The sequence below is a fragment of the Heteronotia binoei genome, chromosome 15 (assembly GCF_032191835.1).
Source record: "Heteronotia binoei isolate CCM8104 ecotype False Entrance Well chromosome 15, APGP_CSIRO_Hbin_v1, whole genome shotgun sequence".
NCBI classification, from domain to species: Eukaryota; Metazoa; Chordata; class Lepidosauria; order Squamata; family Gekkonidae; genus Heteronotia; species Heteronotia binoei.
Window position 1 is genome coordinate 42555774 of NC_083237.1, and position 71261 is coordinate 42627034.

The window sequence follows — 71261 nt, forward strand, 5'->3', positions numbered from 1 at the left end:
CCTAACTTGCCTCACAGGGTTGTTGTTCAGATCAAAGAGGGGAGAGGAAAATGATGTAAGCTGTTTTGGTCTCTCCCACATTGTGAAGAAAGACTGTATTTTTCTTATGTAGAGGCAGCAGGGAAGGGGAAGATGATGGAAACCTGAAGTCAGAGGGGCAAATAAAGGGATGACTCCAGCTGGGGGTTAGCTACCCTATGCCTGGTTGCTTGCTGCTATTCAGCAGCCACCCTTTGACAGCCACTGTGGTATAAAAGTTAGGGCTTCAGAGTGGGATCTGCCAGGCCCAGGTTCTTGCTGTGGAAGCTGACTGTATGATTTTGGACCAGTCACAGACTTCCAGCCCAACCTGCCTCAGTTCTTGCTCAGTTCTTGCTCAGATCACACAGGGAAAGAGAATGATGTAAACTGCTTTGGTCCTCCCCTCCACTGTGAAGAAAGACTGTCATTTTTCTTATGGAGAGGCTGCAGAGAGGGAGAAAGCAATGAAAGCCTAAAGTCAGAGGGGCAGATAAAGGGAAGGAGATAGGATTGTTAACTCCAAGTTAGGAAATTCCTGGAGATTTAAGTGGTAGGGCCTGGAAAGGGTGGGGTTTGAGGAGCGATAGGACCTCAGACAGGTACAATGCAATTTCCTCCTGGGGAACCACTGGAAATTACTCAAATTTACAATTGCTCTCTAGATGGCAAAGATCAGCTCCCCTTGAGGTGGGGGGGGCGGTCAATGCCTTCACTTGGGTTGATGAGAAGACATATATATATGTCAACTAACATGCAAATGATGATCTTGAAAGAGCTGACCACTGTGCAAGGACACAGTAGAAGAAATATCTGTGTTCACAACAAGCATTGTGGATGAAATATGTTGTGTACTGGTGTGGTCAACAATGTGTTCTTCAACAAACCCACCAAGTGGCACCCCTATGTACCATTTCCCTCATCCCTTTCATATTACCTCAGAGGATGGTGCTAGCCATGAAAAATGAGGGTAAATTTTACACAACAGAGTTAGTTGTGTACAGAAAAAAGATGCAACAGTGACACAGAACTGTATGAACTATGCTTTAATAACTGCTTTGTGATTTACTTTTATTTCCTAGTTGTGCAATACTGTTTTATGAGATTTGTTTCAAAGGAAACGTTGCTGGCAAATCATTTGCTTCTTCTTAGTATTGCCCCCCCCAGTCGGAATAATGAGACAGACACAGGAATGGATTAAAGGGCCACTTTATTAACTTAATGGCAAGGGCAGAAACATGGGGACAGATCAAGCCAGGGGTCAAGCCAGAGCACCTCCTTGACCTGAAAATGGGCGAGCCCCCAAAGCCCCGAGTATGAGCCAACCAAACGGCTCAGACCCGGCCAGCCCAGCAACATGATTGCCGCTCACAAAAGCTCCACCATCCCCAAAGCCGTACAGCCTGGAATGTGGACACTCTCCATGTGACGGGATCCCCCAGGCTCCCTGGAGCCAACCTTGGGGCATTCAGCTTAAGGGTTCCCCAGGGAGGCCATCCACCAAAAATGGTGCGGTGCTACAGGAGCTCACCAATCCCCAAAAACATATTCCCAACAACAAACAGCCACTGACAGTGCCAAGCCTCTGCTTAGGTCACTGTACCCAAACAAACCCCTAAAACCTGAACCAGCCCTTGCCGCAAGTCAGCCAAAAAGGCCTGATTGCCCCTTACCAAAAGATGAATACCATCTTCCCTGTACAAGTCCAGAAGGCTAGACTGGATGGAAGGATGAAGCACATAAGTGCCTAGCCCCCTACCAAGGGCTTTCCGCAAGGCCCTATTGGCCTTAATCCGAGCTCGCTCCAAACCCGCTGGGTCCCAAGCTGCCCACCAAACCCGGCGCGGCAACATGGCCAACCACAGTATAAAAACACCAGGCCACCTTTTGCCAATCAAGGCAATATCAGCTTGGGCCTGAATTGAAAGAGCCTTCCCCTTCATCAAGCCCAAGTCATTTTCTCCCAGATGTATCACCAAAATCTGCGGAGGAGGGCCCCTCATGCCCCTGAACAGAGGAGGCAGGAGCCTGGACCACCTCATACCACGACGGCCTTGCCACTCAATTACGGCTCTGTTGCTCAGGCCCAGCTTTGAACCAACTGGCGTCCGTCAGGCCTGATGTGCTGCCCAAAACACAATACTGCGGCCGCATATAAGGATCCTTTTCCTTTCAACACCACCACAGCACCTAGAAGAAAAAAGCCATTAGATCTATTGCACGACAAAACTGGACAATAACACAACAGCTAAACAGGAAAAGGGGGGAGTGCGGTGGTGCAGTTAACGTGGAGAGGTCCCGGCCTCAAGGCTGTAGTGGCCGAATATAAGAATGATAGGCCCCAGACTTCCAATGTTCCACCCTACGAATGTCCTCACCCCCGTAACCCAGTGCTGCAGCCGTGGAAGCAGCTCCAATCCTAAAGGAATGGGTACCGAATTTTACCCCCCCCCCCCCTGAGTCCTAGCTGGGCCAAAGCACGGCACGTGAAGGTCCAAAATTGATACTTAGTCAAAGGTGACGTATCCACATGGCGGAAAAGAGGAGCATCCGATCCTTCACGCAATTTAACGTAATGCTTAAGTGCAGTGACAGGGCATAACTCCCTCTCCAAGCAAGGCCCAATAGTGACCGTGCAACCATGCTGCTTCTGATCCGTCTTTGAACGATGGACACGTAACGCCACCTGGTCACTGGAAATTCTAAAATCCCTGAACTGCAGGGCCCTTGCAGAAGCATCGCTACGGGAGAGTGCTACCAACTCAGACACTCTGAAAGCCCTGAAAAAAGCCATTAATGCTGCAGCATGGAAGAGTGCCTCCTCGTAAACGGAGCCACAAACAAGGGCCCATGTGGCATGAAGCCCGATGAGAATCGATGGCAAAATAGGCTGCCTACTGTCAGCCCGATGACCAGTCTCTCGAGACCACCCCTCTAGCATTTTTTGCATGCAAAAATTCTTAGTCGCATCCTGATGCCTGCGTGCCTTACTAACGAAAGCCAACGCTGCCATCTGACCCCGGATAGATTTTACTGCAAGGCCCCGCTCCCTTTGCCGAACACAGAATTGCAACAGCTGGTCAACAGGAACGGGCCATACATCTGGTAACCCGATCCCTTCCCTGAAGGCTAAAAACTGGCTACCTGCCCAGTCATACAACCTTTTAGTGCTGGGCGCTATGGCGAGGTGGATTGCCCGGTTAACTTAATCCCTCCAATCTGCCACAATTCCGCTGGGATGCGCATGGGAAACAGGTTGGCCTCCGGAGCTAACTGATGAAAGCGCTCCATCTATTGGCGAGACAGGGCATCCGCCACACCATTAGAGATGCCAGGAACATGCTTTGCCAAAAACAAGATATTTAACTTCAGTCAGCGCAAAGTAAATACCCTAACCAACCTCATCACCGGAGGGGACTTAGATGTCAAACTATTAACAACATGAACAACAGCTATGTTGTCGCACCAGAAGTGCACCATGTGATTAGCGAGAACATCACCCCAAGGGAAAACTGCCACAATGATCAGAAAAAATTCCAAAAACGTTAAGTTCCGACATAACTCAGAACCCAACCATTCCTGTGGCCATCGTTCAGCATACCAGTGCCCCCTGAAATAAACCCCAAAACCAGTGGTGCCAGCAGCATCCGATACTATCTGGAGCTCTGCTTCCAGAAGCATATCACCACGGCAAAAGGAAATGCCATTGAACTCCTTCAAAAATGTCTCCCAAACCACAAGGTCACTACACATCTCCCTAGTGATCCGGGTAAAATGATGCTGCAAACGCAGGGCAGCCATTCCATCACAAAATTGCCTTTAAAAAGTCCTGCCAGGAGCCACGGCTTTGCATGCAAAGTTCAAATGACCCACCAACTGCTGCAATTCAAGGAGGGTGACCTTACACTTACTTCGTACAGACCTAACCCGGGCCAACAGGCTCTCACGCTTGTCCTCAGGCAGCCTGGAAAACTGGCGCACAGTATCAAGCTCGATACCCAAAAAGGTCAAAACCATAGTTGGGCCCTCTGTTTTTTCACGAGCCAGTGGCACCCCCAACTCTTTGGTTAACCTCTCGAAAGCCATTAACAGAGCCCACGGGGCCCACAAAGAGAAAATCATCCAGATAATGTGCCGTTTCCCGCACCCCCGCTCTAACACGTAACGCCCATTCCGAAAAGGTGCTAAACTGCTCAAAAGTGGCGCATGAAACTGAACACCCCATCGGCAACACTCTGTCAACATAATAACTCCCTTCAAATGCAAAACCCAACAATTCAAAATCCCTCGGGTGAACAGGAAGAAGGCGGAATGCTGACTTAATATCACACTTTGCCAATTCCATGCCCACTCCACACCGTCGAACAATCTGCACTGCCCAGTCAAAAGAGGTGTACTTTGCCGAGCAAAGCTCAACTGGGATTGCATCATTCACTGACCGCCCCCTGGGATAAGAAAGGTGATGAATTAACTGAAATTCACTGGCCGCTTTCTTAGGCACCACCTCCAAAGGAGACACCCACAAATTTGGCAGCGGAGGCGACGTAAACAGGTCTAACACTCTGCCCTCATCACACTCCTTCTTAATCTTTGCCCTCACAATGTGCTCTAAACCCTTAACTGAATGCAAATTAGAACAAGAAAACGGGGTCCGTGGACCCTGATACGGGATTCTGAAACCGTTGGAAAACCCCTCCAAAAGGTAACGTGCTTCATCCAAACGAGGATAATTTTGTAACAACTCCCTAAGAACCCTCAGCTGAATGGGGCAGGGTCCCTTTTGCAGTATGCTGCCCCAGCCCTCCACTCGGCCGCTTATTTGGTCCCCTTGGTTTAGACCTGTTACAGGCTGTGAATGCATGCGGCCCTCCACAAAGTGGGCACTCGTGTTTGTACTTACAAGCCTTCCTGGCACACACACCTTGGGAGGTAAACTCCCAGCAAAGCAGCTGTGGCTGAACCGACTGCCCCGCAGTCGCACGGGAGCCAGTAGGAGTCGCTGTCTTCTGAACAAGGTGGCCGCTATCGGATCTCTCCCCCGTGTTTAGCTTTGCAGGTGCCATAAGCTGTAGCCACAGCTGCTGGTTAATCTGGTCCCATGGGAGGCCAGGATTAACTGCCACCCGCATGCGGAATTGCTCATCATATTGAAGCCACGCCCCACCAGCAAAGTCATTATACACCCTGTATATAATGTCACAGTACTGGAAAAGGGGGGCGGCCCGCCATGGCTGGGCCCTGGCTATGACTCCCGCATAAATAAGAAAACCCGGTAGCCAATTCAACCATGTCCTAGTCACCTTCCTCCGCTTCAGCTTCTCCTTATCTTTCTCATCAAGCTCATCCTTTGACTTCCTTTCTAATTCCCTATACAAAAGGCTAAAAATGTCCACATATTCGCCTTTTAAAATCTTGTCCCTGGTGTCAACGGTAAGATGATCACCCAAGGGCATGTCAGGGTCTCCAAACGGCAATGCGTGAAAATCCACCATGCTGTAAGGGACTGGTGGGTGAGATGGAAACCCCCAAATCCCGCTCTGATGTGGGGACCAAAATGACGGCATAGAGGGGACCTGCTGCCAACCCCATGGTAAAGCGCCCCCCACCGTAGTATGTCCACTTGACCCAAGACCACTAGCTTGACCTCCTCCCACAGAAGCCGAATACCATGGCACCCAAGCGCTCTCCAAAGCAGGGTTCATGGCAGAACTGCATGCTTGCGGAAATACGGTACCTGAAACTGCTTGCCGCAACGCAGGCGGCCCCGCCCCAAAATAGGTAGCCCCTAACTCCTCGGGCCCTGCAACTGACCTAGCACACGATGCCATCCCCTGATGCCGATACCATCCCCTGATGCCGTGCAGGTAACTTACCTTCAACCTCGGGTGGCACTACCACCACTGCATCAGGCTCGTCCCTCTGCTCATCCTCTGTTGGCACTACCTTCTTTGCACCACCACTGCTTCCCTCGGCACCCTGAAAAACAGAAAGCCGAGCAAGCACCTTTTTTTGGAAGGATATGGTGGCCGCTCTCCCAGAACCCAAGAGCCCAGTGGCTCTCCGAGAAGGGCCACCCACCCCTCTTGCCTCTTCCATGGCAGCCAGCTGCTCCATTATGGCCTGCCTGGTATGTGCCTCCTCACCCTCATCTTGCAGGGGCTGGTCAGGGGGCTGGCTCTTAGTAGGCCTCTTTGCAGGCTGTTTGCCTTTAGAATTTCCTTGTCCCTTCTTAGGCCCCATAATAAATGCTGCAGTGCCCTACTCCCAACCCAGACTAAAATTGCCGCAAATATCTTGGAGGGGGCTCTTCTACACCCCTTAAACTACAAAGAAACCCCACTCTCCCCACCAATAGGGGAAACAGACTTCTATAGGGCACAACCCAATGCCCCTGAAGCCTCCTCAGGGCCCCGCGCCCCCACTGCCTGGGCCCTCGCTTCGGCCCACTCAGGTGCTGGACTCCCCCAAGGCTCCCGCTCCTCTCACCACGAAAATTGCCCGCACAGCTCCAAACAAGTTGCCGCCTGCTCATCCTGGGCGCAGCTGCCCACTTCCAACAGCCAGCACCTGATGCTGAGGCCCTCCAGAAGCTCCAGAAGCAGCAGACGCTGCTCTGCCATCCGAGAGCTAATTCCAACTGCGCATTTGGGGGTGGGGGCAGCTTTTTAAGGCCGTGCCTCGCCCCCACCCAAGGTTGGATGAGTCCACTGCCTTCGATCTGTCCGGGGAGGCAATGGACGGCCCCCTGCCTTAGTGGTCAATCGACCGCTTGGCAGGGAAGGGGCCGAATTGTTTATTTTGAAAATCTTATGATTTATGGCATTTTGAATTATATTAGTATGTCTCATCTTCCCACCAGACATGTTGTTCCCAAAGTTTCAGAGGACTGGATAAACCTATATGGATCACTGATGTGGGTAAATTTGGACATCTTAATGCTTCTATATTATAGTTTTATATACTTTGTTTGATGTTGCTATTTTTGTTTTGCTGTGTAATGTGAGTTTGGATACTATATTTTTAGCAGAAAACAGAGATGTGTAATTCAGATACAGAAGTATTTGGTGTTACTGACTATTCTTGGAATAGTTACAAACACATTCAGGAATGCACAGAAACATGTCGGTGGTGCCTGATTTTCCCCTCCCATCTTTGCGTTCCCTTAAAGATCCCATAGCCTCTCACTTTTTCCTGCGTCCTCTTGATCACACCCACCAGCCAACTACCTTTGCCTCACTCTTCAGCTTTCCCTCCTTCCCTGTTCCTGGCAGCCTCTAACAAGGAAAGCTGCAACCCAGTTGTTCAGTGCCAGTCACCAGGTTGGCCCCCTTTGCACAGTAAGGAACCTGTAATGACTTCTGAGGAGAAGCTCATTTCCACCTGTATTACTTTCCCACTGCTATTTCCTCTTCCTGTCCTTCTGGCATCCCCCATACCCTTACCCTTCTCTACTTCCTCCTTCCCTTCCCACTCACTCATCAATCTGCCTTTAATTTGCCCCCTTTTTCAACTTTATCTTTATTTATCGACTTCATCGAGTTTATCTTTGTCCCATATGGCAACCCAGAGCAGCTTACATCATTCTCCTCTCCTCCATTTAATCTGCACAACAAACCTGCAAGCAGGAGCAGACTGAGAATGGGAAAAAATGTAGAAAAGAGGACCATTCCCCATCCCAGCTGTCCCCCAAAGGAACAAAAGAGAGAAAAGAAGAGGCAGCTGCTTCTTCCCTAGCCCCTTTATGTGGAGTCAGATGCCATCTTCCTCATCCATCTTGCATGATGTTCAGCTGAGCTGGGTTCAGCCCAGATCAGGAAGAAGCCATTGGCCCACTCTTGGTGCTCTTAATGGCCATTTCACCCTGGTCTATGAGGTATTATCATGCTGAAAATGTGTAACCAGCCTAAGGTTTCCACAGCAGAATGCGAATTCCAGATCTTAGTCTGAAACTCTTGCCACTTACACTGCTCTGGTTTTAGTGGTGTGGCTGCTTTTGAACCATAGCAGGCAGCCAGACTTGGGTGAATCATGCAATTCCTATGGTAGTAAGTAAGTTGACTGGTGGTTGCTGCTGGGCCCAGTCTCAATAAGTCCTCCCTCAGATTCCAAAACAGACCTGGAAAGGGCACTGTCCCTCCTGTCTTTTGCTGACAGAAACCAAGCCTGGCAACAGGCTATGGTTGCCTAGCAAAGGCCACTTAGGTTATCTGTTTCTTAAAGCTACAGTTGCCTCTTTTATCATTTTGGTATTCTTAATTCCCCAATCTACTTCCCTTCCTCCTCCTCCTCAATTTCAGAATTTTCTGCAAACCTGGGGCATTTCCTGGACTTATAGAAAGATCTGTCTTGTCCATTCTCTGAATTCAAGTATCCTCTGATTTGGCCAGGTTGAGAATTAGAATATTCAAGTAGGGCCCTGAAAGGAACGTGTGGGGCTGGGGGTGTTGATGAGGTGGGCCAGAGCAAACCTGCCTGAGGCATACGAAGTCATATTGGGCTGGTGGCAAGAGTGGTGAAGTGCAAGTAGCCTGGTGGTGATGAGGGAAAGGGAGCAAAGGGGTTCCCACCACCCACCTGCAATTTACCACCTCCTATCAAGGCAGGAAGCTGCAGTTGGCCTGTGAATTTCAAGGATTCAGGAAGCTAAAGAATTCACCTTCTACCCAGCTCCTCAGAGTTTTTGCAGCTCTTGTCACTCCCAGCCCTTTGAATCTGCCTTGCAACTGGCTTTTATTGCTGGCTGCCCCAATAGGCCCACTTCCTCTGGCAGAGGTGGCACTCCTAGCCCAGTCCTTGCTTTTTTTCATGTCCAGGCCATTGGGAGTGACCTTCCATCACCCTAGGTCCCACACCAGACATGGCTTCAAAGAGAGGATCTCTTGTCTGTACATGCTATTGTCTTTTTGGAGGAATTAAATCCTCTCCATTTTATGAAGGTTTTCAGATTTTTCTGCAAAGCTGGGGGGTCCCCCAATTTTTTTGAGGGGGATCCCTCATGCCCTAATGCTTGGCACTGCTGACTAATAATAGCATTTGTGTGTGCACTTACCATGTCTTTTCAGCTCTTTTAGATTTGGCACATACAGAGGGGAAGGGTTAGAGATCCCTGCCCCCTCCCCCCAAAAAAACTCTTTTAAAAAGTAGTTGGCCTTTTGTGTTTGTGTTTTAAGTAGAAGATAGCTGTTCCTATTTATTTTAATGGAGTTTCAGTTATTTGAAAATATATTTTCTAAATTCTAAGTCTGATTCAAATTTCAAATCTGGATTCAAAATTCTAGTAGAAACGTGGACTATAAATAAATATTCTAAATCAACCATTTCAGTCAGATTCCATTTTATTTTTCAGACAGAACATCACTTAATTGAATATAAGACACTTAAGGGCACTATTCTTTATTACATATGTAGAATACATAACAGAATTTAAAAGAACACAGTGTCCAAAAAGATTTCCAGATGGATAGCCATGTTTGGGTGCAGCATCAGGAAAAATAATAGTCCAACAACACTCTGAAGACTAATAACATTCATTCCAGTATAAGCTTTTATGGGTGTGTTTATGATGCATTTGTTAGACTACAGTTTCGTTCAGTTTTCAGCAATGTGATGATCCTGCCATTAACTTAGAACAACAAGAACTAACCACCACCACCACCCAGTTCTTCAGTTATTGTCATCAGCAAAGTAACCCTCTGTTATCAATGTACATTTATGTGTGTGTGGTTTTGCTGGGTACCCTTGGGCCAGCCACACACTCTCAGCCTAACCTACCTCACAGAGTTGGAGGAATAAAAGGGAAAGGAAAATGATGTTAGCCACTATGGGTCCCTAATGCGAAGAGGGACAGGATAAATGAAGCAAAGAAAACAAAAGAGAAAGCTCAATGTAGGTGGAAAGAGAAAAATGTTAAAGGACATAGATATAAGACAATTGAGATGATATTTTAGAATGTTATTACCAGTTTCAATGGTAAACTCAGCAACTAAGTACAACATGCAAGTAATCATTAATAGTGCACTACCTAACACAGAGGGACATTAAAACACAAATGAACTTTTCTATTGGCAATTTACAGAGTTTTATGAATACAAACAATTAGCCTTCACCCCCGAACAGTCATTCCAAGATGTTAAATCCTCTCATAGAACTTCATGAGACCTATTAAAGAAAAACTTAGACTAAGAAATTCTGTTGTGGAATTTCCTGGCCAATCTATAAAAAGCTTCCTTCACCTCTTGGTTTCTCAAGCTGTATATGAGGGGGTTGAGCATGGGAGTCAGAACTGTGTAGAACAGAGAGAAGGTTTTGTTTAGCTCCCTCAGTCTATTTGTTTCAGGGACTACATAAACCACAAATAAGGAGCCATAGAAAAGTATCACCACAGTGAGATGCGATGAGCAAGTGGAGAAGGCCTTCTGTTGTGCAGCTTTGGATTTCATTCTCAAGATAGTGAGAATGATGCAGAAGTAGGAGATCAGCATTAGTGTAAAGGAGGGCACTGTGGCCAAGAAAGCTAGAACAAAGGCTACAATCCTAATAACATAAAGATCACTACAGGAGAGGTTCAAGACTGGATATAGGTCACAAAAGAAGTGGTCAATTTCATAAGGTCCACAGAATGTCAGTTGAACTATAAAGCAAGTTGTTATGGTGCTGGTCAGCAAACCACTCATCCAAGTTGTGGAAGTTAACTGCAGGCAGATTCTGCCATTCATGAGAAACATATAATGAAGAGGTTTGCAGATAGCCAAATACCGATCATATGACATAATTGCCAGAAGATAACATTCTGTGGATCCCAGGAGAACAAAGAAAAACCACTGGGTCACACAGCCCCTAAAGGATATGGATGAATCTCCAGTGAGGTAACTGGCCAGCATCCTGGGAAGGATGTTCGAAATGTAGCAGGCCTCCAGCATGGACAAATTCATCAGGAAGAAATACATGGGAGTGTGAAGATGTCGGTCTGCTGCAACTAATAAAATTATTAGGAGGTTCCCAACAATAGACAAAACATAGATGGTTAGAAACAGCACAAAGAGGAGAATCTGTAGTTCAGGAAAATTCCCAAATCCAACGAGGATGAATATTGTAGTGCTTGATTCATTTTCCCCCGTTTCCCTTTTATGATGATTACTATGATCATTCTGAAATATAGTTTAAACAGCTTTAGTCTATTAGGGATCACCTGTTCCCCTCCTTCCCTTACAATTGAGCCCACTGTCAACATGCAGATAGGACACATTGCATAATCAATTTTATTGACTGATTTAGAAAATGTATATGCTGTTTGAGGCAGCTCATAACTCAAACCATACAACCCCCCTCAAAAAAAAAAAACCCAACACATCATTAAAAACAAGCCAAGGAATAAAACCAGAATTATTTTTATGCTTATACACTCATACATGTTTTGGACTACTGTACTACTTCAGAATGCATGTGAGAAATGATTAAAAGTTCACTCACATAGTAAAGCAGCTATTATGAAGGGAGAGAAATGGAGAGGACACTTTTTGATCCTGACTATACTCATACAGCATTTGCTTTTTATGTAGAAAGTCCCAGGTTTAATCCCCAGCATCTTCAGCTAGAAGGATCAGATAGATAAAGAAATAAAGATGGGAGTAGACTACACAATTCCAGTTGCTCTCATCTCAAAGGCAGTTGTTGTATGACCATTATAAGCCCAGGACTCTAGTAAGGTCCTCCTCAGGCCAGTTCTCCAATCATACCTAAAATAAATTATAAACTTCCCGGCATAAGAACACAGGAGACACCACTTCCATCTTCAGGAGGGAGGAACACTGAGGAAGGTACAATGCTGAGTTCTACCTGCAGTTTCATTTAGGACTGCATTTGATTAAAGAAGTCCTAAATTGTTATTTTAAATGTTGGTTTAATGTATTTGAATGTACTCTATGTTTATATTCTTAAGCTGCCCTGAGCTCTGTATGGAAGAAGGTAGCTAGTGAATATTTTAAATAAATAAAATTGCTTCTCATGATTTTTGCTTCTATTTTGCAATTGCAGAGAGCTCCATTAGTGACTGAAGCAAGATGCTAGGAGAGTGAATAGAGTTGCCAACTCCAGGTTTGAGAATTCCTGGAGATTTTCAGGAATTCCCAGGATGGATCACTGGGAGGGTAGAGTTTGTGGGGGGGGGGTAAGAACCTTAGGAGGCTCTAATGCAATGGAATCCATCCTCTGAAACTGCCATTTTATCCAGGGGAAACAATCTCTATAATCTGGAGATCAGTTATAACTTTGGGGGATCTCCAGGCCCCAACGGGAAGTTGACAACTCAAGGAGTGGCTATTTAACTCTTCCTCAGATAAACACACATCCCCTTCCCTGATCTAAAAATCATCCCTCAATACAAAGAAAGAAAATACAGGCATCATAAAGCAGTCATTTAAGAAAATCAAAAGACCCTGCTTCGTGTCCAGCTTGTGTTTACAAGAATTAAAATTCTATTATCTGAAATGAGAAGATATATTAACAATGTGTCCTTAGTTTAAACATTTCCAGTATTCCGTTCTCAATAAAATGACTAACAATAGGCATACATAGCTATTAAGGCATTGCAGTCCCATGCTTAGGAAGCCACCAGTATGACTAGTATTACTATGGCTACTATCATATATGGATTTACCATTATTAGTGTGCTTAAATTCTATAAAAACCTTAAACTTGACACAATGTCCTCCTGGCCACACCCTCCCCAGGCTGACAAGCTAGAGCAGCCAAGCAAGACGTGCAGAGAAGCCAGTCTTACAGGAGAATTCACAGCCAATTTTAAAGGAGGCTAGATTGGGGTGAGGAGTCATATTTTAAAAGCAATAGATGAAATAAGCTTACTGAAAATAGAAAGGGAAATAAGTTTAGTGAAAGTTACATAAGGTTGCTGAAAGTGAAAAGAGAAAGGGAGGCCACAGAAAAGCAAGAGGCAGGAGGCTTGTGGAAGGGGAAGAGATGCAGTGCTGTGTAGTTAGAGTTTCTGGGAGACCCTGACCCTGTACCATAGTACCTTGCTGGGTGAGCTTGGGCCAGTCAGCCTAATTTACCTTACAGGGTTGTTATGAGGAGAAGGCAGTGAGGTTGTAAGCTGCTTTGGGTCTCCACTGAGGAGAAAGATGGCATATAAATGTAGTGAATAAAATAATAATAATAATAATAATAATAATAATAATAATAATAATAAGTAATAGGAGTGTTAAGAAAGCAATTCCACATGCATACTGAGGAGTAAACTCTGCAGTGGGACTTATTTCCAACTAAATAACACATAGGATGTTTGTGCAGCAGAATGAGCCCTCATAGATGTTAGAGAGGGAAAGGAACTAACAAGATTATAAGGAGTGTCCAAACAAGGGTTTGGGGGCAGTAAAGAGCAGTAGAGGAGATGTTTAAACTGGAGACTGGAAAAATTATTCAAGGTCTATGTCCTGGCTACAAGCTCTGCCTGAATGTGTTGAAATTTTCTGGAGTAGTGATAGAACAATCACATTTGTAAAATTGTCACATTATACTAAGGTACACAAAAAACATTTGGTCATAGTCTCTCTGGACTGGACATTTGCTCCTAATGAGATAAACTATATAGTGTTCTTTCTTTGAGTACCTACTCAGATATACCGCTAACGGGCATGGAGGTTACATTTAAACTTTCAGGGTATGTTCACACTTTACTAAATAATGCATTTTGCAACTGCATTTTTTATATTCCTACCCAGTAAAATCCAATTGCAAAATGCTTAATTTCTGTGCAGTGTGAATGCACCTTCACTGTGGAATCCTAAGGAGTGCTGCATGTTTCTAAGTCCTTTGACTTCAATGGCTTTACATAGGTGTACTTCTGCTTAGGACTGCACTGTAAATTGAACAAATGATTTATGCAATCCTTTTTGAAAGCCATCAAAGCTAGTGACTACCTTCGTTTCTTTAAGTGAAATTGTGCACTGTATTAAGTGGAAATAGTTCATTTGGCCAGTCCTGAAATTTTTAGCAGGTATGGATAGATAATCCAGTGCTCAGGTGATCTTTTAGCTTAACTTTTAAACCATCATTTCCTGTTTCAGATACAGTGAATAAAGATGAGTAAGTAAATAAATATTTACCTCTAAGATGGATACAGGAAGAATCTCTGCCGTATTTAATTCATGTCCCATTTCTAAAACGCAGGTTTCTCCAGGATGCCTTCTCTCTGCCGCAGTCTTTGTTTTGTGATGGTTGACCTGGGATCTTCCTTGGTCTTTCATTCATTCAGCAGCAAAATGTATGCATATTTGGAAAGGAAAGGTCCCCTGTGCATGCACCAGTCGCTTCCGACTCTGGGGTGGTGTTGCTTTCATATTTTCACAGCAGTCTTTTTACGGGGTCGTTTGCCATTGCCTTCCCCAGTCATCTATACTTTCCCCTCAGCAGGCTGGGTACTCATTTTACTGACCTCGGAAGGATAGAAAACTGAGTCAACCTCGAGCTGGCTACCTGAAAACCCAGCTTCCACCGGGGATCAAACTCAGGTCATGAGCAGAGCTTAGGGCTATAGTACTGCAGTTTTAACACTCTGAGGCACGGGGCTCTAGTATGCATATTTAGGCTCACACAAACAATTCAACATCATTTTAACAAAGGAGAATTCTTTGTTAAATTAGAGAGGAAAAGTTAACGGTTTCCTTGTGGTCAGGTTTCTCTATTCATGTTGGCTGTTAATAAATATCCAGCTTTCTCTAGGGGGGGTGGTGGTAAGTAGAGGAACTAGGAGGAAACAGGGAACGTTTGGCCTCAGGGACTTTCTCTAAAACTTTTAGGGGAAAACATTGAGTATCATGATAACAAATATTCAGCTGGAAGCTCTACCTGATTTCTAAGAACTTCCTATCAGTGTCTGGTCCCATCCAGCATAGCCCGTCAGTGTCAAGGACCTCTGCTATTTTTGTACATCTGTTTCTCACTCTCACATAGAACCTAAGACAAAGATCAGGAGATGTGAGTGGCTCAGATGTGAACCTCTGTTTGCATTCTGGGTGAAATTCCCATATCCTTGGCAGCTACCTTGGAGTGTGTGAGGCTAAACAAATGCCATTGTCTTCACACTGGGCAGAAGAGTTTGATTTCCAGGCAGGAGAGTCTCAACTGAGTGGTGAAGAAAAGAAAGCAATGGTTTAAAAAGACTTGGTTCCATTAAACCCCTGTTTTCTTCTGTATCCACAAACCACCATAAGCTGTTTTAGACCAGTCATGAATTTCAGTTCATGAACCAAGAACAGGGCAAAATTTACCATGAATTTTACTTGTGATTTAGTTTGTGCCCATACGAGTAGTTCTGAGCACTAGCAACTTTTCCCCAAGAGTCTTGGGAAAACTGGTGGAAATAGGCACTACCTTCTTTTTTTTCTTTTCTTTTTACACAAAAGCACAGCTAAGGTATATTATGTTAAACACACATTGAGAATGAAGTCTTCATATAAATCTATTCTGTAGTAAGTAACGTGGTACATTGATGATGGTTTTGGAGGGAAATGACAAGAATTTTAATTTTCTTCTGACTTCTTCAATAGAGGGACTTCTAAGCTGGTATATGCAATACAGGTTGCTTTTATAGTGGTGTGACGTTTTGATAGGCCTTCACAACAGAACATTCAGAACAGCATTTAAATTTTTATTTATGTCGATAGAAAAGTGCAAAGTTTTCCCATGTGGTATGATAATATTTATTATTGTCTGATAAATAAACAAGGCACACATTTTCACACAAACAAAAATCAGTTGTCTACCCTGAGGAGGTTCAGTAATTTCTGGGTGACCAGGTATTTCCTCAACACTTTATTCAATCCATCTAGACATCCTGAAATTAAGAAACTCTGTTGCTAAATTTCCTGGTGCATCTGTAAAATGCTTCCTTCACCTCTCGGTTTCTCAAGCTATATATGAGTGGGTTGAGCATGGGGGTCAGAACTGTATATAACAAAGAGAACATTTTGTGTAGCTCCTTCAGGGTCATAGTTTCAGGAACAATATAGACAAGGAATATCGAACCATAGAAGAGGGTCACAACAATGAGGTGGGAAGAGCAGGTGGAGAAGGCCTTCTGTTGTGCACTTTTGGACTGAATTCTCAAGATGGTGAAAATAATGCAGATATAGGAAGTCAATGTTAGCACAAAAGGAGGGACTGTTCCCATAAGGCCGAGAATGAAAGTTGCAAGTTTTACAAAATAAGGATTGCTACAGGAGAGGTTTGAGATGGGATATATGTCACAAAAGAAATGATCAATTTCATTGGGTCCACAAAATGTTAATTGTAACATAAAAGAGGTTATAATGGTGTTGGTCAGTAAGCCACTCATCCAAGATGTAGAAGCCAATTGCAAGCAGAGCTTCCCAGTCATAAGAGACGTGTAGTGTAGAGGTTTGCAGATTGCCAAATAACGATCGTATGACATCATGGCCAGAAGGTAACATTCAGTGGCTGCAAAGAAACCAAAAAAGTAATATTGGGTAATACAGCCCCCAACTGATATGGATCTGTCACCTGTTAGGAAACTGGTCAGCATCCTGGGTAAAATGGTTGAAATGTAGCAAGTCTCCAAGCTAGACAAATTCATTAGGAAAAAATACATGGGAGTGTGGAGGTGCTGGTCTGCTTTAACTAGTACAATGATTAGGAGGTTCCCCATAAGAGCCAAAATATAGATTGCTAAAAATAACATGAAGAGGATAATTCGCAGTTCTAGGCGATTTCCAAATCCTAGGAGGATGAATGTTATAGTGCTTGACTGATTTCTCCGCATTTCTGTTTGCTGGTAAATATCATTCTGAAATAGAATTTGAACACTATTAGTCAATTAGAGAACACCACTTTTTCCTTCCTTGCCTCCTTCTAGGGTTCCCCATTTCCAGGTAGTGGTTGGAGAACTCTTGAGATTATAACTGATCTTCAGGTGACAGAGACCAGTTCACCTGGATAAAATGGCTGCTGTCAAAGGTAGACTCTATAGCCTTATACCCTGTTGAAGTCTCTCCCCTTCCCAACCTCTGCCTTCCTCATGCCCCACCCACCAAATCTCCAGGTATTTCCCAACCTGGAAATAGCAATCGTACTTCCTAATACATAGCTCACAGGTTTTTTAGCCTCCAGTTCACACATTTTTGTCTTAGTTCAAGAAGGATGGCCCCAGGGCAAGCTAATTTATGCTGTAGCCAAATCGCTCACTCACAACTTTAACACCAGTAGCTCACAAAGTAGAATTTTTGCTCACAAGATTCCACCGCTTAGAGGGAGCACTGCTCTAAGGTCTATTTAGGAAACAGCAGGTGTCCTGTATCACTGAAAAAAACAAATGGAGAGTTCACATGTTTGAATCTTCCCTCACAGTTAAAGACATAGAGAAAAAAAATAGCACATGTTGGGCAGAGATAGATAGGAAGTGACTGTGCCGAGAACATATTTTTTCACAGGGTTGAAGATCTACACCACATACAAAGATCTATTGCATCCTATCTGTGTTCAAAATGGAAAGCTGGATATTTTAAAACATAAACAACTTCTGAGAGAGCTTAAGTCAAGGATCTGGATGGTTCACTCAGGGCCAAATGGCATATTTTGTCCCAGTTTGGGTGTGTAAATTCTGGCTGCCAAATCTCTGCTGGGGAAAACAGCAACAATGAAGATGCAGATAAAGGGATGAGAAGAAGGAAGATTGTGTTTTCTCACTGCTGCTCAAACTCCTCTCCAGCTTCCCTAGCCCTTGTTTACTGTCTACCCAGTCTTCTCATTCCGCAATTCGACCCTTCACATGGCCCATTTTTTCCCAAGCCTTGTGTGAAGATTTCCATAGTACTTCTCCTCCTCTGCTTCTTTCCTCAGAGTACCACAGGTTCTCTCATACCACTTTCCAGAATCTTGTTCTGCAGCCTGCTATGTTACTAGTTGTTCCATCCAGACATGGTGTTCTAATCCACATAGAAGCCCCTACAAATGATATTTGGACTAGTGTTGCCAGATTGAACTCAGGAAATATCTGGGGACACTGGGGGTAGGGCCAGGAGACCTTGGAGGTGGAACCAGGAACAAGGTTGTGACTAGTATGATTGAACTCCAATGACGGTTCTGGCCATCACATTTAAAGGGACCGTGCTCCTTTTAAATGCCTTCCTTTTACTGGAAAGAATGAGGGATGGGGGCACCTTCTTTGGGGGAATCATAGAATTGGACCCACTGGTCCAATCTTTTTGAAACTTGGGATTTTTTTAGGAGAAGCATCAGATGCTATGCTGAAAATTTGATGCCTCTGCCTCAAAAAACAGACAAACCGCCCCCCCCCAAGCCCTAGATACCCAGAGATCGATTCTCCTTTATGCCCGAGGGGACTGGTCTCCATAGGGCATAATGGAGTGCCCAGTGGATTGTAAAATCCCCCCATTGCTTTCTGATAACCCTGAAGCAAAGGGAGGGCCTCCAAACCAAAGGATCCCCTGCCCCCAACTGGGCACTGGCAACCCTAAGTCGGCCCACACTATGCATCTAACGTAAACCAGACTAGTACAATATGACACAAGCAGAAAATGAAATCATAAATATGTTTAGAGTCAAGAAGTCTGCACTGTATTTAATGCGATGTGTTACAGTTGCCAACTGGCAGCTAGGGGCTGGAATTCTCCTGGAGTTACAACTGATCTTCAGAATACAGGGATCAATTTATCATGGGCAGCTTCAGAGGATAGACTTTGTGGTACCACATCCCTGCCAAGCTCCCTCCCCTCCTCAAATTCTGTGCTTCCCAGCTCTGCCTCCCAAGAAATCTCCAGAAATTTTCCAGTCCAAAGATGGCAACACTAATATGTGTGCATAATATTTTTATCGGAATAACTTTTTAAAAAAATGAAATCTGATTTTCTTTTAACCTAATGCAAATGAGACTCTGAGATGATTTTATTTATTAATTCACTTCATGTATAACCTGTTTCTCCCCAAAGGGGCTCAAAATAGTTTACAGGATTCTCTCCTCCATTTGATCCTCACTACAATGCTGTGAGGCCAGTTAAGCTGACTGTAAGACCGGTCCGAAGCCACTCAACAAGCTTCCATGGCATAATGAGGATTCGAACTTGTGTCCTCTGGATCCCAGTCTGGAACCACCTTGGGAGGAATGGTGGCTCAGTGGTAGAGCATCTGCTTGGTAAGCAGAAGGTCCCAGGTTCAACCCCTGGCATCTCCAACTAAAAAAGGGTTCAGGCAAATAGGCATGAAAATCTCAGTTTGAGACCCTGGAGAGCCACTGCCAGTCTGAGTAGACAATACTGACTTTGATGGACCCGAGGGTCTGATTCAATATAAGGCAGCTTCATATGTTCATATGATCACCTTATAAAATAACTGGGTATAGGAGGTCCACCCTGAATTCTACTCTTCTACCAGCTTTTTCTAAGAGGCAAATGTCACATCACATGCAAATCTGATGTTAAAAAGTTTGAAAAGCAGCTTCAAGGAAAGGACAGTTTGTGAAGAGAAGCACAGGCAACTGAAACAAAAGATTGGCAACTGAACCCACATTTGTTATGAAATGAGGAAGCAGTTAAGTAGGCAAGGTTAACATACCAGAAGTATTTCAGGTATGGTACCATTTATGGTACACAATTTAGAAGTTCAGGAAGGCAAAGAAGGTGCCTCCCTTCCACAAACTCCATCCTTTCCAAGTTCCACCCCCCAAATCTCCAGGAATTGCCAAGCCTGGAGCTGGCAATCCTACAGAACAGCTAGGACTCAAAGACAAACTAGACAGCAAAAGCTTTTGTTAATTTTGTTAAACAAAAATATTTTTAATTAACCAATAAGACTAATAAATCATTATCACAGTCATTTACATGAGAACAGAAAACTAGGATTGCCAGAGTAAAAATGCAATATGGATATTCAGTGAATAGAATAGGTCCTGTTAACCTTGGAGCTAGATGGAAGTCAGGCACTTCATATGATTTGTTATCATTTGTTGTTTGGGTGATAAGAAGGAACCTCAGAGAAATATAGGGTTGCCAAGTCCAAGTCAAGAAATATCTGGGGACTTTGGGGGTGGAGCCAGGAGACATTGGGGTGGAGCCAACAGCAAGGGCGTGATAAGCATATTTGAACTCCAAAGGAAGTTCTTGCCATCATATTTAAAGGAACTGCATACCTTTTAAATGCCTTCCCTCCTTTGGAAATAATGAAAGATAGGGGCACCTTCTTTTGGGGTCGTAGAATTGGACCCCCTGGTCCAATCATTTTGAAACTTGGAGGGTATTTTGGGAAGAGGCACTGTATGCTATGATACAAATCTGGTGCCTCTATCTCAAAAAACAGCCCCCCAGAGCCCTGATACCTACAGATCAATTATCCATTATTCTATGGGAATCGATCTTCATAGGGAATAATGGAGTGGCCAGCAGACATTCCCCCCCTTCTGCTTTCTGATGACCCTGAAGTGGGGGAAGGGCCTCCAAATCAGGGGATCTCCTGTCCCTAACTGGGGATTGGCAACCCTAAGCTCAGAAGGCAAGTTCACCCAGTGACACTGCTTACAACAGCAGCCTTAATTCAGCATGCCTACTTCAAAGAGCACTCCCAAATCAGCGTGCACAAGGTTGGGGCAGCTCTCTTCAGCAGGAAACAGAGGCACTACGATCTTTCTTGCACCTAGTAGGGAGTAAGCTCAGCTGAAACACTGGGATTTGCTTCCAAATAAATGTGCAAAAAGAAGAAGATTATGAAGAAGTGGGATGACGGAAGCCTGTGGAATACAAAGCAGCTGCAAATTGATCCCAGCAGGTTCAAACGCCGGGATTGGGAAGTGAAAGCCAGAAAGCCGGGGGGGGAGGGGGTGGCAATCCTACAAGGGCTAGGCAGTATGCAGTTAACTTACCACTCCCCCCCTGCCCCGCTCCAGGAGGCCCTTTTATCTTTGTGTGCGTGACTGCAACCAAAGTTCCCTTCAGAAGATCAGACGAAGGGGGCTTTGAATCTTGAAAGCTGTTTATAACCCTAAAAATCTTGGTGGTCTCTTAAGGTGTTCCTGGACTCGGCTTGGCTCTTCTCGTGCAGAGGAACTGAGCTCTCCACCTTAAGCAACTGCTCACAATGAAATCGCTCCCAGACGCCATACCCCCCACCCCGCTTCAAATTTTTGGAAAGCGGGAGAGAAGGGGGCTAAACCTGGGGCCCCCCGGCAGGGCGGGAGGTTTGGGAAGCCTAGAGAAATATTAGATTGGGAGCCAGTGGTGACACCCAGCAGCCTTGAACATGAGTTATAGAATATTCTGCTAGAATCTGAAATGCCATGCACTGGGCAGGAAATGTTTCTTATGACTGCCCTTGTTGCTATTGCTACTAACACATATTTATGAAACATAAAGAGCATGCAAGCTGTTGTAAAACCATGTAGATGACACAGCCCCTTCCTTCAGGCTGATAAATAAGAACAGATAAGCTAATGGACAGGGAAACTTCACCTGGATAGGGAAAGTGAGGTGAAGGGTAGTATGTCAGGAGCAAGTCAATTGTCATATTAGAAGCAGAGAAACCTAGGTGCACATCCCAGTTCATCCATAAAGACCATGGGGTGATTTTGGCCCAGGCACTCTCTCTCTCTCACACACACACACACAAACACTCAGCCTACCCTACCTTCCAGGGTTGTTGTGAGCGTAAAATGTAACAAGGGAGAACAATGTATGCCTCCCTCAGTTTCATGGAGTAATAGGACAGAAAAGTACTAAATAAATAGAGAATATTAGATCAGGGTGGGTAAATTCTTCTGGAATTAAACCAATCTCCAGACTTCATCTCCCCAGGAGAAGATGGCCACTTAAGAGGATACACCATAGGCTTTAGGCGAAATCACTACCCAAGCTCCCCTCCTCCATAGGCACTGCCCTAAAAATCCAGGAATTTCACAGGCCAGTGTTGGCAACCACAGGAGAAAAGACAATGCAAAGAAGGCAGCAGTAGGAGATCTTATTAAAATCAAAGGAAACAAAAATGAGGACACTGTGCATAAAGTACATAGCCCGGAAGAGAAGCAGAAAGATTCATCTGGAATCGTGTAAAGTTCCTCCTTGTTCTCTGGCTTCTGAGAACAGGCCCTGCCCTCATTGTTGTGAACTTCATCATGACAAGGTCCAGAAAATGCACATTTGGGGAGTATTAGACAAAATCACAGAACTATTTGGAGTTTAGAATCCACAATGCTTCAGTGAAAACTGGAATTTGCGTGGTATAAGTTTTCAGTTCTAAAAATCTTAATTCCCCTCCCCCAGTAATTAATAAGAAACATTCCACAAGCATGGGATCAAGCTTGCAGATTCCACTGTGACAACTCCAGACACAGATCTTTTCCAGAAACGATTAGCTCACTACCAATTTTGTTAATCATGTGGGTTTGTGGTTGAGAATAGGTTGTTCAGATTCGTTGCAGTTTTGGACCAGTGGAAACTGTTTCAGAAGGGTACCTTTTTCAGTCCATTGCTGCAAAAAATCAACTCTTGTGGCACCAGAAAAACTCATTCATTTTTATTCTAGCATATGTTTTATAGACTATAGTATAACATACTTGGAGAGTGGATCCTCTTTAGGCTATTTTATATTTGAGATTAGGAAGCAAAAAAATAAATTGTAAACCACAGGGTCCCAAGGTTAGGAAATGCAGACTGGGGTGTAACTACAGAAATTTCAAATGTAATCAAGGAAAGGAAAGTTCAAGGCTGTGAACGAACCGGAATATATGAAATAAAGGTGACTCTTTCACACATATTCTGTGGCTCTTGCTCTCACCACCATGTCAACTGACTTGGAGAAGACATTTCTCTCTTTAAATTACTTCTCCAAGCCAAGCCAGCTTTCTTTCCATCTCTCCCACCCTCCTCCCATCTATTACTTTCTTTCCATCTCTCCCTCCCTCCTCCAATCTGTTTGCCTGCCTGCCTTTCAGCTCTCAAACATCTGATGTTCATGTCTAGTGGCTCTCAAACATCTGACATTTATTCTATGTGGCTTTTACATTAATCAATTGGCCACCCTTGTACTATCAGTTGGCATGAATATGCCATCCAATTTTCAAACAATTTTAGAAAACTGCTCAGTTTTAAAACTGTCATGAGCTCAGGCTGACTGTAATAGGACATCCTCCTTTATACAGTATGCCCTTGCTCTCCCTTGCTTGAAGTCTTCCTTATTATCAGCTGACTCCAATACTACTCAAGCTCTGTAGGGCAGAGGAGTAGACAGAGAAAGAAAAGCTGTTATGAAATAAATAATCAAATGTCCTGTCTAAAATTCTGTGAATGGAGCTGGATATTTACCTCTAAAATGCTCACAGATGGAATCTCTGATGTGTTCCATTCGTCATACTTCATTCCTAAAATACATGTTTCTCCCATTTGCCTTCTTTAAGCTTTCATTTGTGCTTCAGATGGCAGTTCTTCAGGTTTCCTTTACCTTTCATTCATTCAGAAGCAATATGACAGCTGGTGCTTTTTTGTTATTGTTGTTTTTTCTGTATGCTTATGGTCCACATGAAAAAAACAAACTGGAACAAATGAAAATGGATAATCTCAGAACGGGGTGGGTGGGGAGTTCTATTTCACTGGTCCTTGACTTTTCTTCATTAGTAAGCCCAGTGATAATAAACTTCAACTTTTCTCTGTTGAGAATAGAAGGGAGGAAAAAAGAAGGGAGGAAACTTCAAACCTCAGGGACTTAGCTGGCAGTTATCAATTTTTTAAAACACTAACTCCAGTAGTAACTTCTTCTTTAATAGACAACAATTACATTTGAGATTAAGTGGCACTATCCCATCATTTTTAAGAAAAGCTCAGCAAACAGTACACTGGAAATAAACTGATGTGATGTTGAATGAACACTAGGGGTGCATTCACTCTACAGTAACTAATGCGTTTTACATCCAGATTTTTACTGTGTAAGAATAGCAAAAATCTGGATATAAAACACTTTAGTTAGTGTAGCATGAATGCACCCTAGAGGGAGCAAAACACATGGGTCGTTTTCGCACTTAGCGTTTGCTCCCCTTATTCCTCGGCGCAATTATGTCCGGATCATTTTCCTCGTTTTCGCACATTGCCTCTTTAGTGGAGTCGCTTTCCATGAAGCCCCGGCATCGACTTGAGTTCGATGCCCTGTCAATCATTTTTTTTTAAAGCGCAAGTCTAATTGCGTAACAACGTAACAACGTAAACCGCATCACGTGTGCCGCTTCTGCTTATGGAGTGGCTGCAGCTGTAGTATCCTCCACAGCCCTTTATGTTTTAACAGAAGCATTCACAGTGGAGAATCCCAGCACTAGATTCCCCCCCCAACACAAATTCCAGAGTTGCGTGTGTGTGTGTGTGTATGTGGCAGCTTCTTCCTTTCCCAGCCTCGCTCCCTCCCGGGTGGTGAAGCTGGGATTTCCTCCGCGCTCTTCCCCCTCCCCGGCTGGCGCTTGCAGCCGCAACGGGGACCTGACTGACTCCTGCTGCCAGAGCTCCCCCCCCGCCCCATTCTCTCCTTCCCCTTCTGTGGCGTGTGTGAAGAGCCACCTCGCGTCTATTTTCCGGAGTTGCGAAATATCGCAATAACGAAGAGAGAGAAATCGAGGGGGTTTTGTGTGTGTGTGTGTGGCAGCTTCTTCCCTTCCCAGCCTCGATCCCTCTCGGGTGGCGAAGCTGGCATTTCCTCCGTGCTCTTCCCCCTCCCCGGCTGGCGCTTGCAGCTGCAACGGGGACCTGACTGATTCCTGCTGCCAGAGCTCCCCCCCCGCCCCATTCTCTCCTTCCCCTTCTGTGGTGCGTGTGAAGAGCGAGCTCGCGTCTGTTTTCTAACCGAGCAGAATGTAGCCAGGGAGGAGAATGCAGGACTCCAACTTCCCATTTTATACATGGCGATTTTGTGCAGGTCCAGAAATGCTGGTGGAACAGCTGAGGGAGGCATTGCCTTTTTAAAACACACACACATGAACGCTTTGGCCCACGCCGGCACTAGATTCCCCCCCCCCAACAATGTATAATGTATAATGCAATTTCGAAGTTGCGAAATAACGCAACAGCGGAAAAGCAACCTCACATACCCACCGCTTCAGGAGGGGTTTTTTTTTCTATTTGTTAATTTCGAAATATCGCTATTACGCAAGAAAGATGAAGTTTTTTTAAAAAAATGGCCGTGCGGGCAATTTTGGGAAGCGCCGCGAACGGCTGATGATTGGCCAAGGGGGTGGATGGGGTGGGAGGACGGAAAGGGAGAGGGTGACGCCCACAAAGCAGTCGATCCGGTGTGGATGGATTTCCCACAGCAAACTCCGAGGAGTGGATCCGGTGTGGATCCGGAGGTTTTCAAAAACTCCGGAAGGAGGTGGATCTAGATACTCCGGCGTGAAACCCCTGCAGCACCGGAGCAAGACGCAGCGCCGGAGCAACAGGTGCGAAAACCAGGAAAAGATCCGGAGGTAAATGGGGTGCTACGCCAGAGTAAACACTAGTGCGAAAACGGCCATGCAGAACAGGTACTACACTTCTTTGCACTTTTAATTCCTCAGATACCTCAGGGCATTCCGAATGCCTTGATTCGGAAAGGAACTGGTATGATCTCAATGGAGGCAAGGCTTTGAATCATGACCATTCAGTATTGGCTGAAATTAATTTTTTTCCCTAAGAGGCCGACAAGCTTAATCTTCCAAGATATCTCAGTTCCATCATGGCTTAGGGTCATAGAGGAAAAACTTCCCTATTTTGGCCTTACAAAGCAATATCTTAGCTCTCTTACATATGATAAAGCCAGAGAGCTGGTGAAACAGAAAATATCAGATATGGCCAGACAGAATGATCTTAATAGTACCTCAAAATGGCGTACCCTTGTAGAACCAGTTAATAGAATAGCGCCTATGCCATACTTATACCAGCTGGAAAATTATGAGTACAGGAGAATTTTTACCCTCATGAGATGGGATGCAGTCTTGAACGGCAAATATAACAAAATACCTTTTGAAGATCGTATATGCCCCTGCGGTGATGAAGGGGTAGAATCTTTGGTGTATGCCCTGTATGACTGCAAGGTGTACAATATTCACCATGAAATCCTTCCTTTTCCTGCAATATTGCGTACCATTCTTAATCAAAAAATGCAACAACTGAGGGATCTTCTGAATGATAGGAACCCTGTGGTTTTACTCAAATTAGCTAAATTTGGCTGGCTTGCCACCAGAACTAGAAAGTCACTCATATCTCTGAAGGGTAATAGCTAGGCATTTTCTTTCTCTCTCTCTTAGTTGGTAGTTTTTAAAATGTTTAATCCCATTATAAACTGTATGTATGGTTTATAACTGATAGTAGCAATTGTACCTCTGTTCTCTCAGCACAATTTATATGGGTTACTGTAGCCAGCATTGGTTTTATCTGCATTGTTTTTTCTGATTTCTGCTGTGAATAAACTTAAACTTAAACATACTAGAAGATCTTCAGGCTCCACTTGGAGGCTTACTACCCTATGTCTGGCTGCTTACTACTATTCAGCAGCAGCCCCACTATGACAGCCAGTGTGGCATAGGAGTTAGGCTTCAGCAGACCAGGTTCTTGCTGTAGAAGCTGACTGGATGATTTCAGACCAGTCACAGATATCCTAAAACTATGAAACCCTGTTGCTAAATTTCCTGATGCATCTATAAAGAGCTTCCTTTACTTCTCGGTTTCTCAAGCTGTATATGAGGGGGTTCAGTGTGGGAGTCAGGACTGTGTAGAACAGAGAGAAGGTTTTGTGTACCTCCTTCAGGGTCAGTGTTGCTGGAACAGTATAGACCAGGAATATTGACCCATAGAACAGAGTCACAACAATGAGGTGAGAAGAGCAGGTGGAAAATGTCTTCTGTCGTACTTTTTTGGATTGAATTCTCAAAATAGTGAGGATAATGCAGATATAGGAAGTCAATGTTAACACAAAAGGAGGGACAGTTCCTATGAGGCCAAGGATTAAGGTTGCAAGCTTCACGATATAAGGATTGCTACAGGAGAGGTTTGAGATAGGATATATGTCACAAAAGAAATGGTCAATTTCATTGGGTCCACAAAATGTTAATTGTACTGTAAGAGAGGTCACAATGGTGTTGGTCAGTAAGCCACTAATCCAGGATGTAGAAGTTAATTGCAAGCAGAACTTCCCATTCATGAGAGACGTGTAGTGTAAAGGTTTGCAGATTGCCAGATAACGATCATAAGACATTGTGGCTAGAAGGTAACATTCAGTGGCTGCAAAGAATCCAAAGAAAAACCACTGTGTGATACAGCCCCCAACAAATATGGATCTGTCACCTGTTAGGAAACTCATCAGCATCCTGGGTAAAATGGTGGAAATGTAGCCAGTCTCCAAGCAGGCCAAGGTCAACAGAAAGAAATACATGGGGGTGTGAAGGAGCCGGTCTACTGTAACTAGTACAACAATTAGGAGGTTTCCCATAAGAGCCAACATATAGATGACTAAAAACACTATAAAGAGTAGAATTCGTAGTTCAAGACAATTTCCAAATCCCAGGAGGATGAATTTTGTATTGTTTGTCTGATTGCCCTCAGTTGCTGTTTGCTGGTAAATTTCAAAATCATCTTGTGCCTGTAATACAGATTGAAAAACATTAGTCAACTGAAGAACCCCCCGTTATCTCTCTTCCCAATAATGCATAGGGCATTTTTGATGTTCACTATATACAGGGTACAGCTGCATATAGTGAAAAGCATGTAGCAAAGTTTTCTGAATACTGTACCACTTTGGAATGGAAATGGACGGGTTACAAGCTGAAAACCTTCCTCACAGTTTTATTAAAAACCTCTATTTATCTCACAATAGAAAGAAGCAAGAATCCATCTTCCCTATGTATCAGAGAAGTATGGGGCTTACGTGGTGTGTGTGTGTGAAAATGTACAGCACCATAAAATTCTGGAGCATTCTGTGTGCATCAGGACAGACAAAAGGAAATCCTGCTTTATACAGAGAGTGGTTAAAATGTGAAATTCTCTGCCAAAGGATGTAGTGATGGCCACAGAAATAAACAGCTTTAACAGGGGATTAGATAGATTCATGAAGGATAAGTCTACTAGCTATGGTAGCTGAGGGGAACCTCCACATTCAGAGGCACTAAGCCTCTGAATCCCAGAGCCAGGAGGCAACATCAGGGGAAGGTCACAGCTTCTATGCCTGTTGTTGGCCCTCCAGAGGAACTGGTTACCCACTCTGAGACAGGATGCTGAATTAAGCGGACAATTGGTCTGATCCATGAGGGCTCTTCTTATGTTCTTATGCCCATTTTAATAGAAAGCTGACTCATAACTATTCTACACTGTAAATACACAAACAACTTACATTAAAAAAAACCCTCTAACCAACGATTTGAATAGGGCAAAATTGCATATTCTCTCACGACTTGGAGGAGTAGATCTTTGCTGGAAAACAAAGGGCAGGATGAAAAGCTACTAAATAAATAGATAATGCTAGACAAGTATGGATAAGGAAGAATATTTTAAAGGCATAAAGTAGACCAGGAGGAGGAACACAGTTCCTAGAACCAACATGTAAGAAATTGGGAGTGCAGGAGGAGAAGGGGGAAAAGAGGAGGAAGCACTAAAGATCTTATGAAGAATACAGGACAAAATGTGTGTAAGGACAATGTGGAGATAAAGAATGAGCAGACCTGCAATTTTTATTGTGATATGAGAATATGTCCTGCAACTAAGGGAGAATAGACTAAATCAGAGTGCTACAGTGGATTTTATAATCCATTTGCATTCTTTGCACTTTAACACCCTTACAGTCAGCGAAAACCAGAAATACATTTAGAACTTTCCGTTCTTAAAAATGAGACTCCCCAGAATTTAATAGAAACATTCCCCAAGCATGGCATCAGATCCAATTTTATTTTCTCCTCCAAAATTATCCTACTCATGCCAATATGACAGCTCAGGCAAAGCTGAGGCAGAGCTTCCAAACACTTTGTTCAGAGTTATATAATGCATCCTTCTAACCAACTGACTTCAATGTGATTAGGGCATCCATGTTATGGCACCCACAGGTCCCACCCATGGACGCCAACACCATTTTAAAGCTTGAAGTCCAGCATTCAAAAATGCTGCAAGATTCAACAATGCAGGACCTAGGCGATCTTGTTCCCCAAGATTCCATGTACTGACACAGCCCTTCAGAACCTCCTTTGTTTTGTAAAGGAGGGGATACACTATGTCCCCCTTTCTTACATCATTCTCCTCTCCTTCGTTTGCTGCATGAGGTAGGTCTAACTGAGTGTGTGACTGACCCAAGGACAGTGTGCAAGCTTGCCTGGCAGACTGGGCATCTGAGCCTGGATCTCCTTGGTCCTAGTACAACTTGTGTGGCATACAGCCATGTTATCAGATATATGAGATTAGGAAGGGGAAGGGTAGAAAGGTTTAGGGACAAATTATTCATGAAATGCAAAAAAATACATGATGCCTAATTATATAAATTTCAGATGTAACCAAGAAAAGTCCAAGGTTGTGAGCTACAAAACAGAAGATTTGGAATAAATTATTTCCATTCCCACGGTATATTAACAAACTCTAAATAAAATTTGATAAACTTCTTTTTTTGCTCACAACATCCAACTTTGAGGAAGTATTATATTCAATTCAAAAGTGTACTTCCAAGTATGGTTAGCTCTGTAGGAAACAGGGTTTTAAGACAACTCTATTGCTTTCCTGGTAAGTCACGGAACTGTCCTACAGAAAATAAAATAGTGATAATCTCAACAAATATCTGATCAATCAGATTCAATGACAAATGATTTATATCTTCTGCTTTCCTAGCTGACAGGGAATGTAGTGGAATCAATGCCATTACTTTGCACAGTTCTCTTGATTTCAGCAGATTGCACTGTTCATCGGTACGCATATGATGCAAAATGTCCAGACAACCTTTTCATTGTTTAGAGGGGTTTTTTTAAATTCACATGCAATTTTAAACTATCATGAAAAAGTAAAATGCCCTGCCTCAGATAACAGTGAATGAGGAGGAAAAGCTAACACACATAAAATATTTTTATACTTTAAATTTTTATTAATTTTCCAACCATAACCAACAACCTTAAAACACAATAAACAACAAAACAAGTATAATAAATACATATACTATACTTCAGGCACTATTGTCATTAACACACATAAAGCTAACACACATAAAATATTTACCTCTAACATGGTTACAAATGGAATTCCTGATGTGTTCTATTCATGTTCCATTCCTAAGACACAAGCTCCAGTTTGTCTTCTTCATTCCCCAGTTTGTGCTTCAGATGGTAGTTCTGTAGGTTTCCTTTCTTTTTTGTTCATTAAGTAGCAAAATGCTAGTAGCTTTGTTTTCTTTATACCTAAACTCCAGATGAACAATAAAAGGTGTTTTGATAAACAGGTATTCATGGGACTAGGCAGGAACTTTTGTATTTCACTGGAGCATGGCTTCCTATATTAGTAACAGCAAAAGTACTAAAACCCAATCTTTCTATGTTGGGGGCAGTCAACAGAGGAGAGGAAAAGAGAGGAAACTTTTTACCTAAGGGAATTTGTACTTAGCTGGCAGTTGTCCATTTAAAAAATTACGTTAATTTTAGTCCTAACTATAGCTCCTTATAGATAATAATTACTTTAAAATTAACCATCACTGTATCTCTAAGAAATTCATCCCAACCGCCTGCAGCCTCGCTGTAAAGACGAAGGGACACATTTGCCACCCTTGGGGGAAGAGAGGAAGATTGACAACCCAATGGGCTTGTGCTTGGGGGCGGGGCTGGCTGCAGCAGCAGCGCACCTTCCCCACTCGTGGCAGTCTCTGTCTGGCGATCAGTCTAGGCAGGAGATCTTTTAGCTTGCTCCTGCTTAGATCTTATCAGTTTCAGTTGTTTTTCAGGCGTTCCTTAAGGGAAGATTAGGTGGCTGGGCAGGAGCATTTTTGCTTGCTGGCTCTGGTCTTGTCAGTTCCCCTTTTCTTCTGGGCATTTTAAGAAAGATCGGGGGCTGATTGAGTTGCTGATAAGGCAGGGCAGGAGCGCTTTTAGCTCGATCCTGCTTCATTTCAGTTTCCTTTGGCTTCCCGGCATTCAGGCTTTTCAGTGGAGATCAGGTCGCTGATAAAGCCCGTGAGCTTGATTTTAACTGCAGTGCATTGCTGAGGATCGGGGCTGTTGTTAGGTCTCTGGTGAACGCAAGGACATGGATTGGCGTATATCCATTATATGGCTGGTTTAACCCTCCCTCCCCCTCTTCCCCCCCTTTTTAAAAAGGTGTTTCTTGGGTTAGGCTTTTTGCTAGCATGGAGTACAAACTCCTCTAGAGGTTGGGTGTGGGGGCAGTATTGTGGTATTTTCCCTTGTTGGTATTGGATCAGTGGGTGACGTGAAAGGCCTCTACCAAAAAACCTTTTTTTTGGGGGGGGGGGGGCGTAATTTAGCTATAGTGTTGCAGCAGCCATTTTTATGTCCCCTTTGTGGCTGTCTTTTTGAATCAGAGGGCAGCCATTTTGGGAGCTGTGGAGAAGCGGCCATTTTGGCTGCAGCTTTGCTATTGTCGCTGGAGGCTTTCTTGCTGAAGAAGGTGGCAGCCTTTTTAGGTGCTGTGCAGGAGCTGCCATTTTAGTGGAATTTTTGGCAGTTTTCTGCTCTTAGTAGTTCAGGCTGATATTGTTAAAATAACTGGGGGGAAAGGGACGGGGAAGTCCAAGGGAAAACATCCTGCATCTAAGGCTTCTAGGGCCCCGCCTAAGAGGCCAGCTCCCCCTTTATCATCTTCGGATGAGGAGGGTGATGAGGTGGTAAATGCTGCTATTTTGCAAAGGAGGAGGCTTCTGGAATTCCTCCCTCACAGGGTTTAGACTTAGGCTTGGGGAAAAATTCTAAGGCTGCATTTCAAGCAGGTATTTTAACCAGGTTGTCTATTCTCGAGGGCAGGTCTGCTGGAAACATCGCAGGAGGAGCCGGCCATTCTGGTGGTGCACAAGGGCGTTCAGCTCCATTTCCTATTGATTCTGGAGCAGGATCGGTGCTGGTACTGATTGGCTCTGTGGCTAAGACTGGAGTTATGCCACAGTCATACACTGGGCTGGCTTGGCTGTGGGGTCCATGGGGCCCTCCTGCTACAGCTGTTACCAGCATTGCTACAGGGGCTCAAGGTATCTCCTCCTCCCCTGCCACGAGTGCACAGCAAGCTTGGGTTTGGCCATCTGGGCAGTTTGGCCCCTATGGGCTGTGGCTAACAGCTGGACAGCAAGGCATGTCAGGTCCCATGATGGGGGGATGGGGCTTCCTTTCCCTTTGAGTGCCTCTTATGGGGCTGTCCCTTTCACCGCCTTACCTTTTGGGGACTTAGCACTGCCTTTAGGGGACCGTTTGCTTCCAGCAACGAAAGATAAGATTCTAAAAGGGGAATATGTGGATGTCTTCTCCCTCCTGTTCCGGGAGCTGGAGAAGAAAGACAGAGGATTTGGATGATAAGGAGAAAGAAAAATTGAAGAAACAGAAAGTTGACAGGACTTGGGCCAATTGGCTACCTGGGTTTTTTTCATATATGCTGGGGTGATAGCATGGACTCAGCCTTGGAGGAGTGCTTCACTTATACAGTATATGGATATTATTTATAAGGGGTATACGATGCTTAATGGCCTGCCTGGCTTCAATATGACCAGGAGTTCAGGATGCTCTATACCCTTCCCTTCAGTGGGATCGTATCCACCAGCAGCTTTGGCTCCAAGTCATGTCCCCTGCTCGACCAAATTTGGACGACTGCTCTGATAGCGGTCATTTGGTGGCCAGGGCATCTGTGAATTCTTCCTCTTCTTCCCACAGTTCTGCAGGGCAGGCGGTTCAACCCCACTTTCTTTGCTGGGAATTTGGCTCCCAAGGAGTGTGTAGCAGGAAGGCTTGCCAGTACAAGCATGAATGCCCCTTGTGTGGTGTCTCTCACTCCTTTAACAACTGCTCCAGAGCCCGGCCACATAAGGGCCAAAAGAAGCCGGGTGGGGGAGGAGGCAATTACCAAGCTGGAAAAGGGGCCCAGTCCGATAAGGGTGGAACCTCTTGAGCGGTGGCTTGCCCAATATCTGCACTATGTTGATAGGGTTTATCTGTTAAAGGGTTTTATGTTTGGTTTTAGGATTCCTTTTCAGTGTCCCCAGGTTGCATTTCAGTCAGGGAACCTTAGTTCTGTTAAGGGTATGGAGCAAGTAGTTAGGGGTAAGATTGCCAAGGAATTGACGAAGGGCAGGATTTGGGGTTTGCCTAACCTTCGGGTTTCCCCCTTGGGAGTGGTGCCAAAGAAGGCAGCTGGTGAATTTCATTTGATTCACCATCTCTCCTATCCCAGGGGTGCATCAGTAAATGATGGCATTCCTGAGCATTTATGTTCTGTTAGGTACATCAGCTTTGATCAGGCCATTAGTGTTGTACGATGCTGCAGTTAGGGGGTGGAGATGGCTAAATGTGATATTAAGTCTGCCTTTCGCCTTCTCCCTGTCCATCTGTCTGACTTTGAGCTCCTGGGTTTTTTCTTCAAGGGGCAATTCTATATGGATAGAGCTCTGCCTATAGGTTGCTCTGTCTCATGTGTGGCTTTTGAGCGCTTCAGCACATTCCTTGAATGGGCTGTTCATGAGAAAGTGGGTTTACAGGAAGTGGTTCATTATTTGGACGACTATCTCTTTGTGGGTGCTGAAGAGACTAAGCATTGTGCAAAGTTAATGTCTGGCTTTCTTGAGCTGGTGGTGGAGCTGGGTGTTCCACTGGCATAGGAAAAAAGGAGGGTTTAGCCACAAGACTTACTTTTTGGGGATCGAGCTGGACACTCTGGCACAATTGTCCAGAATACATGTTGAGAAAGTCATTGATTTGAGAAATAGGGTTGATTCTTTCCTTCTTAAGCGGAAAGTTACTTTAGTCAAGCTTCAATAGCTTGTAGGGCATCTCAACTTTGCTTGCCAAGTTGTGGCTCCTGGACGTGCCTTCTTGTGCAGGCTTTGTGATGTGATGGCTGGTCTACGACTTCCACAGCATAGAACGCAGGTTACAAGCTGCATGAGGGCAGACCTATTGGTATGGCAGGAGTTTTTTGAGTCCTTCAATGGGATTTCTTTTTGGAAGGAAGACATGAAGCTTGAAGCAGAGCTTCAGGTCATGTCTGATGCTGCCAGTTCCTTAGGTTTTGGGGTCTATTTCTGCAGACAATGGTGCACGGATGTGTGGCTGGATTCATGGGGCCAGGCGGGATTGAACAGAGATCTTATGTTTCTTGAGTTCTTTCCCATCCTGGTAGCTGCTTGGCTGTGGGGGAATTATATGGCAAATCACACTATTCATTTTTGGTGTGATAACATGGCTGTGGTACATATATTTAATTCCCTTACATCCAAGTCGCAAAGGGTTATGAAATTAGTGCAGGCTTTCACTCTGTGTTGCCTGTGACTTAACATACTGTTTTTAGCCAAGCATGTTCCCGGGGTGAATAACGGGGTGGCTGACACTCTTTCTCGTAAACAGATGGAGAGGTTTCGTCAGCTGGCCCCAGAAGCCGATTGAGAGCCAGCACAAATGCCCAAGGAGCTATGGGTGATTGGAGAGCCAAGGTCTGCAGAGCGATAGGCCTAGCCATTGTGCCCAGAACCAGGAAGTCTTATGAACGTGCCTTGCAGCAGTTTGAGGACTTTAGGTCAGAGGTAGGGCATCACATTGTTTGGCCCTTCCCAGTGGAGCAGTTGCTCCACTACTGTGTTGCTTTAAAAGGTAAGGGATTGGCCGTGCAATCCTTTAGGGGACACCTGTCTGCTCTGGCTTTTGCTAGTAAGGCTTTTTGGTATAAGGAGGAAAGATGCTGAAGGGCTGGGCTAGAGAGGCTAGGCCTAATCCTGACACTAGGAAGCCTATTTCCCCTTTGATTCTTAGGGGCTTGAAGGGGGTTTGGGGCACAGTGTGCGCATCCTATTTTGAGTCCACACTGGTTCATGATGCTTCCTTGGCTGCCTTCTTTGGGGCCCTTAGAGTCAGTGAGCTAGTGGCACGCTCCAGAAATGATGTTTCTGGTAGTGCTTTGTTACTACAGGACCTGAGGAAAGTAAGGCAGTCATCACCATTCGACGCTCCAAGACTGACCATCATCACAAGGGAACCGTTTTGGAGGTGGTCACATGTTCTGTGGTGAAGTTGTGTCCAGTTTCTGTTCTGTCTGCCTATTTGGCAGTATGCGGTCCTAGGGAGGGATTTTTGTTTTGTCATGTCAATGGCAGTCCATTGCCAAAACATCAATTTTGGGCTGTGACTACTTGAGATTTAACTAAGCTCGGGTTGTCTGGGGTGCGGTTTGGTACCCATTCCTTTAGAATTGGGGCAGCCTCTACAGCTGCCACCCTGGGTTATCCTTCCTCGGCCATTCAGCATCTGGGCCGTTGGCACTCAGCAGCTTATAAAGCCTATGTTTGACCCCTGCTCAGTCCCTAACTTCATGGGAGGGGTTAGCTTGGAGTTTGTGGTTATTGTTGCTAGTTTAACTGTTTTTCTTTTTAGATGCTGTTGTTCCTGGCAAGAGGAGCCGTGTTTTCATCTGTGGACACAGTTATGTGTTTTGGGCTGCTCATCAGGCTCGGAGAACTTCAGTTGGCTCTCAGCTGGGACTCAGCCAGTGGGTTACCATTGAATGGCGGGGACACAGGGGCCTTCATTGGCCTGGCCTGCTGCCGTTGTTATTTCAAGGAAGTGCTTGCCCTCCTCCCCAGGTCTTAGTTATACACCTGGGAGGTAATGATCTTGGACTGAAGAAGGGCACAGCTTTGGCCCTGTAGGCAGAGGAGGATTTTAGGGTTATCAAGGAGAGATGGCCTGGGACCATTATAATTTGGTTGGCCATGATCCCCTGCCTTTTTTGGCGTGGTTTTTGGTACCCTTTGGGCATCGATAGGGCCCGTCATAAGGCTAATAAAAGAATTCGGAGAGCCTTGGAAAACGGTTTGGGCTGCTACTTGCCTCATCCGGACATTCATATTAGTTGTCGCCACCTCTATAGGGGTGATGGCGTTCATCTTTCAGATGAGGGTAATGGTCTCTTCTTGGGAGACCTTTGGCAAGGGCTGCAGATGGCCTCAGGCCTCCCAGTGGGTGCTAAGGCCTAAGCAGAGGCTTGGCCTTAGTGGTGGCAGGTTTCTGTGGTTAATGAGCTTATGAGGCTAGGGGAGAACCAGAATGCACCCCCCTTTTGTGGGGTTAGGGGTCTGTCAGGATCAACCTTTAGGTTTGTCGACCCGGGGTCAGAGAATGCAGACCATCCTTTGGGGCTTACCTGGAAGGTTCATTTCATTGAGTTGCCAAGCTCGTGGTTGGACCTTCCCGGTTTGTTGCCTATTTGCTGAGCTGGCCTGGTGTGAGCTGCGGTGTACAGCTCTAGCCAGGGTCTGGGTTGCTCACCCATTAAATGGCAGGGGAGGTATCTGTTGAGACCCCTGGCCCTGACCAGGCTTCAGGTTCTGTTTAGCCCTTGCCATTTATTAATAAATTAAATAAAGTGGCCCTTTGTTTAATCCAGTTATTGCGTCTGACTCTTTATTTCAACCTGGGGGGGGGCAAAGCTCAATAAACAGTAGTCCACTAAGAATCTTGTCGTTCTTCAGATAAAATGTTCCCTCAGGATTTTCCAGAAGGAAGTTGAATTATCAGACGCCTTTCATTTTTTTATAAAATGCTACCTAAATGTTTCACATATTACAAAATTAAAGTTCGGCATTATTCATCAGATTCAGAATACTGGTAACAGTTTCTTGAAAAGAATACAAATTCTAAAAGACAATTTCAAAAGATGGAATATGTTTTGTTACTACAACAGTCTGAATATAGTGAAATAACCCAGTTGTCATCTAACTCGACATTACACAAGGCTTCTAGTACTGAAAATATCCCTTTGTTGGGAAGCTTTTGTTTTGTTTTGTGAGGAAATGACATTCACAGCAGATTTATGCTGTGGATCCATTTGCTCTGGCTCTGTTGAGGCACCAGACACTATTGGCTCACTATGGAATTGGTCAGCCTATCAAGAGAGGGCAGCAGGCTCCTTATTCAGCTTCACCCTCTCAGTTACAAGTATTTTTCTGTGGCTGACCCACCTTCCCTAAGAACAACACAGGATTAGCTGGATGCCAATTCAGGGCTGAACAGGAATTTAGGAAGGGGGAATTTTCCCAAACTGGCTCAGGTGAAGCCCTTTTCCCCCTTACTCCATGCTGTCATGGGGGACAGGATTGTCATTTAAGGAGGCCTGGCTGTAAACTGATTAGGCCACAATTAGCTGGCAGGAACAGAGCTGATTGTTATAGATAGATAAGGTTAATCGGTGAGCATCATGAAGCATCTGGTGTGATGGGAGGATATTCAGAATGGGACATCACATGCCTTGAAGCTAAGTGCCCTATGAAGGGGCATCCTTGAGTGGCTTCTTTTGAATCTGGTAGGAGCCTTGTGGCACTTTAAGGAAGAGGGATAGATGGTGATAAGAAAGGCTGGTGGAAGTGCTGGATGAGTTTGGAGCCAGAGAGGATTAGCCCAAAAGGCATACCAAGAGAACTCCTAGCACAGCCTGCCCTCAAAATTGTAAGCTTATTTGAATATAAGCAATGAGGTAGATCAGTCATTTAATTAATGTAAATAATTATTTAAATAAACAAAAATTAGTTGAACTGATGTCTTGTGTTATCACTGGGAGGAGAGGTTTCCAGAACAAATCATATTATGATTACAACCATACACAAAATTATTTATGAAACATATCAAAAGTGAATTGACTGACTGACTGATCTACTGATTAAAAAATGTCAAAAATCTAATGGGATTTTTTAAAAATAGTATGAGTGCATCCTTATGTAAAGTTATTCCTGTCTAAAATCATTGAAATCAATGGACTTGTTCGTGTGTGTGTTATGTGTTGTCAACTCCCTTCTGACTTATGGCAACTCTATGAATTAATGTCCTCCAAATCATCTTATCATTAGCAGCCTTCCTTGGATCTTGCAAACTGAGGGCTGTGGCTTCTTTATTGAATCAATCTATCCCGTGTTGAGTCTTCTCCCACTGCCTTTCCTAGTATTATTGTCCTTCCTATTGACTCTTGTCTTCCCATGATGTAACCAAATTATGATAGCCTCCCCACTCCTCCACTTACAGCTGCTGGAATGGCCTTTGTTTAGCCATAGCTATCACAGGAGTTGTCCTTGAAAGGGCAGCTGCTGTGAGAGCCCTCTCAGCCCCACCCACCTCACAGGGTTTCTAATGTGGGGGGAGAAAATATAGGCGATTGTAAGCCACTCTGAGTCTCTGATTCAGAGAGAAGGGCAGGGCATAAATATGCAGTCTTCTTCAGTTTATTCATTTTAATTTCTAAGTTCAAAGGAATCTACCATCAATGGACTCAGAAAAGTGTAACAGGCTTGCACTGCTAGATTCTCACAATGGAAAACTGATGATATGACAAGCAAACAGGAGAAAAGATCTGTTCTCAATCATGGTGCCAACACTTCAGAACTCTCTAGGGCAGGGATCCCCAACCCCCAGGCCATGGACCAGTACTGGTCTGTGGCCTGTTAGCAACCGGGCCATGGAGTGAGGCAGAGACCTTTTCCTACTCCTCATTTAAAGACCTCCATGGGGAGGCAGGGACAGGGTGTGGGGGCAGCCTGGGGCAGCAAAAAACCCAGCACCCCCACCGGTCTGTGGAAGAATTGTCTTCCACAAAACCAGTCCCTGGTGCCAAAAAGCTTGGTGGCCACTGCTCTAAGGGACTGGTGTGTCTCTTTCTATCATTTTCTTCTACCAGTGGTTGAAGATTTGTTGTTGCTGTTGTTTGGTTTGGTGTTTCCTCACAAACTCTTATTAGCTTTCTTCTTCCCCTGTCTGATCTCCCACCACCACTAATGCTCATTTCCTCTCCTTTCTTCACAGCCCATACTATGTGTTTTTTCTACATGCAGGTGTCATGATACCCAGCAAAGCCTTTGGAGGAGCAGAGAAGATTGCTCCCCTCTGGTTGGTTGGATTACATACATTAATTTGAAGAGGGAAATCCTGTAACAATGGTTCCTCAAAATAATATCAGATCAGATGTCTTTCTTTTTAAAAAAAAAAATTACAGCGTTATATAGTACATACATGTCTGAGAAGCTACTGTGCTTAAAGTAGCTACAATTCATTTGATTCTGGGTATCGACCACAGATCGTCAAGTTCAAACCTTTATAAATATTCTGAAAGTGAACTCTTATCTTCACCCACCTACACCTACTATATCACATTTGGGGATGAATCTTCAGCAGATCTAATCAGATTTATCTATGAAATAATGAACAATTTATTCAATGGGTCTTTCTCCCAGGAAAGTGTTCACTGGATTGCAACCTTCATTAACATGATCATTTCTATATATTGAAGAATGTCAATTGCCTGCTGTCTCTACATTATGAAAGGTATATACTAAAAAAAGTCTTATTAGGATACGGCCTGGCCCTTCCCAGCCAAGCCGGCATCGCCGGCGTTCAGGCTGGGGGCCGTCTTTGCCCCCTCAGAAGGAGGGAGCAACAGAACGCTCGGCCCGGTACATCCGGGTCTGTTTCTGGGCGTGGCATCAGGGCTATATAAGCCCCGGCCCCACCCAGAGCTCTTCAGTTCCTTTTGGGCTCTCTGCCCGCCCACCCTCCCTTGACAGTACAGGTTTCAACCGGTCGCCTTGTTAGGGGCCAGGTAGGAATTTTTTCATCTTCACATAATTGGCCCATGTGGAGTTGTTTTTCGCCTACCTTGTACTGCCTTGTAGCATTAGGTGTTAGCAGTAGGAGTTTTAATTCGGTCGCAGGCTGGAGGATGTTTTGGCCACAGTGTTTTCAGGGGAGCACCTATGGCCTAGCACCAGTGGTGCGGGTGGTCTGTAGGAACCGCAGATGGGCTACATGGCTCAGTGCGGGGAATGCAGATCACGGAGAGCCTCACCTGGGCAGATCTTTCCATGGGGGATTGATGCTAGCCCAGGTGGAGAATGGCTGGGGCCTGGCCGCTCAGCTACAACCTGAATACGGCGGGCTTGTGCTGGGGGCAAGGTGGCTCGCCCTTTGGACTAGGCGGGGTCAGGGGGTGACCCCAGGGCTTGTCCCGTTCAGGTCCCATCCCTGCCAGTTATAGGTTGATTAATTATTTAATAAAGCGGCCCGGTTTTTATACCCAACACTTTGTGTCTGTCCCTTCATTCCAACTGGGGGGGCAATGCTTACTCAGCTTTTGATGCAACAATCTGTAAATATATGATGCAACAATCTGTAAATATATTGCTTTCTACTATAAAATAAAGTTAACATTGAAGTTGAGTTAACTTCTTTAAACTATGCAGCAAAGTTTCCAAGGGGGTCCCTTGGGGGAGAAGTTTTCTCTACATTTTATCCCTCCTTCCTCTTCTATCTCCAGCAGAAAGAGGCATGAATACATCACTAAGAATATAGAAAGTCAAGTAGAAGCAAACTTCTAACTTTTACTTCCCAGTGCCATAGAATATCATTTTGTCAAAATACCATTTATTTAAATAAATATGGAGAAAAACTACCAACATTTCCCTGTTGCATGAATACAAGCTAAAGCCAGACTCCAGAACCAGCATCTGAAGGACAAATTGGAAAGTGAATACAAAACACCAGGGAAACATGTCAGGTTTCTCTTCAGATAGCATAAATCTTTCACCTTTTGGAATGGAATATGAATGGAAAGTATCAAAGATTCCACCTGTAACCATCTTAGAGGTAAGCTTTTATTGATTTCTATCACTTTTGTATCCCCATTTACTGTATCTGAGACAGGACATTTTAACTTTTATTCCATTATGTGAAACAAATATGAAACAAATAAGCAAGCTAAACAGCAACAAAAGAAATAAGCTAGTCTGAAACCTGGACAGCTTATAGAGACCAACTAATTCTGCTGCTTTTCCTGTGGTCTCAGAATCACAAAATACATCTGATTGATCTGCTCTCTGTTGTGGATCAGATGAGCATCTGAGATTGGATCAATGATATCTACAGAATGTAAATCCCTAACGTTCTGTAGAATATTCTCACAGAATGTGAATCTGTGATTCTCTAGGACTGTCCATTGGTTTACCAAGAAAGAAGTAGAGGTGGCTGGTTTGCATGCAATAAGCAGAATAATATGTCTTTTGTTGAGATAACTTGTCAATACTATGACCATGCTTTTGGACTGCATACATTTCTTCCAGATGAAGTGTCCAGGGCAATATATATTGTTTTAATAATAATAATATTTTATTTATATCCCGCCCTCCCCGCCGAAGCAGGCTCAGGGCATCGATCCATACAATAAATTATACAACAGGTTTTAAAATCACATTCACTTAAAAATATTCCAATTAAAATTAACAATTCTAGTGCTACTCTGTTAGGTGTAAATACTATGGCAGAATCACTTAAGGCGAATTATCAATCGTACAGTTAGGTGAAGGCCATCCCAAAAAGGAAGGTCTTGCAGGCCTTGTGGAATTGTTCGAGGCTCCGCAGAGCCCGCACTTCTTCCGGGAGCTGGTTCCATAAGTGTGGAGCTGCAATGGAGAAGGCTCGTGTACGGGTGTTCTTTAATTTTGCCTCCTTCAGCCCAGGGATAGTCAACTGGTTCTTCCCAGCTGACCTCAGTGCTCTCTGGGGTTCATATGGGGAGAGACGATCCTTCAGGTAAGCAGGTCCTTGACCATATAGGACTTTAAAGGTAATAACCAGCACTTTGTAATGAACCCGGTATGTAACTGGCAGCCAGTGCAGTCCGCGCAGCCCTGGCTGTATGTGCTCCCATTTCGGGAGCCCTAATTACAGCCTAGCCACTGCGTTCTGCACCAGCTGCAGCTTCTGGGTTCAGCACAGAGGCAGCCCCATGTAGAGGGCATTACAGTAATCCAATCTTGAGGTGACCGTTGCGTGGATCACTGTTGCTAGGTCCCAATGCTCTAGGAAGGGAGCCAATGTTAGTAAAGGCCAAATGTTAAATGTTAGTAAAGGCCAAAAGCCACTGTCATCATATCAAATAATCTGCTCAAATTGGATTGCCAATTAACAACCCTAAATATTTGTCCCCTGTATATTTTCAGTCACAGACTGGTCAATTAATATGTCTATACTAGTCATCCCATTAAGTGAACCATATATTGTATATGTGGTTACAGGAAGGAAGATGAACCATTCAGAAACATTAATTAAGTTCACTCTAGTGGTATTCATTCTTGGTAGTATTTTTAACTCTTGCGTTGATGCAGAAAGTACACATTCTCTGTCTTCTGTGTCTTCACGTGGCTAGATTTCTGATTCTTGTATTGGTTTAGGAGGTTTTTTAGGTTTGTGGGGCTGTTTTTCTAAGGCAGTTTCAGACATTGTCCACTGTGCTTTGATTGAAGTAATGTTTTCAGCACTGTTCTTGGTAACCCAGGCTAGACTTCTTTCATCAGATCAGAAGCTAAGTATTGTCAGCCCTGGGTAGTATTTGGAAGGGACACTATCAAGGAATACCAGCGTCATGATGCAAAAGCAGGAAATGGCAAACAATACAATATTCAATTTTATATAACAATACAATCTAATAGCAATTTTACACATCTCTCATTCACAGTTCACTGCATGAAGGAATGAAATATGTGTAAAATTGCTATTAGTGCTATATATCATTGAAATATTGCATTGTATTTGCACACATTGATTGTATTTGCATATTACACACGGTAAATATTTTATTTGAATTGCCCTGAAACCATGGGCTTGAATTGAGCTGAATGTGAATTTGAATTGTATTAATTCTCATTAATTCATACATGGCAGATAAAGAATACAAGAAACTTAATTCTAAAATAGTCATTGACGGTTATATTGTTCTGGATTTTTTTTTCTAGTTTAGTTCTTTTTAATACCCAGCATGGAGTTTGCCTTTTTGACCTCTGCCGCACAATGTCAACATTTTCACTGATCTGTCTTGTGAACTGATCTGTCAACCCCAAGATGTCTTGTGAACTAAGCCTTGAAATAGAGCAAACCAAGCTCAGGTAATCTTAGAGCAAGCCCACAAACTACCAGATCCTTAACACTGTAAAATACTAAGGACTATCCCTGAATAGCAAATTCTGTCACAATACTAAACTTGGAAAATAAGACCATTGCTGAACAGTTTCCTGTGACTCTTTCCTTATAGTGATGTACTGTTAGCATTCAAACATACAGGCATTCTGAAACAGTAAAATAGTCAGATAACCTTGCCAACCCAATATGCATGTCAATGGTGGGCTTGGGTCAGGGACAGGGGTGGAAACTGGTCCTCTCTAGCAAACTAACACTCTTCAAACTGTATTTCAGAATGAGTTTGATATTCACCAGCAAACAGAAGCTGGAGGAAATCAGTCAAGCATTACAACATTCACCCTTCTTGGATTTGGGAAATTCTTTGAATTTCAAATTCTCCTCTTCATACTGTCTTTAGTAGTCTACATTCTGGCTGTTGCCGGGAACCTCCTAATTATTGTACTAGTTGCAGTTGACCAGCACCTTCACACACCCATGTATTTCTTCCTGATGAACTTGTCTGCCTTGGAAACCTGCTACATTTCAAACATCCTTCCCAGAATGCTGTCCAGTTTTCTAACTGGAGATAGATCCATTTCATTCAAAGGCTGTGTCACACAATGGTATTTTTTTGCTTTCTTAGGATCCACCGAATGCTACCTCCTATCTATGATGTCTTACGATCGGTGTTTGGCAATCTGCAAACCTCTTCATTACATGAACATCATGAGTGGCAGACTCTGCCTGCAATTGGCTTCCACATCTTGGATGAGTGGGATAATAACCAGCACCATAATCACCTTCTTTATGCTACAACTGACATTCTGTGGACCCCATGAAATTGATCATTTTTTTTGTGACATATTTCCAGTGTCAGACCTCTCCTGTACAAATCCTTACTTTGTGAAGCTTTCAACCTATATTCTGGGTGGCCTGGGAACTGTTGTCCCTTTTACACTTACATTGGTCTCCTACATCTGCATTATTCTCACTGTCTTAAGAATTCCATCCAAAGTTGCTCAACAGAAGACCTTCTCCACTTGCTCCTCGCATCTCATTGTAGTGATACTTTTCTATGGCTCCTTATTCATTGTCTACGTAATCCCTGAAACAGACACTATGAAGGAGCTACACAAAACCTTCTCACTGTTGTACACTGTTCTTACTCCTATGTTTAACCCTCTCATATACAGCTTGAGAAACCGAGAGGTAAAGGAAGCTCTTTGTAGATCAGCCAGGAAGTTCAGCAACAGAGTTTTGTAGCCTAAGGTTGATGTAATGAAGAGGTTTGCAGATTGCCAAACACCGATCGTGAGATCTTGGTAGAGCATCTGGCATCCTGAAATGACTAAAGATCTTTGGGGTAAATATGAATTGTTCTTGTTTACAAAACTGTATAGTACCAGGTGCCAAGTGCTCTGGTGTAACACTGTACATTGTGATATAGTTGCAACTGACTTTTCAAAATCTACCAATGAAAACTGTGATGATATTCCAAATACTGACATCAAATACCTGATATGCGTGCCCTTTGCAGGTACTCCTTCCATTTGTCTTGCAGCTAATATTTATCATTAAAACCCCATGCAACTAAAAGAATATTCATAACATATGTTTACTTGGCATTTGATATTTATAAAAAGAACTAAAGGGAGAAGGCTCAAGTTCTACATTCACGTCTAGAAAAATATATATATTCTTGTTAAAATTATATTCTCTCTGTGTGTACCGTATAATAAAGATATAAATCTCTTGAAAGTTACTAACTATATAACTATGTGTATTGACTTATAATCAGTGCAAACATAAATGTTACAAAGTCTACAGTATACAGTAACAATCCTTTTACAATGCATGCACATTAGAAATCCAAGCATAGTCCATTTAAAACTATATAGCCAAACTTAGTTGTACAAAAGTCCTATAAGGAGTGTATCACATCGTAAGTATGAATACAGTTTCCACATATATTGCTCACTCCAGAGTTCTTGAGAGTAAGACAAGTTAAAGCCCAGCAAATTATCAATGTAAGTCATTTTGAAGACTCTCTTTTTCAAGAGCTTGTGATCCTTCACCAGATTAACTTATTGAGACAAGGTTATCAGATGGAATGTTCCAGCCTTCAGAAATCAACAGTGGAATTCCTATGCTTTCTTATTCATCTCCACATTGTCATACACAATCCTGGAAACGGTTAATTTTTTTTTCTCTATAAATCTCAAACAGCTGGCTCCAAGTGGAGGGAGGGGTTTCCTTGATAATGTCAAATGGCTACACTGGGAATCATGGGATCTAAATGGAGAAAAGCCATATCTGGTAGAGACTGCAATAAGGATAGTAAATTAGGCTAGATTGTGTGTAAAAGCTGGCTGGATCCAACTGAAATAAAATAGAATTTAATTGAAGTAGCAGCTCTAATAACCCAGGTGAGCCCAATCTTGTCTGAACTCAGTAGCTAGCCAGGGTTGGTAGTTGGATGGAAAGCCACCAAGGAAGGGTGAGGCTGCTAAGCAGAGGAAGTCAATGAAAAAGCAGCTCTACTCATCTCTTGCCTTGAAAATCCCATGAGTGGGGAACTTCAGGGGTCACTGTGAGTTGGTTGCAAGTCAATGACACACTTTACTTACATAGAAAGGCATTGAGTCTGCACATAGCATGACAACTTGTCAAACTATCTTTGTATCATGTATGTTTTTCTAAGATTGTTGTGCAGCAAGAATCATATCATGTATGTTTTATCGCATTAGCTCAAGGCCATGGCAAAACAGTAGAAAAACAAACAAAGCAAGTCGATCAGCTCAGAAGTCAAGGAGCACAAAGTATGTTTTATCGCATTAGCTCAAGGCCTTAGCAAAACAGTAGAAAAACAAACAAGGCAAGTCAATCAGCTCAGAAGTCAAAGAGCACAAAGTTGGAAGGAAAAGGTGGTGAGTAATCTCCTTTTGATAGATGTGATGGAAGTTTCAGGAAACTGGTCCATGAGGTAATCAGAGGAAGGCCAGCAGATGAGGCCAGGCCAAAAAGGAGGAACCCGGGAGGCATGAAAGTTGAGGACCACAGTGTTGGAAGAAAACAGGGGAATATCCTTTTGAAGAAAACAATACGGGTTCTGGAAAACCAGCCCATGAGGCCAGGCCAAAAAAAGGAACCTCAGGAGGCCGGGAAGTCAAGGATTTCCGGTTCAGAAGGGAAAAGGGGAGGTGAGAAGAACCAGCTGGAATCTCACTGCAAGTTTGGCATCCTAGTCTGCACAGGGGCATTCTACTACATCACAAACCTCATGAAATGAACTGGTTCAGTAAACTGGAAAGTTCATGAAAGTTTGAGACCGCACAAACTGCAAACTGAGACAAATGTTCATTTTCCTGGTTTGTGCTCATCCCTTGTTGTGTGTCTTTTATAATTATCTCAAGCAGGACTTTTTTGTGGAAAAAGCCCAGCAGGTATTCATTTGCCTATTAGGCCACACCCCCAATGTCAAGACAGCCAAAACTGTGTTCCTGTGTGTTCCTGCTCAAAAAAAGCCCTGGTCTCAAGAGATCAACATCCATAACAAACATGGCACTGTTGGAAAAGTTACTTTCAGACCGAATTCACACGAGGATTGTTTTGGGTGGAGAGCCCTTTTGCTCCTGGGGCTTCTCTCTGTTTTCACTCAAGTTACTCTGGAACTGTGAGTTGGCGTGGCACTCTTCCACAGCAAGCAGGATCCTCTTCCAAGCGGTTTCTGCTTGCCGCGGGAGAACAGTGTGCCAACTCGCACCTCCAGGGCAACTTGTGTGAAAATGGAGAGAAATACTGGTATCAAAAGAGCTCTCCCCTTGGAACAAGCCCTAGTGTGAAATTACTCTTAATTTATATTCAGTAGAATGAGTATAAATATGATGAAGAAATCTAGCTCACTAAACTGCTAAGACTGTGCATATTTAATTGGGAGTAAACCCCACTGAACAATATGGGTAGAACTGAGCTGCAGCCATTTCCACATGGGTTATCTGCCCAATATTCAATCCTTTGGGGAAGTCTGCTCCCACTCACCCCTGCTTTCCCACATCTTGTAGTCTATTTGTGCAACTCTGGGCAATCTGCCTGACTTTTTCCAAGCTTCCTCAAATCTATGGTGCTCTGAAATTTTGGGAAAGAACAAAGTAAAGCCTGAATGGCTACTTTATGAAGGGGGGGAATCCACTTTTTCCATCCCATATGACACCCATTAAGCCTGACCCTGTCCCACAGTAGATATTTCCTCCCCTTGTGATCAGGGTCTTTTAACTGGGGGGACCAGAATATTTTTGTATTGAGATACCATTGTATCTATACGAGTAGCAGGTTTTCTGAATTCTAGCTCCTTCCTTTGCTGCATATATAAGGGGAGCATATCTTTCAAGGGGTGAGTCTAGAGACTTACATATTTTAAAATGTAACCTGGGAGTCCAATTCTACATCTATAGTTACAAGAATACATCACTATAATAATATTCTAGTGCTGATTTAAAAAAAAAATACAAAAGGCCTGTTGGCCCCAGAGGAGGGGAAGTGTACATTTCAGGGGGACTGGAACAGGGAAACCAAGAGGAAACCTGTCATGTGGAAGCCCCATTGTTGCTGTGCTTTATCTGCAACCACACCAGCAGCAGGGAAAACACATAATCCCATCCCCATTGGGAAGCCACCCACAGGTCCAGTTAGAAACGGTTGCAGAGCAGTAGACTAGTTTAGAACTGTCTGCCAAACATGCACAGTCTGTATAGCACTGAACTTTTTGCAGGAGGTATTTGTGAATTTCCTGCATTGTGCAGGGGGTTGGACTAGATGACTGGAGGTTCTTTCCAACTCTATGATTCTATGATTCCATAGTTCTAGATATAACTGTGCTGCCAATAAAGCCCTGTGTAAAACATTTGATAGCTTGTCCTGAAGGCAACTTTGTACAATCTGCAAGCCGTGCCATTTTGCAAGGACTTGACATTGCTTATATGTTACAAAAGTGCACCATCAGGCTCTGCTGTACAGAGGCAAGTTTTAACACGTGCCATTTTACATTTTAAACCCACCTTTCCTCCAAGGGGCTCAAGGCAGTACACATTGTTCCTCCCTCCTCTTTATAGCCTCACAGCAATCCTATGTGGTGGGTCAGAGAGGCAAACCTACCTTGCAGAGAGAGTCCCAACACTCAACTTTCATAGCTGAGTGGGCTTTGAACCTTGGTGTCCCTGGTGCAGCAGTCCAACCATTACACTATCCTGGTTTGGCCAGGAAGTGGGGTGTTTTCTTTCTCCTTCCACAGTTTTTCCCTGGGGGATAAATGAAGTGACGAAACTCGAGAAGAAATCTGCAGATTATTGGCCCCTCCCAGCCAAGCTGGCATTGCCAGTGATAGGCTGGGGGCCGTCAGTTGCCGGCCCGGAAGGAGGGAGGGCTCACCGTTCATCCCGGGCATCCAGGAGCTTGCTCTGGGCGTGGCGTCAGGGCTATATAAGCCCCGGGCCCGCCCAGAAGCACGCGGTTGTTTTTCGACTTTCTGGAGGAGAGCCGCATCGGGGAGCTCGGGCCGCCTGTGGGGATTAAGAGTGGATCCTTCCCCCCCACCACCTCTATCGCCATAGTGACAGTGCGCAAGGGGGTTTTTGGCTGGGAGAGTGCTTGACTTCCTGCCCCCTCACCACCCTCAACCCCCCACCCCCCGGTCTTAGCCTACCTGCGTGGCGCAATGGTAGGGTTAGTGGGGTGGGGGTGTTAAGTTTTCATAACCCCAGGGGTCAACAGGGGTGGGGCCTCCTTCTTAGTGGGCCTGGGGCTGTTGAGGTCTGTGTGGGGTTCTTCTGGGGTCTGTCAGTATGGCTCTGAAGAAGGGCCAGGGCACCTCTAAGGGTAAGCAACCTGCCAGGCTCGCTAGGGGTGGGGAAAACAACCCGCCCCCGCTGAGGACGTGGGTAAAGAGGCTCAGGTAAGGCAAGCTATTATGGGTCAATTAGAGGCGTTAGAGCAGCAGAGAGCTGCTGCAGGAGCTCCCATATGGGAGGGGCGCCGCATAGCAACTGGTTGTTCATCATGATTGACTTTTGAGAAGGAGGTACTGGCTGATCTTTCTGCATTACAGGGTGGAGCGCCTGGGGTTGACATGCGACACGAGCCGAACCAGGAGGATGGCCCTGACCCAGGCGAGCGGCCAGTCAACAAGCCCCTGGTTATTGGGGCTGTGGGAGATGTTGTGCAGCAGGTTCCAGCAGTGGCAGTGGTGGTTAACCCCCCTGGTGATGTTGGTAAGTGCTCGTTACAACAACAGCCCCAGGCATGGCCTTGGGGCCCATCACAATTGTTTGGCTCCTAATCTCCATTCGGTGATAGGTATGGAGCATGTAGTTAGGGCAAAAATATCCAAGGAGTGTTCGGAGGGGAGGGTCTTAGGACCCTTCAAGGCTCTGCCAGTGCCCGCTTTACAAGTATCCCCCTTGGGAGTGGTGCCTAAGAAAGTGCCAGGGGAATACCGTTTGATAAACCATTTGTCCTACCCTAAGGGCGCATCAGTGAACGATTTCATTCCTGATGTTCTATGTTCGGTACAGTACACTTCATTTGACCAAGCAGTCAAAGTAGTGCAGGGGTGTGGTGTCGGGGTTGAGATGGTGAAATGCGACATTAAGTCAGCATTTCGCCTCTTGCCAGTTCACCCAGAGGACTTTGAGTTTCTGGGCTTCAGTTTTGAAGGAAAGTTTTACATGGACAGGGCCTTACCCATGGGTTGTTTGGTGTTCTGCGCCACGTTTGAGCGTTTCAGTTCCTTTATGGAATGGGCGCAGCGGGATAGGTTGGGGCTAGGTGACACTGTGCATTACCTGGACGACTACTTTTTTGTGGGCCTGGCGGGATCAAGGCAATGTTCCAGGCTATTGCAGTCATTTCATAAGCTGGCGCGGGAGCTGGGTGTGCACACGAAAAGACTGGCACACGAAAAGACTGAAGGGCCTAGTTCGGTGCTTACGTTTTTAGGTATTGAGCTAGACACCAATCAGCAAGCTTCATGGCTGCCTGAGGATAAAATGGCTGATCTTAGAGTTCGGTTAGCCTCACTTAGGAGGCAGCGCAAGGTGTTGCTGCTTGAGCTCCAGCAGGTGGTGGGACACCTTAACTTTACATGCAAAGTTGTGGCACCAGGTAGGGCCTTTTTAAGACGACTTTGTGACACCATGAGGCACTTGTGGCTTCCTCACCATAGGGTCCAAGTGACCACAGGCATGCGGAGGGATCTTGAGGTTTGGGAGGAATTTCTCTAATCGTTTAATGGTATTTCATTTTGGCGGGAGGACTTAAAGATTGAAGCTGAGCTCCAGATATCTTCGGATGCAGCAGGAGCCGCCAGATTTGGGGTATACCTCCGGGGTCACTGGTGTGTGGAACAATGGCCCGCAGGATGGTTGGCCAGCGGGCTCTGCAGGGACCTCACCTTTTTGGAATTTTTTCCCATTTTAGTAGCCGTTTGGCTTTGTGGGGGGAGCAGCTGGCCAACCATACTGTTCATTTCTGGTGTGATAACATGGCTGTAGTACATGTCATCAACTCCTTGTCTTCCAAATCTTCACTGGTAATGAATCTGGTGCGGGAGTTCACACTGCAATGCCGTCGGTTGAACATTTTATTCCTTGCAAGGCATGTTCCAGGAGTGTGCAATGGGGTGGTGGATGCTCTATCTCACCAACAGATCAAGTGTTTTCGCCAACTCGCTCCGGAAGTGGACCCGCGGCCAGCGCGAATGCCCAAGGATCTATGGCAGCTTGGGAGGCTGAAGCCGGTAGGGCAATTCATTTAGCATTGGCACTGAGCACTCGAAGAGCTTACGAGAGGGCAGGATTACAATTTCGGGTGTTTAGGAGTGCCACTGGATTGCCGGATAGTTGGCCAGTTCCTGCAGCACACATCATGCAATTTTGCGTATATCAGAAGGAGAGGGGCTAGGGGCTTAAGTCAATTAGGGGTCAATTGGCAGCACTTTCCTTCATGAGTAAAGCGCAGGGGCTCCCCGAGAGCACGGGCGATTTTAGAGTCAGGAAGATGCTGCAGGGTTGGGCAAGGGAGTGTAGGCTGCGGGCTGATATTCGGAAACCCATATCCCCTTTAGTGCTTAAGGGGCTGTATAGGGTTTGGCCAGGGATATGTTCATCTTTGTTTGAGGCTGCGCTGTTTCATGCGGCCTCCTTGGTTGCCTTTTTGGGGGGTCTGCATATTAGCGAGTTGGTTGTACAGTCCAGGACTGACAATTCTAACTGGGCGCTATGTGCCAGGGATGTCAAAATTGTGCAGCGGCAAATTCTTTTGACGGTTGGGCAGTCCAAAACGGATCAGCATCAGAGGGGGACAATTATTACAATTGACCAGTGTGTATTACCAGATTTGTGCCTGGTTAAGGCCATGGAGCAGTATGTACAGCTCAGGAGGGAGGGTGATGGCCCCTTTTTTCGCCATAGTGAGGGGCCCCCCCTTACAAAATATCAATTTTGGGTGGTGACAGGCAAGGCATTGGTGGAGTTGGGTCTGGGGGGTGTCAAGTTTGGAACACATTCATTCCGGATTGGTGCTGCTTCCACGGCAGCAGCGATGTTCTACACCCCCTCCACCATACAGCAGATTGGCCGGTGGTGGTCAGCAGCTTTCAAATCCTACGTGCGCCCATTGGTCACTTAGGAGGGTGTGGGAGTAGTTTGATTGTTTTTTGCCCATTGGCATATTTCCGGGTGTTGACATTTTTCTGTTTTCCAGGTGCTGTGGCTCGTAGGGAGAGGCATCAGATCCTCATCTGCGGACACAGTATGTTGTTCTGGGCGGCCCATCATGCCAGGAGGTCTCCAGTGGGCACCCAGCTGGGCCTCAGTGACTGGGCAACGGAGGAGTGGCTGGGTCGCCGAGGCCTGCATTGGCTGGGGATCATGCCACTGTTGTTCAGGGGGAGGATGGCGCCTCCTTCTCATATCCTAGTCATCCCCCTGGTGGTAATGACCTGGGATTCATGAAAGGGAAGGCCCTTTCTTTGCAGGCACAGACAGATCTTTGGGCAATTAAGCGAAGATGGCTGGGCATTATCCTGGTGTGGTCGGCAATTCTGCCATGCAGGGTTTGGCGGTCCGCCCTTTCCCCCGGGGGATAGAATGCGCCAGGCGTAAGGCCAACCGGGCCTTGCAGAAGGCTATGGAGAAGGGCCTAGGGATATTCCTTCCCCATCCGGCCATACGAGTCGAGAATGCTGACTTGTATAGGCCGGATGGGGTTCATCTGTCTGAGTTGGGCAACCGGGCCTTTTTGGAGGAGCTTCGGCAGGGGTTGCGGTCGGCTCTGGGCCGTCCGGTGGGCACTAATGCCTAAGCAGAGGCTTGGCATTGGCGGTGGCAGGATGAGGTATCGGCCATAGTGTTTTCAGGGGAGCACCTATGGCTCAGCACCCGTGGGTGCGGGTGGTCTGTATGAACTGCAGATGGGCTGTACGGTTCAAATGCGGGGAGTGCAGATCACGGCAAAGCCTCACCAGGGCGGATCTTTCCATGAGGGATTGATGCTAGCCCAGGTGGAGATGGGCTTTGGGCCTGGCTGCTCAGCACCAGCCAGAATATGGGGCTTGTGCTGGGGGCAGGGTGGCTCGCTCTCCCAGGACAAGGCGGGGTCATGGGGTTGACCCCAGGACTTATCCTGTTAGGCCACACCCCTGCTCATTCTAAGTTTGCTCAAGTTTGTTTCCAATAAAGCGGCCCGGTTTTATCCAACACACTGTGTCAGCCTCTTCATTCCGACTGGGGGGGGGGGCAAATCAGCCCCTCCCAACCAAGCTGGCATCGCCAGCGATAGGCTGGGGGCTGTCAGTTGCCGGCCCGGAAGGAGGGAGGGCTCACCGTTTGTCCCAGGCATCCGGGAGCTTGCTCTGGGCGTGGCGTCGGGGCTATATAAGCCCTGGCCCCACCCAGAAACACACAGTTATTTTTTGGCTCTCTGCCCACCCGCCCCCCCCCCCCTTTGGCAGTACAGGTTGATTACCGGTCGCCTTATTAGGGGCCAGGAAAGAATTTTTTCATCTTCACAGAATTGGCCTATGTGGAGTTGTTTTTTGTCTACCTTGTACTGCTTTGTAGAGTAGGAAGTTTTTTGTTTTGTTTTGTTTTGTTTTGCAAACTCGTGACCAGTTTACTAAGAAATATATAGAAACCAGTCCAAATGTCCAAAACATGTACATTCAAGCCCCAAGTAGTGTGGTGACAAGCCGTATAAACAATTTTATTAGTAACATATGGTAGTAGAACTATTTCTACAGCTTATAAAAAAAAGCCTTAAGATGAAAGCATCATTCTACCCCACATCTTACTTTCCTCCCACCCCACCCCCCAATAATTGACCCCCGCCAGTGTTATTTTTTAGAAAACAGATATTAAAGGTACCTTTAACTATCAAGAAAAAACGAAAATTGATTAAGGAAAAAAAAAAAGAAAAAAGAAAACCCTTCAAAAGTTATATTCTTGTCTTAAAGGTCTTAATCTTCAAAAATTGTCCAGTGTCCTTTTATTTTCCACTCTTTTTCTACATATCTTCTGAATTTCTTCCACTCCCGATTAAAGAGTTCTAAATCGCAGTCTCTTAATTTTCTTGTTAGCTTATCCATTTCACTCCATGACATAACTTTTAAAGTCCAGTCCCACTTTTCTGGTATTTTTTCTTGCTTCCACAACTGCGCATACAATGTCCTAGCAGCTGAGAGCAAGTACCATATTAAAGTTCTATCTTCTTTTGGAAAATTCTCCATTTGTAATCCCAGCAAAAATGTCTCTGCTTCTTTTTTAAATTCATATCCTAGGATCTTAGATATCTCTTGTTGAATCATCTGCCAAAACATTTTAGCTCTTTCACAAGTCCACCACATATGGTAGAAAGAGCCTTCATGCTTTTTACATTTCCAGCACCTATCTGGCATCTTATTGTTCATCTTTGCTAATTTTTTTGGAGTCATGTACCATCTATACATCATCTTAAAACAGTTCTCTTTAATACTATGACATGTTGCGAGTTTCATAGAGTTTTTCCACAAATGTTCCCAAGATTCCATTTTTATTTCTTTATTTACATTAATTGCCCATTTTATCATTTGAGATTTCACTACTTCATCTTCTGTAGTCCATTGTAAAAGTAATTTGTACACTTTTGAAATTAATTTCTCATTATCTCCAAGCAGAACTCTTTCCATTTCTGTTTGCTCTTTCCTTATTCCTTCAGCTTTGATATCATTCTCCATCAAGCTTTTTATTTGTTGCATTTGAAACCAATCATATTTATAGTTCAATTCTTCTGCAGTTTTCATTTCTATTTTCCCACTTTGTATTTTTAATAGTTGGTTGTATGATAGTTGTTTTTCCTTAACTGTTTTGGCCGTTAACTTTATCACTTCAGCCGGCACTATCCACAGAGGTCTTCTCTCATCGCCATATTTCTTGTACTTTATCCACACATTTAGTAAGTTGCTCCTTATATAATGGTGAGAGAAAAGACCGTCCATCTTCTTTTTCCCATAATACAAGTAGGCATGCCAGCCGAATTTTTTCCCATGGCCTTCTAACACTAGAAGTTTTTTATTTAATAACGTTATCCATTCTTTCAACCATACTAAACAAATTGCTTCATGATACAGTTTCAGATCTGGTAATTGAAACCCACCTCTCTCTTTTGCATCTATCAGGACTTTCATTTTAATTCTGGGTTTCCTCCCGGCCCACACAAATTCCAAGATTTTTCTTCTCCATTTATCAAATTGCTTAGCATCTTTCACAATGGGGATAGTTTGAAACAAATACATAATCCTTGGTAAGATATTCATTTTTACTGCAGCTATTCTGCCCAACAATGACAAATTGAGCTTGTTCCACTTTAGCATATCTTCTTCTATTTTGTGCCAGAGCTTTTCATAGTTGTTCCTAAACAGATCAATATTTTTCATTGTTATCTCTACCCCTAGGTATTTTACCTTAGAGGTAACTTCACAACCCGTTAGTCTTTGTAGTTCTTGTTGTCTATTTTTCTGCATATTCTTACATAAAATTTTTGATTTTTCTTTGTTTATGTAAAGTCCCGCCAACTCCCCAAACTCTTGTATTCTCGTTAACAACAACGGTGTAGCTTGTAAGGGATTTTCATTTATAAACATTATATCATCCGCAAATGCTCTATATTTATAGGTATACCCTTTTATTTGTAGTCCTTCTAAATCTTTTTCATCTTGGATCTGCATCAGTAAAATTTCAAGAGTCATTATGAACAACAATGGCGAAAGCGGGCAGCCTTGTCTAGTACCTTTACTAATTTTCATTTCGTCTGTAAGATCTGCATTGATGCACAACCTTGCCCTTTGTTCAAAATATATTGCCTTTATCATTCTTATAAAACTTTCTCCAAGCTCCATTTTTTCCATCACTGCAAACATGAAGTCCCAATTTAAATTGTCAAATGCTTTTTCTGCATCCGCAAAGAATAGTGCTACTTCCTTTTCTGGATGTCTTTCATAGTATTCTACAATATTTACAACAGTTCTAATATTGTCTCTTATTTGTCTTTTAGGGAGAAAACCAGCTTGGTCCTCCTTTATAAAATTTATCAGATATTGCTTAAGTCGTTCCGCCAGAATTCTTGTAAATATTTTATAATCATTGTTCAAAAGTGAAATTGGTCTATAATTTTTCACATTTGTGACGTCTCTTTCTTCTTTAGGTATCAAAGAAATAACAGCTTCCTTCCATGTATTTGGTACCTTCCCTTTAGCTCTTATTACATTCATCAGCTTCTGTAATTTTGGTATTAATTCATCTTTAAAAATTTTAAAATATTTAGCTGTATAACCGTCTGGCCCGGGAGCTTTATCATTCTTCATCACATTAATTGCTGCTTCAATTTCTATTTTTTCGATTGGGTCATTCAAAATTTTTCTCATATTTTCAGTTAAAGGCTCAATTTTTATTTTCTGTAAGTATTCATCTATCTTTTTTCTCTTTACTTCAGCACCTTTAAACAGCTTGGCATAGTACTTAAAAAATTCTCTTTTTATTCCCTCTTGAGTAACTACATCTCTTCCATCTATTACAATTCTACTAATTGTTTTGTTTTCTCTCTTTTTTTTCAGCTGCCACGCCAAGTATTTCCCCGTCTTATTTGCTCCTTCAAACGATTTCTGCTGAAGCCTTTTCAAGTTCCATTCCACTTCTTTGTTTAGTAAATGTCTTAGTTGAGTTTGTAATATTGATATTTCCCTTAGAATCTTTTTTTCCCCTGGTCTTTTCCTCAACGCACCTTCTTTTTTCTTTATTTCATTTTGAATGTCCAATAATTGTTTTTCTTTTTCCCTTTTATCTTTGTTGTTCAATGTAATCAACAACCCTCTCATTACTGCTTTATAAGTATCCCAGACCATCTGGAAGTCAATATCTTCTTTATCATTCATTTGGAAAAATTCCTTAGTCTCTTTTCCTAGGAAAGTCACTGTTTCTTTGTTCTGTAGCAAATCTTCATTCAGTCTCCATCTTCTCAGTTTTTTGGACAATTTTGTAATCCACATTATTGGGTTATGGTCGGCACCGATTTTAGGCAAAATATCTATCTTCTTTGTTATAAGGCCTAAGTCTCTAGTTCCCCACAACATGTCAATTCTAGAAAAGGTCTTATGTCTTGCAGAAAAAAAAGTATAGTCCCGCACTTCAGGATTAAACTTTCTCCATATATCTTCCAAGTTTTCCTGTTTGACTAACTCAAAGAAAGACTTTGGCAATTTCCCTTCTTTCACACTATTTTTTTTCCCTCCGGATCTATCCAATGAGTTCTCAACTGTTCCATTAAAATCTCCCATTAAGAGTATTTGATCGTAGGTCAACTCATCTAGTTGTTGTATAATGTCTTTAAAAAAAACATCTTTTGCACCATTAGGTGCATATAGTCCCAATAACAGCTTTTTTTCCCCATTTGATGTTATTTCCACTGCTACAAATCTTCCATCTTTATCTTTAAACATCAGTTTTGGCTCCAAGTCCTGTTTAACATAAATGACTACTCCCCTTTTTTTCTGTTTGGCTAATGAAAAAAATTCCCTTCCCAATTGTTTATTCCATAAAAATTTATAATCCTTTTGTTTGATGTGTACTTCTTGCAGACAAATTATGTTACAATTTTGCTTCTTAATCCAATGAAAAGTTGCCCTTCTTTTTTGTGGTGAATTTAGTCCATTAACATTCCAAGACAGTAATTTGTAATCCATCATGGTGCAAATTCTTTATTTTCTTCAAAAAATCTCCTCAACTCTCTAGCATTTGTAATTGTTACTCTCTTCCCCTGAAGTTCAAAGCTCAAACCCTCAGGGATTAACCATCTGTACCTTGTGCCATTGTCTTTCAGTTTTTCTGTCAACTTTTTATATGTTCTCCTGTCGTTTATCACTTCTTTGGGTAGCTCCTTCATTATTCTCACTCTGCTACCTCTTATTATCAATGACTGTTCAAAGTTTTTCTTGATGATCCTTCCCACCATTTCCTTTGTCATAAATCTTACAACAACATCTCTTGGTAAGTTGTTTTTTTTGGCGTGTAACGAATTGACTCTATACATATGATCATACATATTCTTAGTCTTGTCAGGGTCTTCTTCTAAGAATTCTGCAATTATGTTTATTATATATCCTCTCAGATCATCATTCTCTTCCTCAGGTACTCCTCTCAAGCGTATCTGATTTTCCATTAATTTGCATTCGTGGATCGTCACTTTTTCTTGGACTTTCAGCAAGGTGGTATCATGTACTTTAACTTTCTCCTCCACTTCCTGTACTTTCTTGTCTATTTTCCCAATTTGGCCTTTAAGGTCATCCACTTCTTTTTTAATTACTGTAATAAGTTCTTCCTTCATTTCTTGCATCATTTTATTAACTCCTTTCATAATCCTGGCTTCCATAGCCTCCATTTGGTCCTGCATTTTTTCTAATGAGAGGGCTCTTGTTTGGGGCTGCCTGGGCTCTGACATTTAGGCAAGAAGCAGGGAAATAAAATAAAAATACCAAAAATTTCCGTCTCACAATTTACAAATTTGGCTACCAAGTTCAAAAGGTCTAAATTTTCTCTCTTATTTAGTCTTTGTTCTGTTCTTTTCTGAGCTTCCCAAGCCCAGATATATATTTTTAAAGAAATTTTTCCCCTTTAAAAAATGACGAAATTTTTAGTTTCACCAATTTGAAATTTGACAGTCAGGTTCAATAGAGCAGAGCTTGCCCTTTCCAGCAAGCCTATTTTCGCTGGTTTCTGAGCCTCCAAAGCCAAGATATTTATCAAAAAAGCCTTCAAAAATTCCAAGATGGCGGCCGCGATTTTTCCCCTTTAAAATTTTTTTTTTCCCTTTTAAAGTCCTCCCAGGAGCCCACCAGTAATGTAGTCAATAGATCTTGTCCTCTTACCCTCTTTCCTGTCGATTCTGTCAATTTTTAAAGTCCCAGTTCTTTTTAAAACAATATTTTAAATCGGACCTCCCAGCAATGGCTGCCGATGTTTCTCTATGATGTAGAGTAGGCTTTTTTCTTTACTGCTTCCTGTCTCTATCAGCTTCAACTCTCATGGAAATCTCACGATACTTGACGCACTTCCTGTCTTGCTCAGAAGGGTTGAAGAGCTTTTCCAGTAGTATTCCAATGCAACGTGGCTATTTACATTTCAGGAAACCGCAAACCGCAAGTAGACACAACTAAATTTCCTTTTCGAATTTTAGCAGTTTTTAACACTGTCTTTTGTATTAAAACAGTCCCAACTTCTCAACTTCTTTCTTCTAATTGCAAGTTTTATATTTTCCCTTTCTTCCCACCTTTAATATATCCCTTTAGTCTGTAAATAACTCCGGAGTGAAAAGAGAGCTTCTGTACCTTTTTTTCTTCACTTATCCAAGTTCCACTGGTCTTCCAAAACTTTAGTTGTTTAGAATTGTCCCAGAAGGTTAGGATCTTGACGGGCTTATGCCAAATCGATGACTCTGAAAGATCTTGCAGACGATAACTATGCAAACTTCTGAGACCCCTCAAAGCCTCAAAGGAACCCCCTTCAGGGTTCCTTTTCAGCCAAGGTAAATCTCTTCCAAAGTTTTAAGTGCATGTCTTGGTCCTTTCTCTCACTGAGAAAGGTAGGCAGTGGGCTTAGATTGCCCTCCACTACCCCAAACAAGATCTTCAGCTTGCTCCCGATGTGAGAGACAACTCAGCCCGCCATTTTCCTCCCCGGAAGTCCTCTCGTAGAGTAGGAAGTTTGGAAGGAGTTTTGTTAGTTCGGTCGCTAGGCAGGATGAGGTATTGGCCACAGTGTTTTCAGGGGAGTACCTATGGCTCAGCACCCATGCGTGCTGGTGGTCTGTATGAACTGCAGATGGGCTCAATGCGGGGAGTGCAGATCAAAGCAAAGCCTCACCAGGGCAGATCTTTCCATGAGGGATTGATGCTAGCCCAGGTGGAGGTGGGCTTTGGGCCTGGCTGCTCAGCACCAGCCAGAATACAGGGCTTGTGCTGCAGGCAGAGTGGCTCGCCCTCCCAGGACAAGGTGGGGTCTTGGGGTTGACCCCAGGCCTTATCCTGTTAGGCCATACCCCTGCTCGTTCTAAGTTTGCTCAAGTTTGTTTCCAATAAAGCGGCCCAGTTTTATCCAACACACTGTGTCAACCTCTTCATTCTGACTGGGGGGGGGGGGGCAACTGAAGCATCTAATCTCTTTGATCAGGGTTTCTTTTTTAGCAGGAATGCATAGCAACACAATTCTGGCTGACTTGGTGCCAGGGGTGTGGCCTAATATGCAAATAAGTTCCTACTGGGCTTTTTCTACAAAAAAAGCACTGTGTAAAACAATGGTGACATTCAAGGATGTGGCCTAATATACAATGAGTTCATGCTGGGCTTTTTCTACAAAAAAAAGCCTTTCTAAGATCATTAGGAGGTTCCCAACAATAAACAAGGCATAGATGATCAGCAATAGTATAAAGTAGAGAATTCACTATTCCCAAAATCCCAGGAGAAGTGATGTTGTAGGAGCTGAGCTATTTTTTTTTCAAATTTCTGTTCAATGGTGAATATCGAGGCCATTCTGTAATACAGTTGGAAATGCATTAGTATTAGAGCACTACTTACCCCTCCACCTTGAAAATGAGTCCATTGTTGACATGCATACATGACACCACCTAAATCCTATTAATTCAAAATTAATTTTTGTTTCTGATTGTGGTACTACTTTATAATGCATGTGAGGGATATTTGAAATGAGCACATTATGATGACAGAGAGGCAAGAAAAGTATGGAATATACAGGTTAGGAATGGTGCCTAGACTGGAGTCCACAATATATATGTTCCATTTTCCCAAACTGAAATGGTCACATGGATACTACTTGGCCTCCAAATAGGAACTCCATAGAGCAATCCTGCAATGATTTTATGGTTAAATACTTTGATTCCTGCAGAAACAAATTGATTATGGATTATGGCCCTCAATAAGGATGTGGAAAGAATTCAATCAAGTTTCCTATATTGGGCCTTCCCACATGCATGCCATATGCAACCATCTGCCTAGAAACCAATCAAAGACTCCTTGAAATGAGAGCATGGACTATGGCCATTAAATTTTGGTTGTGCATGCTTTTTAGAACAGATGATGGTAATCTTATTGCTCACTTGTTAATGGAGTCTCAGTTCTCTGTGTGGCTGTGCCACATAGAGGACAACATCAATTCAATCGGGATTAATATTGGAGATCTATTTCTATATACCGAAAAATCAGCTTTCTTATTGATTAGACAAAGATTGGTTGATATTGAATCACAGGTTCTCGAAAGCCTTGCTAAAGGCAGATGTTCACCCTTGAGTTTGGGTTTTTTACCTCCTAGGTATAGGGCTGAATGTCTTACCTGCCTAATGGCCCTTGGCAATGCAGAGCCTATTCGCAAGCTAGGTTCAATGTGCTACCATCTGTGATACTTCCTGGAAGAGTCCATAAAACTCCCTGTGCTAACAGACTGCACTTGTGCATGTCCAGAGATAGAACTTTTGGAACATGTGTTCCTCAACTGTACTTTTTATTCTGACCTGCGCTCAATATTCATTAACCCCTGTTTGAGCGAGCAAACAGCAAAGCCTGACAAATATAAAATTGTCTTCTTGCTGTCAACTTGGAACCAATTGGTAATTGAAACTGTTGTAAATTTTTTATATCTAGCATCTAGGAGGTGCTTAATGTATTTTCAAATTGCCATTTGGTGGATGGATTGGTTCCCTGTTATGTTTTATATCATGCCAATAAAGATTATTGTTATTACTTGGCCTCAGGGCTCACTTTGTAGCAGGAGCTCCTTTGCATATTAGGCCACACACCCTTGATGCACCCAATCCTCCAAGAGTTTACAGGGCTCTTCTTACAGGGCCTACTGTAAACTCTTGGAGGATTGGCTATATCAGGAGTGTGTGGCCTAACATGCAAAAGAGCTCCTGCTACAAAGTGAGCCCTGCTTGGCCCACTGGAGAAACTCATGTGTCACCTGTTACACTAGTGGGTACCCCAATGGGCCAAATAGAACACCTAAGGTTGTAGCTCAGTGTTAGAGCATCTGCTTGGTCTCAGGTTTAATCCCCAGATAGTAGGATATGTGAACCTGAGGCTCTGAACAGCTGACCTGGGTATCATCTGCATATTGATGTCAACCATTGATGAATAAGAGCATGGAAACAAATTGTTGAATTAAACATGACTTTTCCAGATGTATTTACCAAGGATAGGTGGATTCAATATCAGAAGTGATTGAAAGCATCCAACAGTTTTCTGGTTGCAAATGGAGATTTATTTATTTATTTTGAGTCTCTTATATCGATAGTTATAACAACATCCACTTTTTGAACTCTTAATTCAAATGTGGGGGGAAACTTGGTGCTTTCTGCTGCCCTCTTGTGTCCAATATAAAAGTAAGCTTCTTTCTGGTCTCCATTCTCTTGTAGCATTCCTGCAGAGTTTTTAAAAAATATTTATATTTATTTACAAGATTAATATCCTATCTTTCAGCCCAGTGAAGGCTACCAAAGAAGCTAATAATTAAAAACAGAGCAGTCTAAAAACACACCATAAAACAAGTTAAAAAGAAAACTAAAATGCATACATGTATAAATACAGAGAGGCTATGTCTCAGTGGCAGAGTACCAGCATGGCATGCTGAAGGTCCCAGGTTCAATTCCTGGAATCTCTAGCTTAAAAGGACCAGGTCATAGGTGATGTGGAAGACTCACTGCCAGTCTGAGTAGACAATGCTGACTTTGATGGATCAATGGTCTGTCTCAGATACAGGAATTGGGCTCACAAAAGTGATATAAATAAATAAAAGTTTACTTCTAAGATGGTTACAAGTGGAATCTTTGATGCTTTCCATTCATATTCCATTCCTAACCAACACATTTCCCTGTCATTTTGTATTTGCATTCCAACCTGTTCTTCTTACCAATTGTTGTAATGAAACTACCTTTAAAGTTGTGAGATTTTGTGCCTTGGCATGTTTAATAAGGCTGAAGAACAATTTAACACATTTTATTCTAGCAAATGTATATTTATATTCAGACACACAACTAATGTATATGTTTTGTTGATGATCTTGACTTCTGATCTTGGATCATAATAACCTATTGATTGATTGATTGATTTGATGAGTATCCTGAAGTCTTGATAGCAGATCTGTCATCCAGTAATACTAAAGATCTTTGGAGTAAAAATGAATGGTTCTTGTTTACAAAACTGTGTAAAGTATCAGATGCCAGTTGCACTGGTGCAACATTGTGGATTGTGATATCAATAATATTCTCATGTTGCAACTGACTTTTTTATCTACGAATGAAAACTGTAATGAAATTCCAAATACTGACTTCAAATACTTGATATTTGTGCCCTTTGAAGTTACGTCTTCCATCTATCTTGCAGCTAATATTTATCATTAAAATCCCATGCAACTAAAAGGATATGCATAACAGATGTTTACTTGGCATGTGACATTTATTGAAGAACAAAGAGGGAGAAGGTTCAAGTTCTATATTGATGGCTAGAAAAACTATATTCTTGTAAAGACAATATAATCTGTATATGTGTCATGTAATAAAGATATGCATTGTCATACACAATCTCAGGAATGTTTATTTTTTTCCCCTATAAATTATATACAGCTGCTTCCAACCAGCTTTTCTGTTGCTGACAAAGGAAATGGAGGGAAGGGTCCCCTTGATAATGTTGAATAGCTACACTGGGGGTCATGGGATCAGCATGGAGAAAAGCCGTGTCTGGTATGGACTGAAGTAAGGATGGTGAATTGGTTTAGTTTTTGTGCAAAAGCAACTAGAATTCGATAGACTTTAATTGAAGGAGCAACTCTAATAGCCCAGACTAGCCCAACCTTGTCTTAACTCAGTAGTTAAGCAGGGTTGGTAGCTGGATGGAAAGCCACCAAGGAAGACTGGGGCTGCTAAACAGAGGAAGTCAATGACAAAGACAATGACCTCTACTCATCTCTTGCCTTGAAAATCCCACTATAGGTGAGCTGCAAATCAATGTAAAATGTATGCATGCCTGTAATACATGAGAATTGTTATTACCCAATACTGTTTATTTTCCTTTCTTCTACAGTTGATTAAATCCATGAAGAGGGAGTAAACAGATCACTTAAAATGTTGGCTTAAAAAGCATGTTTCACACAGCCTTCCAGAAGACAACTAATTATTTCAAGAAGTCAGTTGGAATACATTAGTGAAAATTAAGCAGAAATACTTTTCCAATACAGTGTTCCCAAAACACTCCCAAGGCATAAATAAAAAGGGCTATTTGTGAGGTCATTCAGTGTGACATCTCTTTTCCCTCACACAGAGTGCCAGCCACCGTCTTTGTCTCTCAGGTTATGGGTTATATGCAGGTGAGGACATCACAAGCTACCCTTCTTTTCTCTTTTAAAATATAGAGAAAGCCATGACCATTTCACACCTCAAACCTTTTCTCTGTATCCCAGAGACATCCACAGACAAGGTAGCCCAGCCCCCTCTAATAACAAGCCCTCATTTACATAGCTATTGGGCTTGGGGTTCACACACAGTTCAAATAAACTCACTGCCACCATTCGTTCATAACCTATAGTTACTGTTATTTTTTTATTTTTAATCCACCTTTCAATAAAGGCAGGTGTTAACTGAAATAGTAAAATATAGTGTTTGCCGTCCACCTTGACTGCCCCATTCTGTGTCCAAAGGTGCTGAGTCAGCAACACAGAAGGGGTCGAAACCCCAAGAGGAGTGTTGTTAGAATGGCTCTTTTTCCACTTCCTCCTTCCTGAGGTAAGACTCCTGAAGCTCACTCTGAGATCCTTACAAAACAAAATGCAATACAGGATATTAGGATGAAGTTTTGATATTAGGATAAATTCACAGAAGAAATACAATTTGGACATCTAAAAAACTAATACCAAATAGCCAGAAAACAACAGATCCATGCTCCAGTCTCTAGTTGGAAGCAGCATTTCCTGTTCATAATGGCGGCATAGTGCACAATACCCACAAAATATTAGCAACAGGACACTGCTGCCAGGAAATTCATTTCTGAAGCTGCAGGTGGTGGTGTTAGGGAGACAGGTGACACAGCTGTGAACTGAGAAGTTTTAATTCATAGATATGAAATTGGCCACCATCTTGGATGCTATGGATATGGCCATGGATACTTGATTAACAGGTGATGCATCTCTCATGCTGCTCATGGGCAGCACTCATGTTCAGTGTTCAAAATGTTCAATGGACTGCCTGATTGCAGTAAAGATATGTGTAATTACATGTGCTGCTTTCTCACCAATGCTTCCCATCCCTTCCAGTGACCAAATCTGGTGCTGGTGCGGCAAACACAATAGCTTTCTGATGCAATATCAAGGGACAGTGGGGAGAATTATTAAAACTGGATTCAACTGAAATGGTTATATTGGGCCTTTCATTACCCTTATGTGTGTACTCAATTTGCAGTGCAATTACGCTTCCATACCTATAATAGATAACAAGCCTCTGGGTTCCTTCTTCCCTTGAGGGTAGGTTCTTATTCAGCCTTTTTTTTTTTTTGTCAGAGATAAGCATTGCCTCCAGCAATGTAACACTTGAACACAACCGGCATAAAACCTTCTCCTTCCAAGTGCAGGTGTAGATGATAAAAAGGAGTTTAGCTCAGCATTCCCATAAACTCCAACAGAAAGTTGTTTGGCAAATCAGCTGAAGTTTACATAGGACACAAAAGTGAGGAGTGTGCACTGTGATTCCCAAAACCCAAAAATGGGGAGCAGAGAAACTATTTCTCATATTCATCCTCCTACCAAAATTTACTTTGAGGTAAGTCAATTCTATTTACTATCTCAGCTTTCTCCTTCAGCCTGAAGAGAATCTAATTTCTACATATCCATGGCTCTGTATCACCATGAAGTGATGCAACAGTATCCTTTAACTTGAAGGTGGAGGGGCATTTTTGCAGAAACTGAAGCGGGAGGGCATTTTTGCAGAACCAGTGCCACTGCGGCAATGCCAGATCAACAAACCCAAGCAAGGCAGGGTTGCAAGCCCAGCATAACCAATGCATGTGCAGAATGCTGAGCAGTACCACTGCAACGTACTAATGCCCAGCAAATCCCAGTGCCTTCCCTTAAATGCCTTCTTTCTTCCTTCATTGAAAACAATGGAGGCACACTCTTTGGGCACTCTGTACATATGCTAGTTCTGGGCACTCTGTACATGCATTAGTTCTGCTTGGCACTCTGTACACATGCTGGCAGTGTTGGGCTTGCATGCTTAGATTTGTCAAGCTGGCATTGCCAGAGTGGCACTGGTTCTACTGGATACTTTGCACATGCACTGGTTCTGCAGGGCTTGGAAAAATCCTCCCCCCTTCAGTTTCTACTGCAGAAACTCTGACAGCAGTCCTTTTTGTTTGTTTGTTCTCCACCATTGGAAACAATGGAGGGACTTGCTTTGGGGGCCCATAGAACTGGACCCCCTTATCCAATCTTTCTGAAACCTCTATGCTGAAAATTTGGTACCTCTACCATAAAGACCAGCCCCCTCAGACCCTTGCATTCCCCCAGATAGATTCCCCATTTTCTATAGTGGTCTCATAAGATATAATGGAGTGAAACAAATTCAGGATTTCAGGGTATTGGAACTGAGGAGGGTGAAGTGGGGTTGGGTTCAATATATCCAAATTTGAAAAATCCCCCTGCTTTTTTAATTTTGTCACACCTCTACTCAGCTGTCATCTATCTTCCAAGATGTTTCTGACACGCAGTGCAAGGTGTGGAGGGACCTGAGTCAGTCTTTAATAGAGGGATAGTTGGATAGAATTCGGCACCACCCAGCCGGGCAGCCGAGCGGCCGCCTTAGGCTGGGGGCTGCCCATTGCCTCCCCTGCCGGATGGGAGACAATTGGTTTGCCCTGGGCTGCCTGGGGGCAGGCAGCCTTATATAGGTTGGCCCGTCCCCCTGTGGCGCAGTTCTTTCTCCAGGGTCTCGTCGGAAGGAGGGGGGTCGCTGCTGATTAAGGTGAGTGCGAAAACGCCCAGAAAGTCTGACCCAGAGGTTGACCTTTTGGGGGATAGAGATCGATACTATAGCACAGTTATCTAGAGTGCCTCTTCAGAAGATAGCGGAGTTGAGGACTAGGATTTGTACCTTTCTTCTTAAGAAGAAGGTTACTCTGTTGGAATTGCAGCAGCTAGTGGGGCACCTCAACTTTGCCTGCAAAGTGGTCGCTCCAGGAAGAGCTTTTCTTAGGAGGCTGTGTGATGCTATGGCAGGGCTACACCTGCCTCAGCACAGAACTAGGGTTACCTGCAGCATGAGGGATGATTTGAGGGTTTGGCAGGAATTTTTGGAGTCTTTTAACGGAGTCTCCTTTTGGAGGGAGGAATTGAGGCTAGAGGCCAAGCTCCAGGTCATGTCTGATGCTGCTGGTTCTTTGGGTTTTGGGGTTTATTTCCGCGGACATTGGTGCGTGGGCACGGGTAGGAGTGAACCGGGATCTCACGTTTCTCGAGTTCTTTCCCATTTTAGTTGCGGTCTGGCTGTAGCAGAAGGATATGGCCAATCACACCTTTCATTTTTGGTGTGATAATATGTCAGTGGTCCATGTCATTAATTCCCTTTCATCCAAATCTGGGCGGGGTCATGAGATTGGTGAGGGCCTTCACTCTGCGTTGTTTGCGGCTTAATATTTTGTTTTTAGCCAAACACGTTCCTGGGGTAAGTAACGGGGTGGCTGGCGTTCTATCTCATAAACAAATGGGGAGATTTGGCCCCGGAGGCAGACGGAGAGCCGGTGCCAATGCCCCAGGAACTATGGCTGATTGGAGAGCTGAAGCCTGCAGAGCAATAGGTCTAGCCATTGCGCCTAGCACTCGGAAGTCTTACGAACGGGCTGTGCGGCAGTTTGAAGATTTTAGGGCTGAGGTAGGGTATCGCAGGGTTTGGCCCCTTCCGGTGGAGGAATTGCTCCATTACTGTGTGTCACTGAGAGGTAAGGGTTTGGCAGTGTGATCCATTAGAGGGCGCTTGTCTGCTCTGGCTTTTGCCAGAAAGGCGCTGGGTTATAGGGAGGATACAGCGGACTTTCGTCTGCAAAAGATGTTGGATGGGTGGTCTAGAGAGGCCGGTCCCAGGGTTGATACGTGGAATCCTGTGTCTCCATCGATTCTGCGTGGTTTGAAGAGGGTATGGGACATGGTGTGTGCTTCACCTTTCGAAGCATGTTTGTTTCACGCTGCGTCCTTGTTGGCCTTTTTCGGGGCTCTTAGGGTGAGTGAGCTGGTGGCTCAGTCTAGAAATGACATCTCTGGTAGGGCTCTGCGGTTGGGGGATTTGCAGCTGTCTGGGGGTAAGGCAGTCATTACTGTCCATCATTCCAAGACGCATCAGTTACAGCGGGGTACTGCGCTCGAGCTTGGTAGTTGTTCAGAGCTTGAGCTGTGTCCTGTTACCATGTTGGCTGCTTATTTAGCAGTCAGGGGGCCCAAGGATGGGTTGTTGTTTCTACATTTGGATGGTAACCCATTAATGAGACACCAGTTTTGGGCTGTGACATCCTGGGCTTTGGGTGAGCTGGGGTTGTCAGGAGTGCGGTTTGGGACCCACTCCTTTAGGATCGGGGTGGCTTCTACGGCAGCTGCCATGGTTATCCTTCCACCTCCATTCAAAGGTTGGGTCAAAGGTTGAATGGGTTGCCATTCAAAGGCATTCATCGGCCTATAAGGCATATGTGCGACCTTTTTTCAGGCCGTGAGTGCATTGGGGGTTGGAAGGTTATTTTGTGTTTGTGTTTAACTGTTTGTGTTTAACTGTTTTTTCTCTTTAGATGCTGTTGTTCCTGGCCAGAGGAGCCGGAGCCGAGTTCTCATCTACAGCCATAGCCATGTGTCCTGGGCCGCTGTTCAGGCACGGAAAACTGCAGCTGGCTCTCAGCTGGGACTCAGCCAGCGTACTGTTATCGAATGGCAGGGGCGCCGGGGCCTTCAGTGGCCAGGCCTGCTGCCTTTATTGTTTAATGATAGAGCGGGTCCTCCTCCTCAGATCTTAATGGTTCACCTGGGAGGTAATGATTTAGGGTTATTGAAGGGCAAGGCCTTAGTTTGGCAAGCCATGATGATTTCCAGCACATTTGGGAGCGATGGCCGGGGACCATCATAGTGTGGTCAGCCATGCTGCCCCACCTGTTGTGGCATTGTGCTTTGGACCCTGCAGCTATAGAAAGGGCCAGGTAGAAGGCTAACAAGGAGATTAAAATGGTGCTGGAGAGGGGGCTGGGCCACTTTTTGCCCCATTCGGACATTTCGGTGAAATGTCCTGACTTCTACAGGGGGGATGGGGTCCATCTCTTGGAAAAGGGTAATATGCTTTTCCTGAGAGATTTGCAGCAAGGGTTGCGGGTGGCTTTGGGCCTCCCAGTGGGAGCTAAGCCCTAAGTAGAGACTTGGCCTTAGTAGTGGCACGTTTGGGGGGTTTAGGACACTATGCGGCTGGGGAAGGACTGTGAAGCATCTCCCTTTGGGGGAATTTGGGGTCTGGCATGATCAACCTTGGGTTTGGAGATTGCAGACTGTCCAAAAGGCTTGGCTAGAGGGTGCCTTTCCGTTGAGACGTGCGTCTGGGTTTGGGCCCTCTGGTGCGGGCCTCCCTGCTGGGCCTGCCTGGAGGGAGCTGAGTCACTCAGCTCCGGCTGGGGGGCTGGGTCTCTCACCCGTTAATGGCAGGGGAGCGGTCACGGTGACCCCTAGCCCTGGCCAGGCTGCTGGTGGGGTGCCCTTGCTGTTTATGTTGTTAGTTAATAAAGTGGCCCAATTTTATTCCAATGCATTGTGTCTGACTCTTTATTCAGACCTTGGGGGGCAATCATGAGCTCGCAGCCTACAGCATAGCTGCTAGACTGCGTTGACTCTGTTTGCCTCCCTGGGAGGGAGGAGTTAGAGCTCGTCCGTTTGGGCGCACAATGTGGGGGGTGGGGCTAGCCACTTTAAGGGCTAGCTCCACCTTTCCCCCTGGCAGTCTTTCGATGATCGGCCCTCCCGCCCGCCCTGTCTGTTATGTAGGCTTGGCTGGTTGCCTCATTTGAGGAGCTGGGTAGGAATTTTTTACGCCTCGGCTGATTGGCTGTTGCTGGGGTGTGTTTTTCGCCTACCCTACATAGCAGTGCAGTGGATTGTGGAATTGGCTTAGGTAAGGTGCCTTTAAATAGGTGATCACTTTAGTTGGCAGGTTTTTGGGATTTAAGACACTATGCGGCTAGGGGAGGACTGCGAAGCATCCCCCTTTTGGGGAATTTGGGGTCTGGCATGATCAACCTTGGGTTTGGAGACCCGTGTTTGGAGCTTGCAGACTGTCCAGGAGGCTCGGCTAGAGGGTGCCTTTCCGTCGAGACGTGGGGGGCTGGGTCTCTCACCCGTTAATGGCAGGGGAGCGGTCACGGTGACCCCTAGCTCTGGCCAGGCCGCTGGTGGGGTGCCCTTGCTGTTTATGCTGTTAGTTAATAAAGTGGCCCAATTTTATTTCAATGCATTGTGTCTGCCTCTTTATTCTGACCTTGGGGGGCAAAAATGAACCACCTGAACCTCCATGGGGAAAAAAAGATGGTTTATTTGACCAAATGAACTAGTTTGAAATGAACCATGAACCAATCTGGTTTGTGCTTGAACCATGGTTCATTTTTGGTTTACGCCCATCCCTAGTGGCTACTCCTTGAGGTGCATTGTATAGTCTCTATTTAGTGCAGTGCTATTTGTTATTAGGAATAGATTCTGTTACAATGGCAGAACTGGTCTTTAACTTCTTTCACTAGTGTACACAGTTAGGTATTCATTTAAGTCCTTATGTTTGCAATAAAGACAATTTCCTTCAGAAGTAACAATCCTCTGGGTTTCATGTGCTCCCTTGAGGACAAGTGTTTATTCTCCCTTCGCTTCTATAAGAAACTTGACTCCTGCAGAGCAATATTTGAATTTAGCCACTGCAATGTTTTCTCCCTCCTGATGGGTAAAGACACTGTTTTTTTGAAGGTTTAGAAAATAAATAGGGAGTCAGAAGCCAACAAAGTATTTAAATACTCAGTAAAGAATTACTAGAGCTGACAAGTGGGAGCTGTTCAGTAAATGAATTTAAGTAAATAAAGGACCCAGGAAGAGAAGTGTGCCTTGAGATCCCCATACTCAGGAATGGGGAGCAGATGGAATATGTCTAATATTCATCGTCCTAATAAAATTCAGTCTGAGGTAAAGCCTTTTTTTCAGCACTAGCTCAGATTTTTTCATTAGAGAACCTTGTGTCTATCTGGAAATATGTGTGATGGAAGAACACAGAGGTCTTGTTCTTTGGGCACCTTACAATCACCCTACTTATCTCGGCAAAAGTAAGGTGGTGAGATTTTTAAAAGATATTGCAAAAAGGAGAGAGATTCCACACTTTAACACTACATTTCTATTTCCATTTTGTACTTGATACGACAGCCAAGACCTTCTGAGACATTTGGCTTCAGACTTGATCACCCATGGCTCTTGGTTTTATCACAAAACAT

At 44.0% G+C, this 71261-nt stretch overlaps 4 protein-coding genes across 4 annotated transcripts; 1 reads left to right on the forward strand and 3 right to left on the reverse strand.

Annotated features, from left to right (window-relative positions):
• Nucleotides 1–10196: 10196 nt before the first annotated feature.
• On the reverse strand, nucleotides 10197–11700 carry LOC132584164 (olfactory receptor 2G3-like). The gene is made up of 2 exons (XM_060255971.1): nucleotides 11679–11700; nucleotides 10197–11131 (listed from the first exon to the last, which is right to left on the reverse strand). The coding sequence occupies exons 1-2, from the start codon at nucleotides 11698–11700 to the stop codon at nucleotides 10197–10199; spliced, it is 957 nt and encodes a 318-aa protein (XP_060111954.1).
• A 4174-nt stretch (nucleotides 11701–15874) lies between these two features.
• LOC132584165 (olfactory receptor 10A7-like) lies at nucleotides 15875–16813 on the reverse strand. Its single transcript, XM_060255972.1, has one exon. The coding sequence runs from the start codon at nucleotides 16811–16813 to the stop codon at nucleotides 15875–15877; it is 939 nt and encodes a 312-aa protein (XP_060111955.1).
• Nucleotides 16814–26667: 9854 nt separating this feature from the next.
• Nucleotides 26668–33910, reverse strand: LOC132583594 (olfactory receptor 11A1-like). The gene is made up of 2 exons (XM_060255217.1): nucleotides 33863–33910; nucleotides 26668–27642 (listed from the first exon to the last, which is right to left on the reverse strand). Exons 1-2 carry the CDS (start codon nucleotides 33908–33910, stop codon nucleotides 26668–26670), a joined length of 1023 nt encoding a protein of 340 aa, XP_060111200.1.
• Nucleotides 33911–40750: 6840 nt separating this feature from the next.
• LOC132583595 (olfactory receptor 6C75-like) lies at nucleotides 40751–44416 on the forward strand. The gene is made up of 2 exons (XM_060255218.1): nucleotides 40751–40846; nucleotides 43448–44416. The coding sequence occupies exons 1-2, from the start codon at nucleotides 40751–40753 to the stop codon at nucleotides 44414–44416; spliced, it is 1065 nt and encodes a 354-aa protein (XP_060111201.1).
• The last annotated feature ends 26845 nt before the right edge of the window (nucleotides 44417–71261 follow it).

Excerpts from the sequence above, each read along its gene's own strand:
- LOC132584164 (XM_060255971.1), bottom strand. The coding sequence starts at position 11,700 with ATGGTCATACAACAACTGCCTT. Across the intron at positions 11,132-11,678 it reads GGTCATACAACAACTGCCTT|GGGAAAATGAATCAAGCACT; the intron begins TGAGATGAGAGC and ends AAAGGGAAACGG.
- LOC132584165 (XM_060255972.1), bottom strand. The coding sequence starts at position 16,813 with ATGCGGAGAAATCAGTCAAGCACTATAACATTCATCCTCCTAGGATTT.
- LOC132583594 (XM_060255217.1), bottom strand. The coding sequence starts at position 33,910 with ATGTATTCTGGACAATTGTGCCAGAGTGTCCAGCTCGATCCCCAAAAA. Across the intron at positions 27,643-33,862 it reads TCCAGCTCGATCCCCAAAAA|GCACAAGATGATTTTGAAAT; the intron begins GTAAGTCTTGTG and ends TCTGTATTACAG.
- LOC132583595 (XM_060255218.1), top strand. The coding sequence starts at position 40,751 with ATGTCAGGTTTCTCTTCAGATAGCATAAATCTTTCACCTTTTGGAATG. Across the intron at positions 40,847-43,447 it reads CACCTGTAACCATCTTAGAG|AATGAGTTTGATATTCACCA; the intron begins GTAAGCTTTTAT and ends ACTGTATTTCAG.